Here is a 56,839-nt window from a genome sequence, read left to right on the forward strand (position 1 = left end):
GGAACCTATTCCCGCCCCAGAGCCAACCAATGATCGTCCTGGAGACTGCATGTCTGGGCAGCCAGCAACTGTTACACAGACACCCTAATTAGGTAATCTCAAGCAGCATTCAAAGACATGTGAAAACAGTTCAAGTAAAAAGGCCCAATACATTACACTGTGCATATAATTTTGTATGGAAGCGTTCAGAGAAAATAGAGATAACCAGTAATCCCCTAGATTTTTAAAAAAAGAAAATCAGGTTCCAAATTAATATTAAAGTCAGCTGGGTCAGTTACTCTTTCTCAGCTCAAACTACCTCAGAGGGTTCTTGTTATGGGGAAAATAGAGAAAGGAATATTATGTATGTTTTCTGCCTTGAGTTACTTAAAAATTATAGAGGTAGGATAAAAATCTAATAAAAAAAACAAAAACAAATTGGCATTACGGCGTGATCTAAAAACTTATCTATTCGAACAAGCCGGCCTGGCCTGATGGATTTGGGTTTTAAAATTATTTAACTAATGTATTCTTATTTTATTGCCCTGTACACCGCCCTGAGTCCTTCAGGAGAAGGGCGGTATATAAATCAAATAAATAAATAAATAAATAAATAAATAAATAAATAAATAAATAAATAAATAAAATATTTGACTCTGGATGAGGTGGTGTTGCCCCAGAAAGATCCAGACCACAACTTTGCACAACTTTGTATTGTGTGCCAGTTGCAGTCTTTCCTGGATCAAGATTCCCTGTGCTCAGTCATTCAGTCCCTGGTCATCTCACAAGTGGACTATTGTAATGTGCTCTACGCGGGGCTACCCTTGAAGAGCATTTGGAAGCTACCGCTAGTGCAGAACGTGGCGGCGTCAGCAGTTTTGGGGTTCCCAAGAATGGCCCTTGTAATACCATTGCTTCATGAGCTGTACTGGTTGTTGGTCTGCTTCTGGATGAAATTCAAAGTATGGGTGATCATCTTTAAAGCCCTTCATGGTCCAGATTGAGTCTATCTCACCCTACTGGGATTGGCCCGTCCTATTGTGCTGGCAGATCCCGTCAGCCTAATTATTCTGGTTGGAGAGGAGTCCAGAGGGAGAGCCTGCCCTACTCTTGCTCCTGCCCCCTGGAATATCTTGCCTCCCAAGGTGAGGCTGGCCCTAACCCTCCTATTCTAGGGCCTAAAGACATGTCTCTGCCAGTTGGCTTCCGGCCCCAATGGGGGAATAGAAGATTGTTGATTGAGTAACAACAGATCTCACCTCCCCCAACTCTGTCCCTGCCTTTGCCAATGTGTCCTTAGATTTTAATATTTTATTTCAATTTATCTATGTTTTAATGTAAATGTATATACATATTTTAATGACGTACGTTGCCCAGAGTTATCCTATAGTAAGACAGACAACCAATACATTTTATAAATAAAAATAAAATAAATAAATGAATTTCTCTACATAGTAGTCCAGTTTATGTCTTTTAATTAAATCCTCTGAAGATATGCATTGTTGCTGAATCTTAAAAACAAACTGGTATTAAGTGTGTATGTGGATTAATTTTTGAAATAATGCCTTATCCCCAAATAAGGAATAATTGTGTCTGTCCAAAACACTGAACTATAAGCCAAGGGGAATAATTAGCAGTCTGTAACATTTATATTTCTATGATTTGTTAAAACAAAATAAATTATATCTTCTTGTGATGGTCTCGCTCACATAATGTGCTAAAATACATGAGCCAGCTGTCTTAGAACTGAGTGTATTGTGCAAAATTAGGATCATTGGGTAAATCATAATAGAATAGCTAGGTAGGCCATGCTTAACTCACACAGCTATGATTTAATTTTGCCTTAGTTTTTAAACCACTATTTATGATGCAATACAAAGACAGTATAAAGATAAAAACTTTTAAAATGCATGGCTAAATATGGGTTACTTGCCCCATATTAGTATAAAAGGGAAGATTTTATGTGAGTGAGGGCAAACATTTTATTTTTATTTATATCCCACATTTATTTTCACAAATAACTCAAGACAGAGAACATATCCTGAGTCCTTCGGGAAAGGGCGGTATATAAATGTAATAAAATAAATAAATAAATAAATAAATAAATAAATAAATAAATAAATAAATAAATAAATAAATAAATAAATATCCAATAGATCTTCTCTTCCTATTTTCTCCACAACAAAAACACTATGCGATAAGTTGGGCTGAAAGAGAGTGGTCCAAAGTCACCTAATTGACTTTCATACCTAAGGCAGAACTAGAATTCAACATCTTCAGCTTTCCAGTCTGATACCTTAACCACTAAACTAAACTGGTATACAAATAACCCGACTTACAACCACAACTGAGCCAAAATTTCAGTTGCTAAGCAAGACAGTTGTTAAGTGAGTTTTGCCCCATTTTCCTACCTTTCTTGTTATAGTTGTTAACTGAATCACTGCAGTTATTAAGTTAGTAATATTTAAGTGAATTTCGCTTTTCCATTGAGTTTGCATGTTACGTTGCAAAAGATGATCACATGACCTTGGGACATTGCAAATATCATAAATATGAGTCAGTTGCCAAGTGTCCAAATTTTGATCACGTGAGTATGGGAATACTGCAACCGTCATATGTGTAAAAAATGCTCATAAATTACTTTTTCAATGCCATTGTAACTTTGAATAGTCACTAAATGAAAGGTTGTAAGTCAAAGACTACTTGTATTTATTGGAGCTGACTTTGACCTTACAAATCTGGTTGTTGTTGACTTGAAAGGGAGATGGGGGTATCAATCTGCACCTTTCAAAGATCATTTCTCAATTCTTATATTTGAATATTCAAATTATTGAAATGGAATGATAGAAAGTCAGCCACTGAAGTTTGTAATTTTACCTACTTCTACAGAATTCCTTTCTGTCAGGGCTATTATTGATACCTAAAAATAGGAGTTGTGATACGTTGGGTGAACCCCGATACCGTTTCTGCCATTTTTGACAACTGGCAGGGGAAACGATAAGAAGCGCTGTTCAGGAGAGAGCGAAATATGCATTTGCATCATTTGCGTATGCATGTGAATGTCTACATATGACCCCTTCTCACCCCGCACATGGCGGATTCTATCAATTGGCACAGGCAATTAGATCGCCTGAAAAGCGAACTATTTAAGACCGTAGCCCCTTAGTTTCGCATGGCATTCCGGGATCGGTCGTTCTCATACGGGCCCATCCGTGGCATATCCGGTACTACATCTCCCATCATACCGTGTGCTCTACTTCCTGGTCGATACGAGGATCTCTGGTAGTAATAGTACTCTTCCTCCACCTTCGCTAAAGAGCCATGCCAATCGCAACTACACATCCCAGAATGCTCATCAGCATCTCTTGTCCCACCCTTCTCAGTCACCCTCCCTGCCGAAAGGCCGAAAGGAGTAAAATGGCTGCCACAGAGGCCGGGCCCGAACATTTTCGATGGCGATCGCCGCGCCTCCTGGTTTTGTACTGAGGTGGGCGGGCGGAAGGGCCTAGTTTCCCGGTGGAGCCGGGTAATTACGGAAAAGGTTTGGGAGGCATTTTGGGAGAAAAACAGATATTATGATCGGAGTTGGGGGTGTAGAAAGCGCCATTGTAAGAAAAGGAGATATTAGGTGTACGCAATGCAGGAGCGAGCACTAAAAAGATGGGTATGGGTCATTTTGGGCTGACGCAAGAGAAGGTTGTGGGGCGAACCCGTTAGTTAAGATGGGGGAGGGGAAGAAAAGATTGGGGGAAAGTCAAGACCGATCAGAGATTTCACCTCGAAATGGAGGTAGGGCACATAGTAAGAGGGAGGGAAAGCACTTGGTGAGCTCCCTGACCCATAGGGTATCTCATTTGGCAGTGTGAAGAGGAAGCAGATAGTAAATTGAGTACGAGGTTGGTGTTGATGGTTTTGGGGACTTGCATATTTCTGGGACAGGTCCCATTGATCAGATCACCGTTTGCCTGGGAAGAAGACATGGAAAGGAAGCATACCCTTACTTTTGTGGTATGTGATTGGTATGGAGGACAAGCTGAATTTGGGGTCTACTAGTCTGAAGGAGGTGGGTGGATGTCTTAATGTCTCTTGAGGACCCAGAATGAGGTTTGATTGGGAGCAAGAATTGGTAACCCAGTAATCTCCATATTTATAAAAATTGTAATTTAAAAAATCTAGAGGAAACTAATTTGTGGTTGAATAACTTTTGACAGAATTCTTAGTATGGCATTTTGTCAGGGCAGTGATTGTGGTGAGAAGGGGATTAGGACACAATATGGCCACAGAAGAAGCAAATACTGAGCACAGAAAGCTGCCTTGCATAAATCATATTGTTCAGTTTGTATGATTTATTTTTAGCTGAGGTTTTCAGGTCCCCACAGCCTATGTATCGTTATTTTTCCTAGATAAGCATGAGATCTTTTGTATGAAAAATGTTATTATAGTTAAGATGTGTAATAATAACAAATTATATAACAGGTTGACATGAGATGCAGCTTTGGTCAAAGATACTTCTGATATCTCAGTGTTGCATTAGCACAGCATATTTAATAATGAAGTATCAAATTATTGATAACTAAAAACTTGAAATGTTGAAACTGATTGGAAAGCCTAAAATGCTGATTAATATATAGTACTGTTAATAGGTGAAGGAGAGTCTTAGTAAATGGTTGGAATATCATGTCTTGAACAAGGTGAGAATGTTGGAATTCCAAATAAGCACTGAGTACAATGGGCAGATTTCTGTGTGGTCTTAACTTGAAATGCAGAAAGTGCAAAGTGGAGGGGCAAAATGTGGAAAGAGTAAAAGACAACTGGTCCACACAAACAAGCAAAGCCCCATCTGCGGGATGCAGTCAGCACACAAAACCATGCACCCCCTGGTCCACGGAAAAACCTCTCTCCACGGAACCAGTCCCTGGTGCCCAAAAGGTTGGGGACCTCTGCCTTGGAGGATCTTAAAGAAATACTACAGAGTAGTGCTGGAATGAATTTTTAGCAATGAAGTAACTGTTAATTAAGGAGTTGGATAATTGACTTGTTAGGTATATAAAATAAACATGGTTTGAAGCTTCTTACCTAGCTCTGTCATAGGATGAAAGGCTGGCAAATATCTACACATCTGCCAGATAATGGTTCGTTAAGCATAAAGAATTGAGAAATAAATCTGTTTGTAGCTAACATTTTTCCTCATTAAAGGTGAGAAAGTCAGGTGTTGAATATTTTCATAATTCAGGATTCAAGAAGAACCTTTTGCTCTCTTAGCTTTCAATGTTGAAGCTGTCCTCTCTCTACCAGTGATATCACAACTTCTTAGGCTTCATTCTCTTGACTTTCACAGGACTTTCAGGATATGCTGCTGTTTCTTGATGTTCATTTTTCTATAGGTATCTTTTTAAAAGAGAAATAGACCAAGCCTTGAGAAAACAATTGGGGAGAGGGATAAGCACATATTGGGAAGTTATGGGGAATTGCAAGATTTATAAAAATAGAGAAAATGCCTTTCATAAAAAAGTGGTATGGTAGAGGAAAATTTGATGGATGGATAGTTACAATAAGAAAGGATTAGTTGCTTCAGATACAGATATAGGAATGTGATAAATTAATCACTTAAGGGACCACGAGCACTGAAATTTATCTTCACTGTACATAAAAACTAATGCTTTTTCCCTTAATATATTTTATTTGATAATGGTCTGTTTAATCAATTGTGTTCTAGCAGCTTATCATGACATTATCATATTTAAGACAGTTGCTGTACATTGTACCAAGAATCTCCACTGAGATCCTATGTCAGTAGACTTATATATAAGACAATGAGTACTTTCGTTACTCATTGTGGCAAGGGGACACAACTTATGTTATCTTAAGGCCACCAAAATTTTGCATGGAATAGTGAGGGCCATACTTCAAAAGTGGGTATTTGTTTTGGGATGGCAGTTCAGGAGTTTCTGTGGGTGAAATGGCCTTAAACGGGTACAATTTTTTAAGTTATTCAGTCTAAAAAAGGGCAAGGTTTTTTTGCCCCAGTCACTCTGGGGAATTGTGGGGCCACCAGCTGAATAATTGAAGGGCATCGTTTTTTTCATACGTAACTGCTTTACAAAGCTAGAGCTTGTACATAAACAAGCAGGTAGTTTTTCTGCTTTGACTAAGTCTGTCTGGTTTAAAGTTGCCAACCTATGGATGTGTTTGATACTCTTTCCTAGTGATTTTCATCCACTTTGTTTGGCAAAAAATTGGCTCAGTGGGTTAGGACACTGAGCTTGTCGATCAGATGGTCGGCAGTTTGGCGGGTCAAATCCCGAGTGCCGCGTAACACAGTGAGCGCCTGTTACTCGTCCCAGCTTCTGCCAACCTAGCAGTTCGAAAGCACGTAAAAATGCAAGTAGAAAAATAGGGACCACTACGGTGGGAAGGTAACAGCGTTCCGTGCCAGCCACATGACCACGGAGACGTCCTTGGACAAGCGCTGGCTCTTCGGCTTTGAAACGGAGATGAGCACCGGCCCCTAGAGTCGGAAACGACTAGCACGCATGTGCGGGGGAACCTTTACCTTTACCTTAATTAAGAATATACTTTTTTAAAGGGAGGCAATAACTATAATTTCGTTCGCCTTATTGCTTTCATATTTATGAACAATCCAGATTCTGTTTTGAATGATGGATTTCAGGCAAGCTTTTGGGAAACTTCTGGCTTGAAGTTCAAATATCTGGTTTGAAGATCAAACATCTAGGAGTAACTTGGGCAAAACTGGGTAGTGGCATTCCCTCAGTTCTATAAAAATAGAAGAGCTTATAATACCAGTACTTAAATCTGGAATCTCATTAATCTCTTGTTCCTCTCAGCTTCTAGGATTTGTACCGCTGCAGACATGGAAGAGGAGAATCAGCGCTCGCCAGTCAGGGAGGGTTCTGCACATAGTGGTGAGAAGCCAGCCAGTGAACCTTCCCTCGATTCAGATTGGGACCAATCAGGCACCCTCTGTATTGGCCACGTTATCATTTTGGTAATAGCTGCTCTATTTATCAAGAGATTGTGGGATGGGGTGATGGATGGGGTGTTTCTTACTGGTGCAGCACAAAAACACACACACAGGGAAAGGGAACAAAAGAAACGGATTCATATAAGGGTAGTGCACAGAAAGTGATTTTGTTCAAAATTAATTTGCACTGCTACTGGTACAGACAATGTGGTGTTCTTTATGTAGTCACAGGTCTTTCTTTTAAATTTTGCAATAAACATAACTATTCCTTGTACTCTTGATCTTAGTGTTATCTGGGTGTCTATAAACAACATTTATAAAATATTTCTTTGTAACATGCCAGTAAGGTATTCTAGCACAGCAAAAATAAGCAGTAAACTAGAAAATGCCATGGCAATTGGAAGCCATCATGTCTCCTTATGATCTTAGAAAATCTAGGCATCGTCTTTCATTTTTTTCCACAAAATACTGTTCTGCATTTAAGAACTACTGAAAATTGAACTTGATAAGATGCTTTAGAAGCAGCTGGAGTTTTGTACCAGGAGCCTTATTTTGTTCTTTTTAGCATTGCTATTGCAGCATTAGGAATACCCCAATAGTAATTTTTAAGCCTCCTAAAAATTAAAAGGCAAACTTCAAGTTGCACAAAATAGGGGGTTGAGAACCTTATATTTCTTGAGTAAGATGACACTTCATTGCTGAATTGTATTGCAACAAAAGCAATAGTTAATATTAAATAGTTTTGTCACATGCAGCATCTAACATATTGCTCAGATTATCAAAGATGGAACAAATCTAGAGTTACTCATTTAAAATCCATTGAAACAAATGGAATTTTCAATAAAAAATAAACTTGTTTGAAAAAAAGGAAATGCAGTTTTGTTAGTCATGCTAACTGAACATTCATAGATTTCAGTTGGCTTGCTTTCTAAATTTGATTCAGTCTTGATCCAGGCAAACAGGTACGATATTTTCCTTTTTCTATTTTGTTACATTAAATAAAGGTGGGAAATAAATAGCTAGAATTATACAAATCTGAAAGCTAAAGCATAGGTGTATGTATAGATAGATAAGGTGGTTGCTCTATGATTTTCTTTTCCTAAAAACAGCAGTTCAAAGTATTTAAAGCAAGAACAGAGCAGCAGGAGCTATCAAGGAGGCTTTCAGTTCTCAAAGTAATGTTATTTTTGACCATTTATTTTACTAAATGTGAGTGATACTGAACCTACTCAGTGTGATGGCTGCTTTTGTCCATGGTAAATTAAATAGTAATAAATAGGTCCTAAAATTTTAACAATTCTAAGTTTAATTTACAAGATGGCACGACCATTGAAGGGCATGCTGATAACTCAGATTTAAAATTTTTAAAAAGCTAATTTTCAAAAAAGAAATAATTAATGTGGCAGCCACTTTAATTCCAAAAGGAAACTATTCCATAGTGTTGCTGCCGTATCTGAGAAACATTATTGCTTAGTTTCACCTCACCATCAGTTAGATTTTCATTAGGTAATTTTAAATTGAATGCGTGATTACATCTGTAGAATACAAAATATTTTAATAAACAGTCTTCTAAGAATACAAACAATAGCTTAATAACAGTGTCATTTCCATTGCATCTTGTATCGCAGCGCTCATTCTTTCTCTAAGGTAGGTTAACTGGGAAGGATACCAATCATAATCATCCAGTGACTTGATGGTAATTCAAATTTCCCTTGCTTTATTTTCAGTGTTTGAATCAGCATGCATGCAGCAGAGTCTTGTGGAATGTTTTGTAATAATTAGATTCGTAGATTCTTAAATTTTTAAGTGATTTCATCACTGTATATATCCTATTGAAATACAGGTGAATAATTAAATGTACACTTCCCCAACGTAATTTTAAAACGCATAAATTTTGTGCTGTTTTCTTCACATTGAGTTTCAACTCCCAGCAACCCTTTGCCTGAATAGCTATCATTTAAAAAAAAAGGACATATAGAGGGCAACATGCTGCCCATCTGTGCTTTGGAAGGTGCCTACTCCTGAGGATTATCATTTGAGTTTCTTTAATATAGTAGAAAGAGCTTTGTAGGCCCACTGGGGTCTATACTGAGTATACTGATAAATGTTTTGTCTTTAGTAATATATCTGCATTGTACCTAAAACATTCTGAATTTGGACTAAGTTACAAAGAATTTGTGAAGCCCATATGGCTCTTCTGTCACCTTTGTAGTTATTTGTGTTCTGTAAACAGCTACTCTATTACTGATGGGACTTCCAAAGCAGCACAGAATGGGCCTTTCTTGATGCAGTGATAAATAACTATTTACCTTTTTATACCAATTTTTATTAACGTTTACAGATACAAAGATGAAAAAACTAATGTAAACAAAAAATGGAGAGAAAAAATTAGTAAAAAAGAAAAATATATAAGAAATGACTTTCCCCCTTGGTCGTGACTAGTACAAACAATCTCAGTAATTTATCACCTCTAATTCTACTACAAAAGTTTAACCTTGATCATTAAACCAACTTAATATTCCTTTCTTTGTTTTTAACAATCTTGATTTTTAATTGCTCTAAACAGCATCCGAGAACTTTTATTTCCTTTCATTTTTTCTTTGTCTTTTCTCAGAAACGCCTTCAAAAGTGTAACATGTCTTTTTTGTAAAATCAAAATAAGAAAGTTATCCAAATCATTCTTCTGGTTTGCTCTTTATACATCCCTTTTAATTACTAAGATAGCTTGCTTCATTTGCAAATCCAGTGTAACATCTTTATGTCATATATTTGCTTTGAAACCATGCATTTTTCCCTTTTTTTTCTTTATCCCAGCTCAAGTGTGTATTTTTGTAATTTTTTAAAAAAATATAGCAACTGCCTTTTATGCAGGAAAAGAAATTTTGGAACAAAATCTCACTATACACTGTGTTACCTGGTTATATATCTGTGCCGTGCTGTCACTTTCCCCATTTAAAGACTTCTATCAAATGATTAGTTTTCAGTGTTAGTTTAATTTTTTTATGATCAAAAATTATTAGAACTAGAAATGGGCACCTGATTTTAACTCCATTTTAAAATGGAGCTTGTTTCCAGGTAACACATATATCTCTTTAGAAACAAGTCTTCCAGAGATGCATTCTCTCCAGATGTGGAGAGAATGCATCTCTGAAAGACTTGTTTCTAAAGAGATATATGTGTTACCTGGAAACAAGCTCCATTTTAAAAATGATCTTCTAACTAAACTTTTTAGAAACCTGTAATGAATGAAATGTGTCCATGTCGCAAGGTTTTTTAAGTACACCCAATGGGCTCAAAATACAAAAGAGCCAGTGAACACAGGCCCTAGTCAACACACACACACACAGCATTCACAAGCTATTACTCTGCACCATTATTCCATTCTTCCCTACTGCTTTTACTACTCCAACTAGTATTCCTTGTAATACAGGTAGTGCTTGACTTACAACTATTCATTTAGTGACCATTTTAAATTACAGGGGCACTTATGACTGTTGCAACATCCCCATGGTCATGTGTTCAAAATTTGGAAGATTGGCAACTGGCTCACATATATGATGGCTGCAGTGTCCTGGAATCATGTGGCCTGACAAGCAAAGTCAATGAGGAAGCCATTTAACAACCATGTTACTAATTTAACACTGCAGTGATTCATTTAAGAACTGACAAGAAAAGTTTTTAAATGGGGCAAAACTCATTTAACAACTGTCTCACCTAGCAATGGAAATTTGGGGCTCATTTGTGGTTGAAGTCAAGGATTACTTGTACTGCTAGAGAAAATTCTTTCTACCTACTTTATTCATAAACAAACCTATCTCCCACATACCACCACACCGGCTTGTCCTTAGCACAATTTTTATAGCCAATTGTCCTGCTGGCTGGGGAGATGTCTTAAAGAGACAGGGTGAAAGCAACACAGGTGCCAGCTATTTTCTGGACAGCCTGCCGGCTCACGGTCCTCAAAGCAGCTTTCAGACTGTCTTGGCATATGAAGACTCATGCTAAAAGGAATACCAAAAGGAACAGCTCTGCAGTCTTGAAGGAGTAGAGTAGATCAAATGGACTCAGACAATTTTGTGTCTAGATTAGGGATAAAGTTCAGTTCAAAGTTAATAGTATTAAGGCAGATTTTTTTGCTGCAAGCGTCTTGGCTATTAGAATTCATTTTTTTGCTGAATGGAACATATGGACTAGATTAGAACATAGAACATAAACCATAGAATAACAGTTGGAAGGAACCCAGCAGGAGACCCTATACCATTTCAGACAAATACTGGCCTGGTGCCTCTTCTTAAAAGTCTTCAGTGATGGGATACCTACAATTTCTGAAGGCAAGATATTTCATTGGTTGATTGTTCTCACCATTAGGAAATTTCTCCTTACTTCTAGATTGTTTCTTGTCTTTGCCTTCTGGTGCTTTGGAAAATAGGTTGACCCCCTCATCTTTGTGGCAGTTCCTCAGATATTGGAACACTGCTATCGTGTCTTTCCTTATCCTTTTTTTCACTAGACTAGACATGCCAATTCCCGCAACCATTCTTCAGATGTTTTAACCTCCAGCCCCCTATCATTGTTTTTCTCTGCACTCTTTCTAGAGTCTTTTTATATTGTGATGACCAAAACTGAATGCATTATTCCAAGTGTGGTCATACTAAAGCTTTGTAAAGCAGTACTAATACTCATGTGATCTTGATTCTATGCTTCCAGTACTGCAGCCTAGGATTGCATTGGCTTTTTTGGCTGCTGCCGTATGCTGTTCACTCATTTTTAAGCGATTGCCAAAATCCTTTTACGGTTACTGGTATTGAGCCAATTTTTACCTAGTCTGTACCCAGACAATTGGTTTTTCTTGCCTAAGTGTAAAACTTTACTTTTCTCTACATTGAATTTCATTTAGTTAGATAGGGTCCAGCATTCAAGTCTGTCAAGATCTATCTGGATCTTGAGCCTATCTTTTGGGGTGTTGGCTATTCCTGCCAGCTTAATGTCGTCTGCAAATTTGATGAGTTACCCTTTTATTCCCTCATCTAGATTGTTTTTGAAGATATTGAAGAGTACTGGGCCTAAAATGGAACCTTGGGGTACCCCACTGCTTACTTCCCTCCATGAGGATGTAGTTCCGTTAAGGACTACACGTTGAATACGGTTTGTCAGCCAGTTACAAGTCCATCTGGTGGTGGTGCTGTCTATCCCACATTTTTCTAGCTTACCAAGAAGTAGGTTGTGGTCTACTTTGTCAAATGCCTTACTTGAAATCTAAGTATACTATGTCCACAGCATTTCACTGAACCACTAATTTAGTCACTTTGAAATAAGATTTGTTTGGCATGATCTGTTTTTGACAAACCCATGTTGGCTTCTGGTTATAACTTTGTTTGCTTCTAGGTGTTTGAAGATTTGTTGCTTGATTATCTTTTCTAAGATCTTCCCAGGTATTGATGTCAGGCTGATTGGTCTATAGTTTCCTGGATCTTTTTTTTTCTTTTCTTTTTTGAAGATGGGTATCACATCAGCTGTTTTCCATTTCTGTTCAGTTGTAAAAGATCCAAGACTGATTGAAGATAAACTAAAAAAGAAAATTTTGGATTAGCCTTAGTTGCCTGAGCAAAGTTCCTATCACCTGTAACCAGATGAATGTTAATTTACAAGTCTGACTTTAATACAGATAGTCCTTGACTTACAATATTTGTTTAGTGACTATTCAAAGTTACAACTGCACTAAAAAAAAGTGACCTAGGATTGGTTTTTACATGACCGTTGCAGCATCCCCATGTTCACACGATCAAAATTTGGACATTTGGCAACTGGCATGTATTTATGACAGTTGAACTATCCCAGAGTCATGGGATCACCATTTGTATCCTTTATGGCTTGCCCATGACAAGCAAAGTTAATTGGAAAAGCCAGACTCTCTTTTAACAATAGCATGATTCACTGAACAGCTGTAGCGATTCACTTAACAACCATGGCAAAATGATTGTAAAATGGGCCAAAACTCACTTAACAACTGTCTAGCTTAGCAAGGGAAATTTTGAGTTAAATTGTGGTTGTAAGTCAGGGACTTACCGTAGAAGAATTTAACCATTTGTTTTTTATAACTCATAGTAGATTGTGTTTTTATGATGTTCCATTTCTTACATATATGTAAATTGTTATGATGTTCCATTCCTTATAATATATATGTAAATTTCAGTTCTGGTAGTTTCTTACAATAGCTGATGTTTGTTTTATAATTGTGTAAAAAGAACCTTAGGAATGAAAATGAGATTACTTGCTTATACCTTTTATTTATTTTGTGTGGTGGTTGTATAAGGTGCGTGCCCCTTTCAGCACTTGGCTCTCACACAATTCTTCCTTGTAGTGGTGTTCAGTAATCACTATAACAATATGTTGGTTATATTTAATTGAACGTTTGGCAATTGCCACATTTGATGTTTCACAGTAGCTGATAACTGTCTGTGTCTCCTGTCTTCACAGAAAGCTTTGCAGCAGGCTGTGGGCAGTGGCTTAGCAGGGGAACTGAAAGATCCGGCTAGTGAGAAAGGTACTAGAAGCCAGGATTGCAGGGTAGTATCGGCATCCGAGTTGTCTACCTACATCATTAGACTATCAGTAGAAGGCCATAGCGTTAGAGCTGTATCTGACATAAATTGTCAGCCCCTAGAAGGAAGTGCTTGTTGTATGCAGCCCACAGTCACTTATTTGTGAGATGAGCAATTATATAAATCAGTTTAATAATTCAATCTTTAAAATTAGATTTTTCCCCCCTCAATTACCACATTATCCTAGATCAGGGCTTTTCAATCTTGTTCACCCATTGTATCACTTTTAGGATATGGCAACATCCGAGTACCACCAGTCGCCTAGCAAGGTGTCAAAAACTTGATGACCACAAAAAAGGAAAAAAGTGATGGAAGTACAGGTAGTCCTCAACTTACAACAGTTCGCTTAGTGACGGTTCGAAGTTACAGTGGCACTGAAAAAAGTGCCCCCCAAGCCACAGCCAAGCAAGACACCTGCCTGCCCGCCTGGTGGCGCTCTTCCTCCTGTCTGAGGTTTTCATTGTTGTGAGCATTTCTGTTGAGGATTGGCAGCGGGGGTGGGGTGGGGGTGTTTGGTTTTTATCCCCCCCCCTTCTGCTGGGTGGTTGCAGCAGGTTTTGGTCACTTCACATGACCGTGGGACACTGTGGCCATCATAAATACGAATCAGTTGCCAAGCATCTGAATGTAAATTACAAGACCCTGGAGATGCTGCAACATTCCAGCTGATCGGCGCTTCTTCTGGGCTCAGCAGAAGTACCAGGATCAGCGCCGAGCTCCAGCTGGAGCCTGGTGCTGATCCTGGTGCTTCCACTGAGCCCTGACAGCCCTGCAGCTCCAGACATCTCTCGCTCAGGCTTGTGTGGTGCTGCCACCGGTTCAGCTCATTCCCCTCCCCTGCTACCACTTTTCTAGGATGGCCGCATACCACCTGCAAGGTGCCAACGTACCACAGGTGCTACCCGTACAACTGGTTGAAAAGCCCTGTCCTAGATATTCAAAAATTTAAAAAATTGTTTGATTTGTATCTGCATTTCTCAGTTTTTTCAGAATGCTTTCATCATGCCTCCCAAATCCAAAACAATCAAAATAGCAAATGTAGAATGCAGAACTGTGGTCCTCCAAATTTGCTAGATTTCAGTTCTTAGCATTTTTATCAAGCATGGCCATTGATGAAGAATGTGGATACAGATGCGTCTCTGGTGTAAAGGTGGATAATTTCTTTGAATGAAAGCCAATATATGAAGGCTTCGAGAAAAAACATGCCTGGCGGAGAGAGATGGGCTACCATCAGCAACTCTGTATAGGTAGTCCTTGACTTACAACCATTTGTTTAATGACCCTTTGAAGTTATAATGACACTAAAACCAGTGACTTATTGTTTTCACACTGTTGCAGCAGCTCCATGGTCACATGATAAAAATTTGGACACTTTCAACTGGCATGTATTTATGACTATTGCAGGGTCCCGGAGTCATGTGGTCACCTTTTGCAACTTTCTGACAAGTAAAACCAACGGGGAAGCCAGATTCACTTAAGAGCTCTACTTTGAAAGGTCATAAAGTGGGGCAAAACCCAACAACTCTCTTGCTCAGGAACAGAAATTTTGTGGTCATAAGTTGAGGACTACCTGCAATTGTTTTTATAACTTTCCCTACATGCTCAAAGCATTCCCATCTGCCACATTACCATTCTTACATAAAACAGACACTACTTTCTCTTTATAACAGATGACAAATAGAGATAATGTCTTATTTCAGGCCATTCAAGCAAATTTGTGACTGTCCATGGATTTGGGGGTCTCATACTTTTAATAGTAATTTAAAGGTCACTGAAAAATTAGGCATAACTAATTGCTGTTAAGCCATCTTGGTTCTTTTTTAAAAAATGCACAAAACCAAAAGGAAGATGCTTGTGTATATCTGAAACCCGCTGATTCATAGATTATGCAACACCAGCCTCCATTGATATTCTTAATATGCAGGCACCATTTATAATTATATATTATATGACAGTTGTATGATGACATACTGTAGTCCAGCAGTCCTCCACCTTTCCAGTTCTGCAGACTGGCAGCAGCGGTGGTGGCAAAAGGGGGGGGGGCAGGGGATGGTTTTGTGCACATGTATGCCACTTGCACAAATGGAGCTTCCCACACTTGCCTGCTGCTTGTGCCGCCTGGTTGCAAACAGGCTGCAGATCAGTAACTGTCTGCAGATCAAGGGTTGGGGACCTCTGCTCTAGTTGGTTATAAAATGTACACATTTTTTGTTTTCATTTTCAGATGCAGAATGTAAGTGCACAAGTCAAAATAAATGGTGTTGGAATTCTAGAACTGAAGGTTTTGGAGGAAACTGGCTGGGAGCTGGGGATTCCGCCTTGGCCTATGATAGAAATGGTCCAATGGGTGAGGTATGTTGCAATCTCATATGATTATTCATATTATAATGTAGAAAATATTGGTGAACCAAAAATATCTAATTGAAGAGCTTTACAAGTATCAGTCATTGCACAGAAATCCTTGATTTGAGTATAGGTATCCGTGACAAACAACCATTTGTTTAACAACCATTCAAAATTATGATGGTACTGAAATTATAAAACGTATAACTAATCTTCGAATCAACCCCGTGATTTTGTGATCAAAATTTGAACACTTGCCCACCAACATAAATTCATGATGGTTGCAGTGTCCTGGAATCACATGATCGCCATTTGTGACTTTCCCAGGAGGCTTCCAGCAAGCATATCATTCACTTAATGACCATGGTGATTTACTTAATGATTGCAATAAAAAGTTACAGTACCCATGCAACTTAATAAACTGTGTCATTTGGTGACAGATGCTCCAGTGCCAGTTGTGGTTGTAAGTCAAGGACTACCTGTATAGGCACTTCCATCCAAGTTTCATTTTCCAAATCACTGAATAGTGCACTTGTTATCTTTGGGCGGAAGGCTTCATTGTATAGCATATGGAGATGTTCTATGGTGAAATGATTTTTTTCATATTCACTTTTTTTCACCATAGAGGATATAGGGCAGGCATATCAAACTGCGGGTCTGCAGGCCGGATGCATCATGCCAGAACCGTGCCTACCCTATTGCCGGCAATGGGGGAAAAGTCACAATACATCTCGCGATGTCATGTGACATTGTGAGTTTGACATGCCTGATATAGGGGGTTCTGGTTTATTTTTGTTGCTGATGATGCCAATTTCCATTCTTTCAGGTTTTTCAGACTCCTTCCTCTGGTATAATGCCTGGCTTGGCTGGAATATTGAATTATCTAGACTGGCCATATCATATGCCCCAAGAAGTCGAGAGCTCCATAGATGCCCAGGCGGTTTAGTAAGTGAGAATCTTCTCAAGCTGCATTCTTGCAGGAAATGAAGTGCAGGATGCTACCGAAATTATCATATGAACTTCATTAACAGCTTGGAAATTAAACTGCTTTAAGAAACTCCAATAAACTGCCTGGAGGGCTGTGGTACCATTTAGAGGGCTATGGCTGATCATTAGTTTAAAATGTAATGAATTAAACATTGATATAATGGACCCATCTCCCCCCACCTCCCGACAAATGGACTGGAATTCCCATTATCTCAGCCTGCAGGTCCTATCTGTCTCATCTATCCATTATGGGAGTTACAGTCAGTAGAGTATCAGACTGGGGATAGGCTGTGATAGAATAACAATGCTTACCAAATAAATTCAGAAATGTGTGTTATATGAGTCAGGGCCATTTTAGAATTATTCTTGTATGGATAAAAGTAATATTGAAGAGGTGAAATGGCAACCCTGACAGCCTTCTAGAGACCCTTATAGATCTGGCTCATCTACATTCTGGACTGAAGTGCTTACAGCTTCTGCTGGGTGCATGATGTTTGTTTTATGCCATCTGTTAAGGGTTTATGTGGGTTGTAATTTTAAATAACTCCTTGTTTTGCAATATGCCTAGACTCAGCCTGGAGTCAGGTAGTGCCTAAATAAAACAAATAAATAATAAATAGATCTTGATACCAATACATGATTTTCTGCATTGGCAATTATAGTTTGAATGGAACACAGGACTGTACCTGGTATATTGTACAGGTAGTCCTCAAGATAGGACTGGTCACTTAATAGCAGTTCAAAGTTATGACAGACTTCCCAAAACCTACATATAATCTCCTTTTGAAGTTACAACTGCTGCAGTGCCCCCAGTCATTTGCCTTACGACTGATTGATTCCACCCACCTCTCTCCCCCCCCCCCATCCCGCCCTATTGAGACCTCACAGCGACTAGGCCTATTCCCCATGCCTCCTGGAAGCAGTTGACATTTTTAGAGTGCTGACAATTCCTAGCAGAAAGGGTGGCTGCTTTTAAAGCTTTTTGTCCTGATCAGCTGCTTGTTGGGAGGCTGCAAATCTCTTTTGAGTAGGCTTTGATGAACCAGCTGCCTGCAAAGGCAACAGTTTCAGGAGGAGCTTCCCAAAATCAGTCCCTCTCCTAGAAACCCACATTTCTTCAGTAAAGAAAACAGGAAAAAAAGCTGGGGGACAGCCTTGTTGATCTTTCTCCCCCCCCTCTCCCCCCAATCAGGTACTGAAATTAAACACTCTATTTCTACCCTCCAATCTCTGCCCTCCAATCTGTAAGTTAGTTAGCTTGATGAATAACACATGCAGCAAATGGCCAGCTGCTGCAGGAGGTGAGTCCTTGAAAAGCTGTCTCCTGCTTATCTGGCTACCTTTAGAAGGGAGCTAGAACTCCTCTAAAGCAGGAGGCAGGTGTTGTGCTCTAGCTGCTGAATTGAACACTGAAAGCAAAGTAAGTAACTTACAGATTTTGTTATCCTCTTTCCAGACATACAGTAAATTCAGCAAATTAGGTGGTTAAAAAGGGGTTGTGACTGATTGGGGAGAGACCCAGTTCACAAGTGTGGTTTCATTACCCAAATACAGAGCTTGTTTGAAAGCCTCTCTGGCTTTGGAACGTGATGTTGGGCTCTGATTTAGCTGGGCTCTTCCCCACTATTGGGCTGATTTTAACCTTGCAAAGTTTTTGCTGCTTGTCTGCCTCCTTTATGGACCCAGCTACCCCCCCAAAAATAAAAAAAATAAGGTACCCTCTACCCAGCTTAACAGTCTGCATGTTTGTTTAATGGGGGCATCAGGGAGAGCAGAGAACGGGGTTGTTAATCAAGACTCTCTCACTTAACAGCTACCCCCTATAATGGACAGACTTTATTTTAGTTGTAATTGAAGACTACCTGTACTATGATCTTAGGAATTTCAACCAAAGTTAAAAACTCATTGAAGCACTTCCTAGATATGCCCTGAGATGCCTAACCAATGTTATTCTTCAGGTGTACTATACTATTTAAAAGTCATTTATGAAAGTTGCTCAAAATTTAATGCCTTCCACATGGCAAATTTCAGAATTTCTGACTATTGGCTAGTCTGGCAATTGCTATGAGAATTACAGCTTGAAACATCTGGGTTGTTTCTCTTCCCTTCTAGGTGTTGATTCTGATTAGGTTAAGAACCTGGGTGTTAGGTTCTGATATGGAAGATTTAATATCTTTTTAAAATCTGGGTTTGCAGAGTGGGCATCCTAGTCACTGAAAGGGAAAAATACTTTAGACAACTGCTTTTGAAAAGAACACGGCTGGAGATGTTGATTTGCTGAATCGACTGCCATGTTATGATGGAAAGTAATTTAGGTTGCAATTGCTTGCTTGCAGTTGGTTTTATGACCACAGTCTTTATAAATCACTGTTAAATGATTTGTGTAGCTGATACAACACCAGTTAGAAGAAAAGCCAAGAGAAACTGGTTAGAAAATCTGTGATCAGGACCATCTTACAGATTTGTTTTTAATTTTTATCTGTTTGTATCATTCCTGAATTATTTTTACAAGTAGCTCAAGACAGTGAACATATCTAACACTTCTTCCTTCAGTTTTCCCTACAACAACAACCTTGTGAGGTGAGTTGGGCTGAGGGAGGCTGACTGGCCCAAGGTTACACAGATTGCTTTCATGGCTAAGGCAGGACTTGAATTCATGGTCTCCTCACTTTTAGCCTAGTGTCTTAACCAGTAGAGCAAACTGTCTCTCACTAGTTAGAGTGCACTGTTCTTTGTAATCTGTTCTTGTTTGGTAGTAGCAGCAACATGGTCTAAAACAGTGTTTTTAAAAGTTGGCATCTTTAAAATGTGTGGGTTTCCACTCCCATGTTTTCCAGGGAATTTTGGGAATGGGAAGTCCACACATCTTATTTTTGAAAAACACTGATTTAAAGGGAGAGTAATAATTACAAGTCCTGATATACAGATCTTGATTTCAATTTCACAAGATGCTCAGGGAAACACAAGGAAGCTGAAAGACTGACATAAATCTGCATTGCCTTATTACTTTGTTGGTGAAGTTCTGATTCTGCCATCTGTTAACTTCAGATGCTCATTGTTTCTTCACTCTAGCAGCTTCATTGCCTCTTGCTTTCTTGGATCTGAAGAAGCCACAGATCCCAGCTAGTTATTATATCCAACTATGTCTTACTTAGGAGAAATGTTCCAGGATGCTGTTGGCTGCAAATCCTAATCCTGAAGGCAGAAGTAATGGAGGAAGGAGATAGTTGTTAAGTACACAAAATCAAAATATCTGATTTGGCCTGTAGAGATCAATGATGATGTAGCTGTAAATTGATCCAGCTAATAAAATTTACAAAATGCTGCTCTTGGTAACTTTATGCAAAGTAATGCATAAGTTCCTATTTCAGACTTGGCATTACACTAAGGCTACTGTGTGTGCTAGGATTTTATGTTATAAAGGGTTTCTACCTTTTGAAATTTTTAAGGATTAAAGGCTAGAAAACAGTTCAAGTTCCACCCTTAGCCATGAAAATCAGCTGGGTGACTGGGCCAGTTACTCTCAGCCCACACCACACAACAGGGTTGTTGTGGAGAAAATAGGAAGAGAAAGGTATGTTACATATGTTATGGCCTTGAGTTGTTTGTAAAAATAATAAAGTGGGGTACAAATAAAATAAACATGGGCTCTCTGAAAGGACAAATAGATGGAATATCCTAATTTTCTTTATTTCTCAACAGCGGTGATGAAGATATAGAAGAAGTGGAGCTGGTGGCTGAAGTGCGACTAGAGGACATTGGTGCTCTGTCAGGCATCTCCAGAAGAAACCTGTCCTGGAGGAGGCAGAAGGCTGGTGTGTGGGTGTGCTTGTGTATGCATATGCAAATGAAGATAGAAATACAGATAGCTCTTGACTTACGCCTGGTTGCTTACTGACCATTCAAAGTTACAACAGACTTCTCAGGAGTACATATGATACCGTTCCAAAGTTCTCATAACCATTCTCATCCCCTGTCATGTGGCTGCATTTTGGGTGTATTTTTGGCCCGTATTTTTGGTCATTTGCAGTGTCCTGTTGTCACATTTCCTTATTTTACAACATTAACCTGATAATTCCAGTTTTGGGGTAAACTAGCCCATAGCAAACCATTGGCTCATTTTATGACCCTTTGCTTTACCACTATAGCAGTTGCTTAATGACTGCAAAAAAAAAAAGTAAAAGTGGATGTTGACCAGCTTTATGATTATTGTGATGAGTACGCTTTGTTTTGGTTAAAAGTCACAGACTACCTGTATGGGCAAAAAAGAAAGGGAGAAATCTTCAAGCCTTGTGTTCCCTTGTGTTCAACATATCTGGAGTCAACAATTTTATATTATGGTCAGGGAAACTGGGTTGGCAAGCCTAGCAGTGAGATACAAAATGTGTTACTTTTTCGGTCCCTTTCTCCAGTTCTGAATTGTGTATGTTTTCATATAAGAAGCTAAATTTTCAAATACAGGTAATCCTCAACTTATACCCACAATTGAGCCAAAATTTCCATTGCTAAGCAAGTCTACTGTTAAGTGAGTCCTGCCCCATTTTACAATCTTTATTATACAAGTTAAGTGAATCACTACAGTTGTTCGGTTGTTAAATGAATCTGGCTTCCGTATTAACTCTGCTTGTCAGAGGGTCGCAAAAGTGATCACATAATCCTGGGACACTGCAGCTGTCATAAATACATGGCAGATATCAAACATCTTAATTTTGATTATGTGAACACGGGGATGCTGCAATGGTAAAGGTGAAAAATGGTCATAAGTCACATATTTAGTTTTGTAAATTCAAATGGTTACTAAATGAATAAGTCAAGGACTAACTGTATATTTAGCCCAGATTTTTATTTTTTTACATGGGAAATCTTCCAAAAATACACAGATGTTCTGACCCTGGTCCCTCTACTTTCCCTGCCTGCCAGCCTAGAATCTGAAACATCTGGTGAGAGGCTCTGCAGTAACACTAAGTCCTATTGCTGCTTAATCCAAGAATTAGTTTGTCAGAAATTTAGATTTAGGCTGTCATGTTTAGGAGCAGCTTGTTTAATGGACTAATAGAACACAACAACCTTCACCAATGTGGTGCCTTTTAGTACTGTTAGACTTACTAATGTTTAAGAAACAAGTTATAAGAGTTTATTTCTCTTATAATGCAGATTTCTTTTTAAAATGAATTTGGTGTGTTTCTGATAACTTCATTTGCTTTTACAGCTTGCCTTGGATCATCTGCCCCCTGCTGGAGAGGAAGCAGAGCCTCCCAAATTGGTCACCCCTCTGTTTCAGAGCAACCCTATGTTCTAGACCCACATAGAATTCTCCCTGTGCATAGAACAGACAGGGCTACTTGGACTTCTGATTTAGAAAGAAGCGAGGTTTTGCAGTCCCCTAAAGCAGACAGGACTTCTTCACCCTGTTTGGCCATGACTTTGGGAATTGGCATGGGAGTTTCCACTGGGGGACAACAACGTCCACAAAGTGCTGCTGGTCGAGAGTCTGAATCTCAGCAACGGTCCCAGCCACCACCTGGTAGCTCCCTGGATAAGGCTGATTCCAGCACCTCTTCTTCATCCTCTTGCTCTTCATCCTCTTCTTCCATGTCCTGCCATCAAGGGCTGCCTGGTGAAGATGGTGGTTCCTCAAATCCGTGCCCCCCCATTCATTCCCCAGACTTAGATATTTATGATCCTTTCCACCCTACGGATGAAGATAATCTCAATGGTGATTTTGGCTTTGGGGATTCTCCCCATAAAGAAGCAGAGGGTGGGCGGCATGACCAGAAATACGATCCCTTTGATCCCACAGGCTCCAACCCCAGCTCCTCTATTAGTACCCCTTCACCGGAGGAGGAAGAGGAGGAGGAGGAGGAGGAGGATGTAGATGATGACCATGACCAGCAGCCCCCAGATATGTCACATAGCATCAGTCGCATTTCAGAAACATTGGCTGGAATCTATGATGAAAACAGCTTGAGCCAAGATTTCCCAAGCTCAGAGAAAGGGCAAGAAGATTCAGAACCAGAAACAGAACCTAGCAGAGGCTATGCGACTGAGGCAACATGCCCTACTGAGACTTCTGAGGGCAAAGGGCTTCCTGGTGCTGATTCCACCCTGCCTGAGGAGCTACCCTCAGATCAGGGAGACTCTAAAGCTCCAGAGCCATGTCGCCGGGTTTTTGTTGTTGACTTGGCTCCCAAAGGACGCCTGGATGCTGAAGCCAAGACCCCACTGGAAGGGAAGGTCTCCTTAGAGGTAGTGACCGTTGGAAATGCTAAGCTGAGAGGTGGAGAGAAAATGTCAAAAGCAGGTGGACATCCTCGGGCTGGGCGCAGATCGTCAGTGGAATGGGATGGAAGCGGTGGCGGTGAATCAGAAATTGAAGAAGGTGAGATTGTCCAGCCAGAGGATGAGCGGTATAGTCCCATTCGATTGTTTCGAAGTAGATGCCGGCCAGCTGAGCCACGAACTCTCCGGGTAGTGGAAGGAGATGATTTTCTATCATTGCATGCAGACTCTGATGAGGAAGGAGCTTTACAGATTGATTTTAATGAAAACCAGCCAGATCCTCGTTGGAAAGGTGTGGATTTGAGACGGAAAATCCTAACCCAGCGGCGAGAACGCTATCAAGCTCCATCACCTCTGCCTCCTCCACCACCTCCACCTGCCCCCAAACGCCCTGCCTCCAAAGCTCACTCTGGTTCTAGTTCTGGTTCATGTAAAAAATCAAAAAGAGAACGCAAAAGATCAAGAGAATGCAAGGCATCGAAAACCAAGGAGGCCTATGGCTCTTCCTGGAACCCAAAGAAGAAATCAAAATCACGCTCAAAATCCAAAGAGCGTCGACATTCACACCACAGGACCTCGAGGTCCCGCTCACACCACCGAACGTCTCGCTCCTGGTCCCCTTCAATTAGCACCAGCCTGTCTGCTGTTGGATCTTCACATACTTCAGCTGAGCGGCACAAAAGCCGGCGATCTAAGTCAAAGGAGAAACGCCGTGGCCATCGTTCTCGGTCACGTAGCAGCAGCCGTGCTCATCGCAGTAGGCACAAAGACAAGCATCGTGGGGAAGGTGGCAGAAAAAAGAAGAAGCGCTCTCAGTCTCGCTCACGTGAGAAGCATCTCTCCCATCGGTTATCTAAAGACAAAGAGCGAGAGGTCCACCTTTTGGAGGAACCCAAGCCTGAAAAGGCCTTGACAGAACGACGGAGAGATGCGAGAACTGTGGTGCCACCTTCAATCCAGGATCTCAATGACAATGATCTCTTCACTATCAAAAGGACCATTACTGTCAACCAGCAGGAGAAAATGGAGGCACTTTTGGAGACACCAGAGAGTGCTAAGAGAGAGGTGCTTTATGATTCTGAGGGCATGAGCTTTGATGCTTGCTTTTCCGATCGTGAGCCTGCTGAAGAATCCAAATCTAATGCAATGCGGCTAAATACTAAGGAGGATGCAGTTCCATCACGTAAAGATAAAAGGCCTGAGGAGGATACCAAACAAAAGATAAGCAAGGAAAAGGAACGCAAGAGACCCTATCTAGAGGACCGCCCAGCTGCCCGAGAGAAATACAAAAAAAAGCTGAAGGAGGGGCCTCCTAGTTCCGAGCAGCAAGAATTACCCAAGATAGAAAAAAAACCCAGAACTGACAGAGACAAAACAGGGAAAAAGATGAAAGCTGGAAGTCACAAAGAGAGTAGCAAGCTGGGATCAGGTCGGAAAGTGAAGCTCCAGTCCAAGGTAGCTGTATTAATCCGGGAAGGGGTGAGTAGCACAACATCAGTAAAAGAAATGGGTTCTATTGGTGTAAAGTTCAGCAGAGACAAGGAGAGCCGCTCACCATTCCTCAAATCAGAGGAGAAGGTGTTAATGGTTGGGGCACCAGCAGCAGGCCAAGGTGAAATGACTGATGTCAAAGAACAAGGCTTCAAGCCCAAAAAAGTCAAAGGGCTAAAAGCCAAAATGGGGGTGAAGAAACTGAAGGGCATCAAGCAAAAGGGTGCCTCAGAGCCCAAGAAAAAGAAGAAACTCAAAGTGAAGACTGGGCTGAAGAAATCCAAAGCTGATAGTTGCAGCCAGGGTGCAATCAGCCCTTTGAGGGTGAAGGAGGAGCCTTCATGGTCTGGTTCAGAAAAATCAGGGGGCACAGCCAAGCCACCAAGTCCTCAACCGTTGGCCCCAGGCCAGGAACTCACACCTGATTCCCAGACAGTGGACAGCAGCTGTAAGACACCTGATGTCTCCTTCCTTCCTGAGGATCCCCCTGTTGAGCAGCCCAGGGTGCCAGCTGATGAACCAGAAGCAGACAGCTTGTCTGAACCCAAAGAGGAACAGCCACTGCAGCAGCCACCCCATCCTCCCCGTAGTTTGCCCCAACCCCCTGCTCCTATGTCATGGAATCTGCAGGGGGGGGTGGACTGCACTAGTGGTGTATTGGCATGTAGGTATCATCGTGGTGGTGTGTATGTTGTGTATGTGTTGGGGGAGATTCTGTTATGTGGGGGTTTGGGTGGAGGGGGATCCCAGTTTATTGCAGGTAAGGTTATAGTGTGATTCTACAAATCTCAGACCAAGTAAAGTGTTCCAAAAATAACATTCCTTTTTTTTAAAAGGGGAGTTTTATATTGTGGGTTTATTTGGATTTCAGCTGATTGATAAAATTCAGTCCAGGCTTGGGTATTGGTTGCTGTTGATTCTGACCAAGTGTTTTTTGCTATCTGGAAAATCCCTGAAATATAAGCTTAGGAATCTGCACTGGGAATCCAGTTGTCAAGATGAATTACAAGTTAAGGAGAAAGTTACTAAGTACTTCTTTCTTCTTACCATCTTTATAACACTTCAGTATTGAGTGCCTTTTTCGGAATGTAGTTTTGACAATGGTGGGTGCAGAGCTCCCTGTGATGGAAACTGAACTAAGAAATAGTTGGTTTTTGTTTGCAGAATAGCGTGATCATTATTAAGGTATAAATCTTTGTGAAGTATGATATTCAGAGGATCTCCCAGTATCCTTAATGATATTCTTGAAACCTACTGGATGAGATTGACAGGCTGCCATGCTGGGAACAGGGTGGCTAATAGGGATATACAGCACTTTGAATGCAAACATGCTTCACAGAGGATGTGAACATTGACAGCTCAGTTGTGGGCACCTTTTCCTGGGCTTGCATGTTGTTTGCGTAATTCCTCCTCTTCCCCCAAACATATGAGAATTAAGGAAGCCCACCCATGCCTGTTCCAAAGCAACTTTCTTGCCTGTTGTTGATATCTCTTTAATTCAGGCGAGTATTCTCTTAGGATCATGCTGCTAACATGATTTTATGAAAAGATACATATTTTTTAAAGGAAAAAAAATCATATGCTGATAAATGTGGTTACAATCTTACCCAATGACAAGTCTTGCAATCTTGCTTTCCAAGCTGAGGATAGGGCAAATTAAAGCATACAGTCTGAGATGTGGTATTTGTGGCAATGGGCTATAAACAAATATAAATAAAATAATAAATGTCCTGCCATGGCTGTAATTTGTATTTCAAAATGTAGTCTGAGATGGGGCATAGGCACTTAATTATCTGCTTTCCACTTCCATGCTTGGGAACCTTTGTCTAAGACTCTTGTGTTTTACTTAGTGACTGCCCTGCTCTTCAAGATGGAAGAGGCCAATCTTGCAAGCCGGGCAAAAGCCCAGGAACTCATTCAAGCAACTAATCAGGTAATCACAAATTCTGAGGTTTGCATTATTGACTATGAATGGCCTGGTTGCAAAGTGTGTTCACAGCAACTAGCAGGGTTGGTTTGTTTTGGGGGTTTTTTTGGTTCTCTACTCTCAAATTCCTGAAAGATCAGGTTCCGGTGGTGGTTTCCCTTCAAATTTTGATAAGGTTTCTAGAACATATGTACCATTTTGTAATAATATGGTGCTAATTGTTGGAGGTTTCATCAGAAATTGCTGTGCTAGAAACCTTTACAAAAAACTGATGTGAGATTCTCAAGGATGTGTGAATTCATCTTGACACAGACAAGGCTGGCACAATGGGGGGCGTGGAGGGAGGAGGGAGAGGGGAGGCAGCTTCAAAGCCCAGCATGCTGTGTATTGCATTTCCCTGTACAAGCAAACCTGCTGTCTGACACCAAGGTTGGCACCCTGAGAACAGAGAACATCTGGTTACCTTATCTTATGTTTAATGCTTTTTTTTTTCTGGTTCTCATGGCTGCAGGGACAAGTTTAGAAACCTGTGGGTGTATCTTTCCCTTAAAGCTTACACGAAATAGGCCTTGGCATTGATCCACTGCTGAGGGATCAGCTTTTATCTAGAATAACAATTTCCCCACACTTCCTAATTGGCCACATAATGATCTCTATGGCTTCACGTGTTTTCTGAAACTTAAAGAGAAAAACATTTATGTAATTTGAAAAAATCCTTCTTTTGAAACCAATATACATGCAAAAGTTGGATTAATAAATTATTTTAAAATATAATAAATACACTATTATTATTAGTCTTGCAAACCAGTCTTTTTGCAGGATACTGACTGGACAAGGTTGTTGTCAGATACTTTTTTACTTTGAACTACAAGAATACCCTTCTTTTCCAGATAAAAACATGAAGCACTATGGTAAATGTAAATTGCAGAAATTCTCCTTGTAATTATATGGCATTCTGGAACTGTTTCAGAATTAAACTCTCCTTAATAGTTCTCAACAGAAGTTATAAAATATACATTTCTTTTCCCTTTCCTTTGAAATCAGAATTGTGGTCAGAATTTGATATTAACAAATACACATACATGGAAAGAAGGAAAGGACTCCTTTCGAATTTTATTCTGCTAGTCGTCAAACGCTCATCTCCGTTTTGAGGCCTTTGAGCCAAGGTTGTCCAAAAACGTTTCTGTGGCCATGTGGCCAGCATGACATCACAGAATGCTGTTAACCTTGCCCACCCGTGTGAAAACTCTCTACTTGCATTTACATGCTTTTGAACTTCTAGATGGGCAGGAGCATAAGTACATGGATGTTGGAGGAATTTTCAACATGAAGGATTCCATGTTAAGAGTTAGATTTATTAAACAACCTGAAAGCATATTATCAGGATGAGGATAGAGCATCTAGAATCCTTCACCATTGACCATATTAGCAGCTGCTAGGATTTGCACCAGCAACATTTGGAAGATTGCTGGTTCTCCCTTCCTTTCCCCCAGCTATAACTTCAAAATAAATGTCAACTCGTTGTGCCCAATGGGATCTTGCACACCCAGAGAAGGGAGCTCACAGGTTATGGTGACTTTCCTGTATATAGGCAAGTAGAGCCATTTACCTGCTAGTTTCAATGAGATTATATTATGAGATTATAATATTCTGCTCTACATTATGAAAAATTGAAAATACGGAATACGTTACAGTAATTGTGTAGCACGCCAAGAATTTTATTTGTCTCAATACCAAGCCAAGCCATTTTAACCATGTTTTGTTTACTCTCTTATTCCAGATCTTGACCCACACCAAGCCCTCAGCTTCCTTAGCTCCTCCTCAGCCACCGGCACCACCCACTCATCCGCCTGCGTCACACCTAGCTGTCCCACCCATTTCCTACCACTTGCAAGGATCAATGCCTCTAGGAGGTTGTGGTTCAACTCCTAGCACTCCTACAGGGGTATTGCCAGGAACTTTGAGCCAGGCTTCAGCAGGTCCTCCTTCTGCTGGCATTTTTGCTTCTTCCTCTGGCACCGATTTGGGCAGCACCAGTTCTGAAGGACGCGGAGACAGCGATAAGGTAAAAGTCTTTGGAGTGAGACACCGATCTTTTCACACTTACTATGCAGATCAGTTAAGAACTCTCATCTCTCTCCATGTCTAGACTGGGGGAAAATGGACAGCAGAGCAGTGACTGCTCTGTTGCTAGAATCTGCTGTAGCAGAGGTGCACAATGCGAGCCTTCAGGGCAACATGTCTCTCCACCTTCCCTCATAGGCTTGCTTGCAACTTCCAGAATCCTGAAAAGGATTTTCAGGTGATTAAAGGGAAAAAGTATTAAATGCATGGACATTAATTACGAATGCTTTAGTTTTCAATTAAATGTGAATTAAATTTAGTTTTTGTCCATGTTTCCTCCAAGCCTCATCCGTTTTTTTCTCTAGAACCTACTACACTTAGCCCGAGAAAAGTAATGCATCCCTGCACTTGATACAGGAACCACTGACTCTGCTGCAAGATCTCTCTTTGGGATCATAATCACATTGTAAAACTATATGTGAAAGAGGTCAGACGATTGCCAGACTTTGGGCTTGGAGCAAAGAAAGCCAGAGCTCTGTTTTCTAGCTGGTCAACTTTGGAATCTTGCTACTGGGGACTGACAAGCTTTCGTGCTTTGCTGTCACATTACCTTATTTCTCCTGTACTGACTTCCTTCAACTGCCTTGCCTGTGTTCCCTGCAGTACCTGAAAAAACTTCACACCCAAGAGCGAGCGGTGGAGGAAGTCAAGCTAGCCATCAAGCCCTATTACCAGAAAAAGGAGATCACCAAGGAAGAATACAAGGACATCCTGCGCAAAGCTGTCCACAAGGTAAAGCAGTTGGCATGATAGAGGAAGGAAACGAGCAAAAATGTGACAGCAGGGAGGACAGAGTATTATGGAAATCACTTTCTTTTCTTTCTCCTTCTCCCTCCGCTCCCTTTTAGATCTGCCACAGCAAGAGTGGTGAAATCAACCCTGTCAAGGTGAATAACTTAGTGAAGGCCTATGTCCAGAGGTACAAGTACTTTCGAAAACATGGACGGAAGATGGATGAAGAGCAGAGGCCTCCCAAGGAAATGGGGGGACCGGACAAATCTGGCTTGCCCATGCCCCCGCTCTGATCTCCTCTGAAGGAAAAAAATAATAATCACAGCAGCCCTTCTTTGTGCAAATTGGCTTGGCTGAGCTCCCCAGCCCTTTCCCTATCACTGTGTGGGGAAAGTGGAAAGGGAGTTGGAGCAATACCTTTTGTTTTGGAGGGGTGGCATTTGTAGAGTACAGTTCTTGTGCATCTGCTACCTGCCCTGGAAATCTTTCCCTTGCCTTTCCTTAATACTTTCACAGATTTGGCCACAAGACTGACTTGTGTTTTGCTCTGTAAATACCGATGGCAGAGAATGGGGCTAATTTTAATTTTCATCACTCTCAAGCACCCATGATACCTATGGGTGGATGTTATTCCTCTGACACGCCTAGTTTTTACTCATTTAGCATGTTTTTGATTTGATGGTGTTATCTTTGCCCTCTCTCGTCAATGGTCATGAAATGGCAGCACCATGGTTGACGTACAGATGGCAGTTTCCTGTCATCCTGGACAGGCAAACACCCCTTATTTTCTGCTTCCAATTGTAAGTTTGTCTGTCATACTCTTTCCCACCCTGTTTATCTTCATAAAACTGCATTTAGCCATCTAAACTGGGCATTGTCTCCGTGATCTTTTTGCAATGTGATTTATATCGCTTTCTTTCCCAGGCAAGTGGATTGCATTTGTAATTATCATTATGAGTGTTTTCTCTCTCTCCAAATTATGCCTGTTTGATGGCTACTGAGTAGACACTAACTTCTTTGCAGGGTGCAAAGAAGGACTTGGCATGCTTTTAAAGCTTTAAGTGCCACCATGCTATTTCATGTAAAATTTCAAACATCAATTTTTCTTAGGCTTAAAAGTGCCAAAAATCTCATGTAGTGTTACATGACAATAGAGTGGGTTTCTGAGGGATTTTAATTTAAACAATTTGGCACAGACATACAGTGAAACCTCAACATAGATCTCTATTTTACCAGTTATAGAGACAGATTAGATTTCTGTTGAGACGTCAACCCAAAACAACAGATTAAGTCCAGGGCGCCCAAAATTGCCTGGATGACAGTAAGATTTACATTAATTTGATTATAATTTTATAATATCTGCAGCAGTTCATATTATTTGCACAATAATTATGCTATTTGTCTCAATCAGTTTGAGGTAAAATCACGCAAATAATTGTAATGATATACTCATTTAACAAAACATTGAGAATAACGCTCCTTTCCCAGTTGGTTCATTAAAATGATTTGTATGTATTTTAAGGGTAAGTAAATGCCATCTTGTGGGTGATACGGGTAAGGCATTAGTAATCCAGGTTTTTAGTTTTAAATAGTACTCAGATTTGCACTCTTAGTTGTTCATGGAAATATCCTGCTAGAGGCACTTAAGTTCTCCATAGCAAAATCCTGTGTACGCTTAGTGTAGTCCAAAGCCTATGCTTGTCTGAAAATAGAAGTAGTTCAGAAGAAAGAAACTCAAATTGTGAACAGAAAGAAAAACGAGACCAATAAAAGGGTGAAAGATAACTTCACAAATGAAAAGGGTAATGACTGCAGTGCACAACTAGATCTGTGATAGAGTAGGCAAACACTAGGACAAAATTCTCAAAGGTAAGGGCAGTCCAACCAGAATATTGGTGAGATTATCACAGTATCTGGGTCTGATTGTTGGAGATTATTGGACTCTGAATAATCATTTTGGATTTGCTTTATTTCTGAAGGTCCCATTTTGAATAGGATTCAACCTAATGGCCTATAAAGCCACTTTTATTTGTAGTATTATGTATTTACATACCAAAGAAATATATCTACAGGAATTAGGGTAAACAGTTATCTGATAAGGATGCCTGAGGACTTGTAAAAGTGGGTTAAGAATGTGGGGAAACATGCTGACAAATTGCAAGATTTAGTCCAAGTAGATAAGAACATACCGTAGTAAGGATAGTCAAGATCACAACAAATATTTTCTGAAAAGGAGAGTCAGATCTTGAGATGGAGAATTGGGTAATTTCTTGTATCCATCTTCAAGGAGGTTGCTGTGTGATAAGCTTATGCGTCTATATTCACAACTGGTGGGGGAAAAAGTTTCTGAATAATGAATGCTGCTCTTTCTCTGCTTAAAGAACATACATTCTTGCTTGGGTGTTTTTGTGTGTTAGGGCAGGCAGGGAGACTAACTGAAATGGCATAAGGCCTGACTTTCGGAAGAGGACTACTGGAAGAAATACCATGTGAAACTGCTGGGAAAAGAGAGAATTTGAAGAGCAATATGGATATTTGAACATAAACAATCATGTTGCTTTACCAATTTGGATCAGAGATTTGCAGCACTTGTAAGAAATGGCAAGAATGTTTAGGATTTTTTAGAACAGAAAAATAAAAGGTGGGAAGTGAACACAGAAGAAACATACACATTTGTGGTCCAGGTAAGTGTTTTCTACCCAGATTTATTATCATCCGGATTATTCTGCAGAATCCATCCTGGCAGAAGACTGGAATGGATGAAATAAAAGCTTTATCCCAGAGTGTATAATGTTTGGAATTTATGTCTGTAAAATAGATTATTTAAATCACCAGGGTTGAGGTATGTTTCAGTTATTGCTTTGTCTAATAGAACTGCCGTCCCCATATTTTCTTACTGTTTCTACTGCTTTAGCAACTCTTGCTTCTGTCTTTAAAATCATGATGAGTTAGAAGTTGAAGCTAGGTAGAGAATAGTCTTTCCCTCCAATCAATTTAATTTATCATTAAATATATTTATTGTGCAATAAATTTTAGAGTCAGACTGCTGTAGAGATTAGAGTCCTGGTCTAGAAACCAGGAGCCTGTGAGTTCTAATCCTTATTACACCCAATTGAGTGACCTTTGGGCCAGTCATTCTGAACTCTAAGGAGAAAATGGTAACTATTTCTGAAATCCTGCCAAGAAAACTGCAGAGACTTATCAGCAGTCAGTTTTTAACAACAATGCATATGTATAACCTACTGGTACATGCATCTATTCATTCTTCATTTCACATAGCTGGTAGATTGCTTTGTGTTATGTGAATCTCTGATCGTAGATATGCTAAGCTAAGCTAAACAAGCTCAGATGCTTTAAGATAATTTTATCCACTCCTGTGATTAACTTACAAATTCTGGCCTGTTAAGGTGCATTCAACCATATTTTTGATTTTGTGCAGAACATGTTTTCTTCCTTGCTTAGTAATGTGCCAAGTGGAGTGACTGTTCCTCAGTCACAGATTAAGCTAGGATTCTTGGCTTAGTTTCATGTGCAAATGCAGAATTAAGAGCCACCCAGAAAGGACTTTATTGCAGTTCTCAGCTTTATCAGCTTTACCATAATCTATAAATGCCATGGGTCCCTAGGCTAGGTATTCCGAGAGATGAAATTAAACACAATCAGAGAGTGCCATATCAAAATAAGCACTCCATTGGAAAAAAATAGAATAATTATACTTTGAAATAGCAATATTAACTTGGTTTGAATTGAGAAAGACAGTCGTCCTGTCTTTCAGTGAAAACCTGAAATATGGGAGTTCCACATTGCAGGTGGCTACTGGACTAACAGCTGACCCAATTTCCTCCCCCCTCCCACTGCATCCTGCTCCCTTCCTGCCCATCTGTTAACTCATATTGCTGCACTTCATTGTTTTACTATTGTTATATTAACATTTTTAAAAATAATTTATGATCGGTTGTAAGCCACCCAGAGCAGCCCCACAGTAACATGGGCGACAAATAAATTTAATCATAAATAAGTACATTTTAGAAAAAAGCAAAAAGAAAATTCCAAGCATAGGAATACACTGTACAGGAAACAGTTAATTAGAACAGGTGGGTAATAGTGTGCCAGACCCTCCAAATACATTGGACTATGACATCCAGCAATCATGGATTGTAATACACACTTTCCAATTGAGATGACGAAGTAATATCAAGTCGAGAAGCAAATTGCAAGAGTAGCAACAGGATTAAAGACTCACTTTTGGTAAGATTTGATAAGGAAGCAAATAATAGTGGAACTAAACCTGTATACCTGCAATACTAGTTTGACAAAATTCCAGCAAGTAAGCCACTAAGTCTTTGCCAAACTGCTGGCAATAAAAAAATTGTATAAAATAGACAAAACAGTAAAAAAGCTATTGAAGTTTCACAGGTCTAGATTATTTAAATCTGATGAAAAATGTGATTTGTGTAATATTAAACCTATTGTCTGTATCTCAGCAAGAAAAGGAGGAAATCAGCATATAAAGATAATATGAAGCAATGTTTAATTAGACTAAATACACAAAAAACAAACTTTTAAACATTTAGACAATATGTAGGCCCCAAAACAGAAGACTGGCAGGAGAAGGGAAACAATTTAACTCAAAAAGTCCAATAGAATTCCAGGCTACATTTCAGTTCTTGGTGTTCACCTTTTCACAGGAAAGACAAAATGTCATTCTGCTGTAGAATAGAAGAATGCAACATGCAGTACAGAACCGTGTAGCTATTTCTAAACTGTATCCATCTTTTCTTCCCACTTTCGCAGCTGCTCCAGAAGATGTTGTTGTTGTAGAGAATCTGAAATCCTTAAGTCTGGTTCATTATCTTTTAATGATGATGCCCCATAACTTTTGCCTAGTTCACAAAGAGTTTCTAAAACCTTGGGAACTACCTAGGTATGGAGGTGGGAGAAGGGAGGAGAAAGAGGAAGAGAGAAAGAGAGCAAAACTATTTACAATCCCATTAAGTAAATTTTGTTCATCTGTAGTAAATCATCTCTAATGTAGGTGGTCATTTCTGTAATCTACAATTGTAGAAACGTTCAGGGTGAAATATCATCTTGATGTGCACACACTGAACATGGCTTGTTGAATAAATCAAAAGGAGTCAGTGCCATACAATATTCTGTTTAGTAATACACCATATGTGGTCCTCCAACCTTTGGGTAAGCCCTTCAGAGATTCCCCAATGGCATTGTTTCAGAAACATTACATTGTTTTCTGTGAATGTAAAAAAATTGGATTCTAAATTTGAATGTGGCAGGGAAAAAATATTAAATATCAAACCCCTGGCATACTAACAAGGTATATATCCTATGGTAGCCAGTAAACTATAGGTTAGAATTGTTGGATTTGGATGGCAAATTAAGCCACAAATTAGAAATATATTCTACTTTAATATGTCTGAATCTAGCTACTCTAAAAGCAAGTCTAGCTTCTATAACTTTGGCTTGCTAGATTCTGTTTTTCAACTTGCTTCAATCCCAACCAACACAGCTAATGTTCAAGGATGTGAGATATTGTCAACATTCAGAAGGCCACTGGGTCACCATCCTTTTTACTTCCCACCTTAAATCACTGCACTGCAACAATTGTTTACTTTTGGATTTCCTTAGAAAGATGGAAAGGATTAACGAACAAGAAAAAAGCCCCAGTCAGAATGTAGGAATGAATAACATGAGAGGGAGGAGAGATTTAAAGAAAAGGCTTCTTTATTAGCAGAAGAACAGGTCTGTTTTCGAAACACTTGGAAAACAACAAGCTTTTCTGAGACTTGCTTTCATTTATCCCTACAAGGAGAATCCTTTCCCTTTCATAGTTTTGCTCAAAGCTGAGAAAAAGTTACACTTGCTTCTTTCTTCCAACCTAACAAATCTATTATGAATATTAAGGGCAGAATAAAAAAGGAATTTTGGGGCTTATATACACTACATACTAATGTTTACTGTGTTGTATAAATCAAGCCATTCTGTATTTCTTAGGTTATGGGTAAAAAAAATAAGTTTCTGAGACATGTGAAGAAAATCTGTGTGGCTGCTAAGAATCAACACTGATATATAATTACAATGTGTGAATCGGATTACTGAATCAATTGATAGCAAGCAGTAAATAGCCACATACAGAAAAGGTTTTTCCTTCCCACAGAGTAACTTGTAATTCTAAAGGGATAATCACGTGCCCTTTTGATCAAGTGCAATCCCAGTTCAAGGCTAAACTATGTATTGTGCACTTGGGAGAAAAAGGTCAACTTGTTTATGGTAAATACAGAAATAGTTAATACTTCCTCAATCTGTATCTAACCTGAGTCACATAGATAGAAAAGACAAACCTCATTTTCACTGTGGAGCTGATTTTGGCAAAAACAAACAAAACCCCACCAAAATACTGAAGTGGTACCTTTGCTTATTGAAAAGCATGCCTCCGAATAAATTTCAATTGCATGCATTTTATTTATTCAGTCTGTGTCCTTTCTATTTATCAAGTGCTCAAACCAGCAAACAACAATCACAATAATTAGAACCATCATAATTGAAGTCATTAATAGTTAAATTTCAAGGCTAAAAAGTGTATTAGTTGTTTTGCCAAGGTGGACATGCTAAATGCAATTCCCAGTGCAGAACATTTCATAGCTCTTAAAATTGAAGTCTTACTTTTTAATTAAATTGTAGAAAATGTGGTTTAGGCTACATCATTTTGGGTTTATGTGTCCAATTTATTTTATAGCTGTACATTAAAAAAATATTTCCTCGCAAGACGAGAATAAGAAAAGCATACTGGGGAAAAATGTACACATATATACATTTAACAAACTTTTGGATAAGAACTTACTTTTACCATGATCAGTTTTTTCTTCCAGACTCTATTGGAATCAGGCCACTCTTCCCCAAAACATAACCACCGAGTGTAATTAGGACAACCATTGCTTCCTTCAATGTACCCAATCAATTCTGAGGGAAGAAAGAGAAGAGAAGGTGGGATTTTTTCCCCTTGTATTTGGCTACTTCACCACAGAAAAATATAATATCCGCTCTCCAATTAGTGAGTGCACATGGTGAATGCACATGGTGAGGCATCCTACTACCAAGGATGCATCAAGTTTAACAAAAAGGGAGCAGTGAAATCCCCAAAATTTAGAATCAATACACAGGTACTCCTCAATTTACAACCATTCGTTTAGTGACCAATTGAAGTAACAGCTTATGGTGATTTTTGATACATAAGACCATTTTGATCACATGATCAATGTGGATGCCTAGCAACTGGGATGTATTTATGCATTGTCCTGGGATTGTGTGATTCCATTTGTAATCTTACCAGCCGGCGTTTAACATGCAAAGTCAATAGGGGAAGTCAGATTTGTTTAATGATTGCACGATTCACTTAACAATAGGTGATTCACCTAACAACTGGGGCAAAATAGATTGTAAAATGGAGCTAAACTGCCTTGCTTCACAACAGAAATTTTGGGCTCCGTTATAGTTGTAAGTACCACCAATAATATACCATAAGTATACCACTATAATGGCCATTTTGCAAGTTTTAACTTAATGAAAACCTATGGCTTCCCATAGATAGTCGAACTATCTATGGGCCATAGATTTAGAAAAAGCATGGCAAGAACAGGGACACATTGTAAGTCAGATGTAGATAGCCTGAGTATGTCCCCTAACCAATCATAAAAATCCATAGTGGCTCTCCATTATGTGAATCATAGTTGAAATGTTATGCACAAACGTAGCCGGTTGCATATCTTGTGTGCATAGAAAGAGGGAGAAAATGAGAAAGCCTATTCTCACATAACACATTAACTTCATTAAAATGTACAACATTTAGCTCCATCAAAAAAGAATTTCCAGATGTTTAAGCTGGTTTCAAAAAGAATTGTGGCACTTGTGACCATATTGCAAATCTACAGTGGATCATGGGAAAATCTTAAGCTATCAAAAGATCGTTTATTTGCTTTATTGACTGTAAGAAAGTCTTCAATTGTATTGATCACAGCAAGCTGTGGAGAGCCCTAAAAGACCTGCAAGTGACAACACATCTGGCCAAGTTGGTGCAGTCACTGTTCCCAATTCAGAAAGCCACTGTATGGAAATTCTGATTGTTTTTAAGGTAGAGAATGGAACGCAACAAGGTTGTATTCTTTTGGATTTCTTATTCAACCTGTATGCCAAAGTGATCATGAAGAAGCTGAAACTTGAAGAATCAAAAATTTGAGTAAAGATTGGAGGAACATCAATAATCTTCAATATGTTGATGGCACAACCCTCAGGAATCAAAGAAAGCCTGAAACATTTGATCAAAATGATTAAAGATAAAAGCAAGACTCTTCCTGAATATCAAAAAAACCCCAAACTTATGACCACTGTGAGGAATGGAAATTTCAAAATAACAATTGATGGTGAAGAGATTGAATATGTACAAGAATTCACTTTCCGAACGTTATATTATGGAGTGGAAAAAATGGATTGATTATATCCAGAACAAATATGGGACTAAAAAGTTTCATTTAGCATTTGAATAAGTCTTCCTTTCTTTTTTCTTTTCTTTTTCTTTTTATATGTAATATTAATATTGCTTGTAGTTATCTTATATGAGCTAGAGAGCGATAGATTTAATAGTTTATTGTTGTTAGCATATGGATGTTTATGATTGTTCTTTGTTTTTATACCTTGTACTTAGCTCTGGGAAGTCGGGGGGGGGGGGAGGGGGAAATGGGGGGGAGGGACAGGGAGGGTTAGGTAGGGGTGGGGGAGGGGGGATTGTTAAAGATAAAATGTACTGTAAAACTTTTCAATAAAAAAAAAAGAATTCACTTTCCATAGGGTTGCAGGTCTATCAAAGCAGGGAATGCAGCTCAGAAATAAAGCATCAAATCACACTGGGTCACACAACAATGGTGAGTGTGAGTCAAGTATGGAAAAGCAAGGACGTTAGCTTGATAACCGAATGCAGATTAGTCTACCTAAAAAATTGCACCATGAAAACAACTAGACAAAAGAGTTAGAAAAGGTTCCTGCACATTCTTTGGACAAGCAAAGGTGACAAACAAGAAAGTACTGGAATGTATAAAACCAGACATCTCACAGGAAAATCACAAAATTCCATATTTTGGCCATATCATGCAATCAAATTAACCGAAAAAAGGCTGTTATGCTTAGAGTTGTCAGTGGTAAAAGAAAACAAGGCCACCAAAACACTGGCCAAGACCCCATCAAAGCCAGCACCTGCCAGAGAATAAAATAACAGAGCTATACAAAACTGAAAAATGTGGAGAACGCTGATCTATAGAATCGCCAAGAATCACACAATTATTTTTATTTATTTATTTTATTATATTTATATACCGCCCTTTCCCGAAGGACTCAGGGCGGTTTACAGGGTGATTAAAACAAAAAATACAAAAGTTAAAAACAGTTAAAAAATTATATCCGTCCCTGAACAAATAAAACCCCAGTTAAAATTAAAATTAAAATTCTCAGCCTGGGCCAGAGAGCTCGAAGAGCCAGGTCTTCAGGTCCCGGCGGAATGAACGGAGTTCGGGGGCGGTCCTAAGCTCCACTGGCAGCTGGTTCCAAAGGGCAGGCGCACCCACTGAGAAGGCCCTATCCCTGGGTGTTGTCCGCCGGCAATCTCTTACCGGCGGTACCCTGAGAAGACCCTCCCTGTGGGAGCGCACTGGACGAAGGGAGCTTGTACAGATAGTATAATTACATTAAAAGAATGTTTACAGTTTGTAGAATGTAGATATGGGATGAATCAACATGAGGTTTTTATTTCTTAGAGCATTACAGTTTACACTGTGTTTTGTTAACCTGGGTTTAATGTTTTAAAAAGTTGTATGAACTCCGTCCTTGGGTTCTGCACCTGGCACATTTTTGCTAAAAGAATGGGATTCTTAGCTGCAAAAGACTTCTATTTATAGAAAATATTAATAACAAAAACAGTGGTTTCCAATCCAACATTCATAAAGTCTTCGTTGTTTTATTAGGACAGGGATGGGGAAGCTGTGAACCTTTCATTTCAACAATATCTCATAGCATACCTAATACTTAAAACAGATGGAAGCTGTTATCCCAACATCTGGATGGAATCTCAGCTACAAATGAAGTTAGGGACCTTCTGCTTTCAAAAGAAGCAGATAATGATAATCGGGGCCTGAAAGTTTAGAAAAAGATAAGGAAATATATGGCCAATAATTTCACATGCTTTTCTATCCTTACCTTTGCTTAAAAGGATCCAGTAAAGATAGTCTTCGACTTATGACCACAACAGAGAACAGAATTTCTGTTATTAAGTAAGACGGTTAATAAGTGAATTGCACCCAATTTTATGACCTCTTTTGCCATGGTTGTTAAGCAAATGACTGCAGTTCTTAAATGGCCATTAAGCTCCCCCCATTGACTTTGCTTGCTGGAAGCCAACTGCAACTGTTGTAAATTCATTCCAGTTGCCAAGCTCCTGGATTTTGATTACATGACTGTGGGGATAAGTTGTAACTGCAAAGACTGATAAGTCACTTTTTTCAGTGCCATTGTAACTTTGAATGGTCGCTAAATGAATGATTCTAAGGCAAGGATTGTCTGTCGTGATTTTAAATTCAGTTTTCTGAAAGTTTGGGATGGATCGCACTGGAAAACATATACTTTTCAAAAGAGGGAGGGAAACCTGAAGCAGATTTGGGGGCCTTCTAACAACTGTATACAGCTCAGTGGTGGCATCTGTATGAAATACTTGCAGAAGGCTGGCTGACTCAATTTCTGGCAACTCAAATTAAAAAAGATTTAAAAAACACCAAAAAGCAAGTGCTGCATGAATACTGGATGAAACTCATAGCTTGGCTCTATAAGCATCAACACTGAGTCTTCAAAGAGGATCCTAAGAGTCAAGAATCCTCCTTCATTCCCAAAACCAAGTTTTTTCATGATGCACTTTCCTCTTTTTTATTGGACAAGAATCAAAGTGACCAAATGTTCATTTGATCCATGGTTTTTTGAATAGAGAAGATGCTTCCTTGTATCCTATTATTTAGGCAGAATGTTTTTCTTCTAAGCTGATTTCCCTGTCTGGTAGCAGGAGGAGATCAGAAGTGACCTGTTCTAACCTGCCATACCACTGCAATCTCAATCTTGGATTGCTATCTGAGCAACATGGATTATATGCCATCAAGTTTGGATTTACTCTTAACAACCACACAAACCACCCGAGAACAAGCTGCGTATATTATATTACATATTATATATATTAATGGGTGCACAGCAGGCTCTCGTTTAGTAGCAAAAGCTCAATGAAGCCTTGTTTAGTGGTAATTTTAGCTTAAGTAGAATTAACATACATGTGAACAAGCATTCTTAGGAGTTGGGTTAAAAACCATCTTAGCATACCTGATATGAAAACCTGCATATTGAAGATGGGAACAAACTGTTCCTTCAGTAGATTTCCATGCAGTATCCCATCTCCCGGAATTTCAGATTGGCTCCACCAGACATGGCAAACACCTTTGCGCATGCCACACAGTTGGTTTCCCATGATACGGAGATGCACACCTGGAGCCACTCCTTTGAGAAGGCGAAGAGTGTATTTTGCTTGTAGTTTATCGCTCAAAGTGGTGGGGTCAGGCAATGACACATCTTCCAAATCAGGATAATTGCCAGAGACACCAGGAGGCACAAAGCATAGGCCTCGTGAATTCACTTTACTGATCAATTTATGTAAAACCTGACGACCCCGATAAAAAGTCTGAACCTCAAAATCTGTCTCTAAAAAGAAGGAAATCCAAATTCTCAGAGTAGAGACAGTACTTTTTAATTAGTTCACACACAAAAAAAACTTTTACTACTGTAAAAAGGTAAAGGTAAAGGTTCCCCCGCACATGCAGGCTAGTTGTTTCCAACTCTCCGTTTCAAACCCGAAGAGCCAGCGCTTGTCCGAGGACGTCTCCGTGGTCATGTGGCCGGCATGACTAGATGCCAAAGGCGCATGGAACGCTGTTACCTTCCCACCATAGTGGTCCCTATTTTTCTACTTGCATTTTTACGTGCTTTCGAGCTGCTAGGTTGGCAGAAGCTGGGACGAGTAACAGACGCTCACTCTGTTACACGGTACTCGGGATTTGATCCACCAGACTGCCGACCTTCTGATCAACAAGCTCAGCGTCCTGACCCACTGAGCCACCGCATCCCTTTTTACTACTGTAAACTACTACTAATACTGTACATTAGTGCCAAGGAATCTGTGACTCTGAATTACAACTTCCAGCACTCTTCAGTACTGGCTACGCTGATTAGTTAGTTCAGCTACATCTATAGGGCCATAGGTTTTCCAGTTTCTTAAGATGCCAAGATTCTCTTACCAGGTTTTTCACTACTATCCTGCAGGAGGACTTATTATTTCCTCTAGATTCAGAAACTTACCAAATGGATTTGTTATCAGTTGTTCCAATGGTGACATCATGGCAATGGGTGGATGCAGTTCTAAATTGGATGAAGGTGGGTTTTCATAGCAAAGTATATTTTCTGCCGCTATTCCTGAATATGGAACTTTACATATGGAACAAAAAATATATAGATTACAAAACTAAAACTGGTGGGTTTATAACTATATTCATTTAAGGAACTAAAATGTGGAGATATGGAAGTGGAAAAACAACTATTTCCACATCGTTATTTGGGCAGTTATCTCCCCCACTCCCCCATTATCTAAGGTCTTGTCTTAATATAAATTCTCTATCAGTTTCTCCACAATAGGCATTTCATGAAGTGAGCTGCAGTTTTTGACAGGTTACACTTTTTAATATAGTTTGGTCAGAAAAATGCTGCAAGGATCCTTCTGATTTAATGGGTCTAAGATTCAAATCTTGAGAGAACAAGCAGATTTTGATCTAGTGGAATTGAAGCTTGAACGTTTTTCTGCTCCATCATGGGCAGAATTTGGTATCTGGAATGGAACTTATTTAAAAAAGATTCTATTTCATTCCATTATAAAGGCTTAGATTTAAAAGAAAACCTTTTAAAAATATTCAATTAAAATAAAGCTGAAAACTCTTACTTCTTCTAATAGATCCATCTCATTCTTCTGAACATTTTTAGAAGGAAAAAAACCCCACTGTAATTTAGCCAAAAGGTAGAAAGCAAGTTGGACAATTGCTATTGTTTTTTCATAGAATTTCTCTGCACCATTGTACAGGTGGCCCTCGACTTGCAACCACAATTGAGCCCAAAATTTCTGTTGCTAAGTGAGACATTTGTTAATTGAATTTTGCCCCATTTATCAACCTTTCTTGCTATAGTTGTTAAGTGAACCACAGCACTTGTTAAATTAGTAACATAGTTATTAAGTGAATCTGGCTTCCCCATTGACTTTGCTTGTCAGAAGGTCACAAAAGTTGACCACATCACCCTGGGAAAATCATAAATATGAGTCAGTGGCTAAGCGTCCAAATTCTGATTGGTGACCATGGGTATTTTGCAACGGTCGTGTGAAAAATGATCATAAGTAACATATTTCAGTCACTAAATGAACTGTTGTAAGTCGAGGCCTATCTGTACTACAGTGTACTAGATCTTCATCTTCTAACAATGCTCTTTCACAACATTTCAATTCTTAAACCTATTCTTGTCCTTCTTCCAAATGTCATTCATGTTACTCAGTAATTTAGAAAACAAAAACTCTTTACATTATGTGAAAGTGAAGACTTATGCATCCAACCATTATTACTTTTTATTGTGTAGTGAGTTCAGAAGAGTAGGAATGATGCCAGGCAGAGGAGTACAGTCAAAACAGCTCTTTATTTAGTGACCATAACTGTACTGAGGGGTTAGGGGGAACTTTTAAAAAAGGAATTCTTTCTATTCTATATTATTATTTTCTTTCTACAATGTCTACCATAGATTGGCACATGATGTTTAGATGATAAAGTCTTGGTTCACATTAAAGCATAAATATAGTTTTCAAAGCTCAAGACTGAGTATATTGTCTATGAAACAGTATGGTTCATTTGGCTTTAGGTTGCTGCTCTGTGTGAATGGAAGTTCTTTGACCACAAGACAACCAAGAATTTTCCCTAGATTAAGAAAGCTTACCAAATTCATTGGTTCCGTCGGTTTGTTTCAATAGAGCCATTGGTGATATAGAACTAACTGGATCCAACTGGGACGGAGATAGAGTTTGATACCACATTAGACAGTCTTCTCCTAGGGCCAAAAGTGAAGTATTGTAGAAGACAAAGAGACATAACAAAAACTTAATACCGAAACAAGGAACAATTTGGACTTTTTCAAAATACAAAATAACCTCATCTCTTCCCTCCCCCACTTTTGACCATTTATTCCTCAAATAGCCACCAATGTTTTGATCTCTAACATTTTATTTTAAAGACATTTAAGAACAAGACTAAAAATGGAGAAAAACAAAAAATTGAGCTGTACAAATTTTAAATTAGATAAGAATTTACAACATGCTAAGGAAAAACAAAGATTTGTTATTCTACTAATATTTCATTGGTACAGTATATAAAGATGATTTTACATTACTTTAAAATTACAATTAAAATCATGTCAGAAATTAAGAAAAACAGCCAAGATAAGGATCACTAGTCAAAATAATGATTTCTAACTATAGAGGGTCCTCGACTTATGATCACAATTGAGTCCAAAATATCTGTTGCTAAGGGAGATGGTTGTTAAGTGAGTTTTGCCCCATTTTACAACCTGTCTCATCATAATTGTTAAGTTAATAGCAAGGTTGTCAATGGTTTCCCCATTGACTTGGCTGGTTAGGAGGTCACAAAAGGTGATCACATGATTCAGGGACACTGCGACCATCATAAATATGAGCCAGTTGCCAAACTCCCAAATTTTAATCAGGTGACCCTGGGGATGCTGCAACAGTCATAAGTGTGAAAAATGGTCATCAGTCATTTTTCTGAAACTTTGAATGGTTACTAAACAAATGATTGTAAGTCAAGGGCTAATCTGAAGCAGTCTGAAAATAATAATAATAATAATAATAATAATAATAATAATAATAATAATAATAATAAAAAATAATAATAATAAATAATAATAATAATAATAATAATAATAATAATAATAATAATAATAATAATAATAAGAAGAAGAAGAAGAAGAAGAAGAAGAAGAAGAAGAAGAAGAAGAAGAAGAAGAAGTTGGAAGGGACCTTGGAGGTCATCTAGTCCAACCGCCTGCTCAGGCAGGAAACCCTATACCATTTCGGAGCTTTTAGAGCTTTGAAATGTTATGTTAATAGAATCCCAAATGCTGAATACAATATAGCAGAAATCTATTTGCAAAATTATAATTCATGTCATGTTAATTTAATGACATGCATTAAATATGAAGTTATTTTGACATTAATGCATACACTTAAAAAACTTTGGATTGTCTGTCCATCGAAGAAGGAACTGTGACATTTCCACTATGTTCCAGTGAAAAATATAAAATTTACTAAGGTCAATCCAGTATTTTTTCTAGGAATGCAAAGCTTATATATACTGGTGAGAAATAAAAGTCAGTATTTAAAATTTGTTTCATTTTTGGTGAATAATCTGCCAAAATTGCTGAGCTTTATGACTACTTTCAAATATGGAAGAATTCTCCAACCTGGTTATTAAATTTTTAACTTTTTTTACCCTTAATATTATTTATTTTAGCTATCACCTTAGGAGTAAAATACCAAGAAAACATCTTGTACTAATTTTCTAAGTAAATTTGTCTTCCATTGATGTTCCCATTTTTGCCTTTTAATTTAGATTCTTCATGCTTTTAAACATAGAGGTACAACGTTTAACTTATTCTGTTTCTGAATTACATTTCAGTGACTATTTTATATATATGCCCCAACAGATGTTCTATATTTCTTTTACAAGCATTTCAAAATGTGGTCAGGTCTCTGTCTAAATGTTCCACTTGGCTTTTATATTTTTTTAAAAAAACCTGTATTCTTTTTAGATTGTATTGAAAACAATGAAGGAGAATCTCAGATTTCATTTTTGTTTTATTAAAGGTTGTATTCTGCAATCCTTACAAATGATATCTGCACTTATTTTGTTGACCATCATGAAAATAAATAATATCATCCTTTTGATTCTCATCACTCACCATTATTAGAATTGGAACAATCCAAAGAACTCAGCACATTCTCCTGTGTTTCATCCTGTAGAACAGGATGAAAGATCAGAAAAAGCATCTAGTCTTGGCATGTTCAACCTATTGGCTTACCTGAGCTACACTGAATGGAAAGGAATTGTCATGGGCTGTGTGTAAAATATATATAGTTAATACATATAAATGCACATAATGTGAAAAGTTTATAATCTTATGAGGCTGCATTACTGGCTCTCCAGGATCACATGCCACCCACCAGCCATGAATCAGAGACGCCTGATCTGGTCTCTTGCCCTCTCTTCTCCATTCAGAGGGATATCCAACTCCCAAGTTCTTTTTTTTCCATTTTCCTTTGACCATTCAAATGAAGGCATGTAAGCTATGTTGGGAACTTTTTTCCAGGAAAGAAATGTAGAATACATCAATAAGCACTGCCACCTAGTGTTAAGCACACAAAACACAGAGAAAGGCTTTTGAAAAGCTGCTGAAAACGAGAGAAACATCTTTAAAGATATAAGAGGATACTACAACTTCATTCTGCCAGGGGACAACATGCTATACTGAGTGTTTGGAAAACTCCAGCAAAGGAAGGGAATCTGACTATCGGGTGAGATAGAGAAGAACTGACCTGACTAAACGATGAACTCGCTCCCCGTGACCTTCTACTTTCAGCTGGAATCAACGGGGCATCACTGATCTTCTCTGTTGGATTATTTAAGTCTATATAAGAAAATAACAAACAAATATTCTTTCACTCTGATCCACAATTCTCCCTTCTTTAAATTATACTGTTTTCAGTAGCTGCCAAGCTTTCTGAAGTTAATTCCTTACTGGCAATATTAAGGCTGATTTTATAGACTTTGTGAGGATCTTCAGAGTCAGTACTATTATCCTCCACCATCTCAATACCATCTTTTCGGTTCAGAGCAGCGCGGAAGTTCCTCTTCCAATCTGAAGGGGTCCGAGGATCCGATTCTGGGTTGTAAAGGTGTCTAGCAATAGCCCAATCCTAGGCAGAAAGGTATTAGGTAGGTAAAACCACCACAGTATATTCTGCAATTGCCATGCCTGGCTTCTCCATGCTCCTCATCAAACTAGCATATGACTAAATTCATCCAATACACCAAAATCTGATTTGCTTCTGTCTTGACTTAATTCATTTTGTGAACCCAGCCACTACAGTTTATAAGGCATGGTTTATGGCTTAGCATGCTGGGCAAACCAAGTCATAGGATCTCGGAAAGTTTATGCAGCAGTGAGTTTCTTAATTTTTAACAGACCATAATAATCTTTGTAGTTTTTGATGAAAAAAACCACTATTTTCTATTTTAGCCATTTTCAGGGATTGTCCTCTGAAAGTGGCTAAAACATATGGCTCAGTATTCAAATGCCTAGACAGATATCTAGAGGTGTAGAGAACAAGGCAAAAGGCCTTCATGGAGATAAGATCAAGTTCACAAGAAGCAGATAATATTAGGAAGCAGCTCAGACAAACACCTCCCTAATTCACTGAACCATAAGTAGTAGAAGTACAACACAATCAGACTTGTAAGAGTCTGTTATAGCCAGTTTCAATAAAAGTAGTTTTAGCCTTCCTGTGAAATTGATTTCTTGTTCAGGTCTAAGTGGGGCTGACAAACGGACGCAGGTGACTAGTAGAAGCCACCATGGTATCAATGAGCCATGACACCAATGTGCAGAAAGTGCTGATTATATCATGGTGGCGCAGCGATTAGAATGCAGTATTACAGGCTGACTATGCCAAATCCCAGGAGTTCAAGTCTGACTGGCTCAAGGTTGACTCAGCCTTCCATCCTTCTGAGGTCAATAAAATGACGACCCAGATTGTTATATGCTGACTCTGTAAACCACGTAGATAGGGCTGTGAAGTACTGTGAAGTAGCATATAAGTCTAAGTGCTATTGCTATTACTACTCATGATGACACATATTGTCATTTATTTGCCCTTGGGGATCTCAAAATTTGCAAGATGACAAGCATAGCATAGTGATAGAATTTCTGCTCCTATTGTGCTTGCATTGCATGCCCATACAGATGTGTACTTTTAAACTCCCAGAATTCCTCAGCCAGCATATTCCTGTGACTGAGAAAAACTGCTCTAGCAAATGAACACTTACAGTTTCAAGAAAAAGTATGTGAACCCTTTGGGATTACGTGGAGTTTTGCATGAATTGGCCATAAAATGCGCTCTAAACGTCATGTAAGTCACAACAATAGAAAAACACAGTCTGCTTAAAATAATACTACACAAACATTAGCTGTTGTCATGTTTTAATTGAAGATAAGATGGAAAAATTCACAGTGCAGGGTGGAAAAAGTATGTGAACCTTTGGACTTAATAACTGGTTGACCCTCCTTTGGCAGCAATAACCTCAACCAAACATTTCCTGTAGCTGCAGATCAGACCTGCACAACGATCTGGAGTAATTTTGGACCACTCCTCTGCACAAAACTGTTTCAGTGTAGCAATATTTTTGGGATGTCTGGTGTGAATCGCTCTCTTAAGGTCATGCCACAGCATTTCAATCGGGTTGAGGTCAGGACTCTGACTGGGCCACTCCAGAAGGCGTATTCTGTTCTGTTGAAGCCATTGTTTTGTTGAATTACTTGTATGCTTTGGGTCATTGTCCTGTTGCATCACCCATCCTCTGCGGAGCTTCAGTTGGCAGACAGATGGTCGTACGTTTTCCTGCAAAATGTCCTGATAAACTCTGGAATTCATTTCCCCATCAATGACAACAATCCGTCCAGGCCCTGAGGCAGCAAAGCAGCCCCAAACCATGATGCTCCCTCCGCCATGTTTTACAGTGGGGATGAGGTTTTGATGTTGGTGTGCTGTGCCTTTTTTTCTCCACACATAGTGTTGTGTGTTTTTCCCAAACAACTCAATTTTGGTTTCATCTGTCCACAGTATATTTTGCCAGTATTTCCCCCTTCGGTAGGTTCTAAAACCCCTAGTTCCACGAGGCGTTCCAGTTCGTCCTCAATTTTCTTTTTGAGGGTGAATGGGACCCTCCTGGCCCTGATCCTGACTGGTTGTACAGTGGGGTTTAAGTTTAAGGAGACGGGTGGGCCTGTATATTTTCCCAGAGAGCCGTCGAAGACGTCTGCATATTGTTTGCAGACAGCTTCGAGGCTTGCGGCCTGTACAGCATTGACCCCCGTGATGGCAATGCCTAAGGGGCTAAACCAGTTAAGCCCGATTAGATTGGTGCGTTCCCCTTGTGTTACCAACACATCTAGGGGCCCTTGGAATTTTTTAAATTCTACCCACACTCTGGCTTTCCCCTTAAGCAGAATGGGGGATTTTTGATAATCTGCCAATTGTATCTGGGGGGGGGGCTCTAAGGGAATTTCCTTGTTGTTGCGTTGGCAAATTTTCTTGTAGGTTTTTAGGGAAATTAGAGACACTGCCGACCCGGAGTCGACCTCCATGTTGCAGGAGACCCCTTGGAGTTTAGCTTTAATTTTAACCTTGGGGCTTAGATGGTGGACCCCATGGGGCTCTCTTGTCCCTGTCTACCGCCTTCACTAAACTCCCCGGGGGTTTTTCCCTATAGGCTCGGTAAGGTCTCGTACCTGGGGGGGTGGCCTCCAATTCGTGCAGGTTGTTGCGGGGTCGGCTCCGGCAAACTATTTTGATGTGCCCGGTTTTCCCGCAGTTGTGGCACTTTGCGTTGCGGAAACGGCAGCTCGCTCGGGCATGGTTGCCCCCGCAGCTGGCACAGGTGACCCGTGGTTCCCTGGGGTAGCTTCGTGGGGGAATGTAGCTCCGTGCTTTTTGTTTGTCGCTGTGGTCGCTTCGGCGGGTTTGTAGCTTTTCCATCCGCCGTTGGATGGCATCTACATCGGTCAGGTCTATGGTTCCGTCGTCATCGCTGAGGGTTGTTTCGTCCTGATGTACGGTTCCGTGATGTTCGTTGGTTGGTCATGTGTGGTCTCCCCGATGGCTGTCTTCGTACACCAATACCTCCCGGGAGACCTCCGCTAGATTCATGTCGGGCTTGGCGATGATCTTCTTTTGAAGACGTTCGTCTCTCAGCCCTATGACAATTTGATCCCGAATCCGATCTTCTAAGTCTGGAAATTGGCAGCTTCGTGCGGCGTGCCGGACTCCTGCGATGAAGTCGTTCGCAGATTCATCCGGCCGCTGGCGTCGATGTGCGAATTGCACTTGCCAATACAGCTCTGAGCGGGCCGGCATAAAATGCTTGTTAAGTCTTTCGGTGAGCTCAGCGTAGGGCACCTCCGCGATCGGTATCGGGCTGAACAGCCCTACGGCGACGTCATAGACCGGCGGCCTGCTTATGTACAGGAGGGCTGCCGCTTTTGCCCGATCGTCAGTAATTTTACTGACCAAGAGGAACCCCTCGACCTGCCCCAGGTGCGACTCCCATCGCTCCGGGTGACGGGTGTCAAATTCTCTGACGCTGTCCCGGTCCGGTTATCCGCTCCGCCGTGGAAGTTATAACTTCCAAGTGACTCAGCCGTGACTCGCTCGGGGTGGCCGGGAACTCTCTTCCCTGGCAGTGACTTCAGCTCGGCGAAGCGAATCCCACCTTCGTTGCCAGTGAAGTGGCTGACAGACCACTCTGAGACAGCAGGCTTAACTCCAACAGGTTTATTCAGAATCGGACAAAAAGGTGTTAGGCTTTAACTCTTTTATAGCTGGCCGCCGGCCGGCTGGGCCAATCAGCGGCCGTTCTTCTCCCACCGGGATTCAGGAGCCAATCCGCTGTAGGCTGTGTTTGACAGCTCCTTCGTCCGCGTGGCTGGAGCGCATGCATGGTTCCGTGCTTGTGTTGACAGCGGAAAGCTGTCAACTGGCTGCGCCTGCACCTTCGCTGTGGTGGTTTTGACAGCTGTCAAAACTCCCGCGTGTTCGGCTGTCATGGTGTTTACCTCACGATAATACAACTGTTCTAACTTATTAAACGTTAACAACTCTTACATATATAATACAAGTAGTGCTGTGGAACATCCAGGTGCTCCTTTGCAAACTTCAAACGTGCTGCAATATTTTTTTTGGACAGCAATGGCTTCCTCCATGGTGTCCTCCCATGTACTCCATTCTTGTTTAATGTTTTCCTTATTGTAGATGTGTCAACAAAATGTTAGCATGTGCCAGAGATTTCTGTAGGTCTTTAGCTGACACTCTAGGATTCTTCCTTACCTCATTAAGCATTATGCGCTGTGCTCTTGCAGTCATTTTTACAGGACGACCACGCCTAGGGAGAGTAGCAACAGTGCTAAACTTTCTCCATTTGTAGACAGTCTGTCTTACCGTGGACACATGAACATCAAGGCTTTTGGAGATACTTTTGTAACCCTTTCCAGCTTCATGCAAGTCAACAATTCTTGATTGTAGGTCTTCTGAGAGCTCTTTTCTGCGAGGCATGGTTCACATCAGACAGTGCTTCTTGAGACCAGTAAACCCAAAACAGGTGTTTTTTTAAAGGGCAGGATGGCTGTCAGCAACACATCCAATATCATCACACTGGTTGGAGTCAAGATTGGCTCACTCCTGGCTCCAATTAGCTCTTGGAGAAGTCATTATAGGCTAGGGGTTCACATACTTTTTCCACCCTGCACTGTGAATGTTTCCATCTTATCTTCAATTAAAACATGACAACAGCTAATGTTTGTGTAGTATTATTTTAAGCAGACTGTGTTTTTCTATTGTTGCGACTTACATGATGTTTAGAGCGCATTTTATGGCCAATTCATGCAAAACTCCACGTAATCCCAAAGGGTTCACATACTTTTTCTTGCAACTGTAATCTTTTGGAAGTCAAGAGCATCTCTTGTAAACAAGACAAAAGCATAATGAAACTTAAATTTAATTGATTTTATTTCTCTCCAGTCATAGCTCAAATTATTTTTTCTTTCTATCACAATAAAAGGCATGGGTGGCTCAGATGTGCACCTCACAATGCAACATTTTCTCCTTTATATCCTCTAAGCATGGTATCATAGGTACTAAACTACTTCTCCTCTTGCCCATTTTGGCTAAGGAATTATGGGAGTCCAATGCATCTCAAGGGCCCGATATTGGAAAGAATACTTTAAGGACACAGCAACAACTACCAAGGGGCCCCAAAGACTTATCAATTTCATCTACTGGTTAAAGGGCTAAGACCAGGAAAACCTGAGTACTGCTCTGTCCTTAAGAATGGAACTAGCTGGGTGAGTCTGGGCCAGTCATTTTTTCTCAGACCTGGGACTCCTGATCTAGTCTACCTTATAGAACTGACATATCTGTCCATGTAACCAGTAGGAGTACAGACCGACTCAAAGCCCACCACCACCATGAGCTCATAATACAGAGGCTGAATAATTCAGAGACCCATCAGAAAAAATGGACTTGCCATCAACAATTGAAGAAAGACAGTTTGGTCTAGTGGTTAAGGAACCAGGCTAGAAAGCAGGAGACCATGAATTCAAATTTTGCCTTAGCCATGAGAGTCAGCTGGGTGACCTTGACTCACTTTCCTTGAGCCCAACTCACCTTATGAGGCAACAATTTGCTTACAGCTGCCAAAAAAGTCAAAGCAGTCCTAGGCTGCATCCATAAAGTAATAGCATCAAGATCAAGAGAAGTGACAGTACTGTTTTATCCAGCAATAGTGGGCCACATATGGAATACTGCATCTAGTTATGGTCACCAGGATACAAAAAACCTGTTGATACCCTAAGAAGTGTATAGAGAATAGCAACAAGGATGATAAAGACTTAGGAGAAATCAAATAATGAACAATTGAAAGAGTTAAGTAAGTCTAGCCTATGGAAGAAAAGGATTAGAAGGGATAATGATAACTATCTCCCAATACTTTGAAGAGATGTCACAGAGAAGAGGGGGTTGACTTATTCTCCAAAGCACCAAAATGAGGACAAGAAGTGGCAGGTGGGATTCTTGTTAAAGAGAGATCCAACTTTGATGTAGGGAATTTTTCTGACAAGAACAATCGTCTCTTTCACACAGAATGTGACACACATCCAACAGGGGAAGAAAACCCCAGTAGCTTACCTCAAAGATCTGAAAATCCTTTGGGTTACTGTTCTGCCGTGAGAGATGCTTCCATGGCACTCGGAAAAGTGTTTTTTCTGAGTTGAGCCAAGACACACCTGGATATCGCTGGCTATCCAACTGCTCTATCAGCCAGGGCACAATGAGAAGTTTCTGAGTTCCCATTGGAGATATACAGATATGGTGTCAGTTTAAATCTGTGGGGAAAGAACAGAACATTAACACAATGCACTGGGGAAATGTGAAAAAAATGCTTTTCACGCATGGACAGAACTTTTGCTTATCATAAGGTCCTTGGTGGTCTCTGAGGTTGGTGGTTTTCATACAGATATTTCATTACCAAGAGTAGCAATTGTGAGAGAGATCTTGGAGTCCTAGTGGACAATCACTTAAATATGAGCCAGCAGTGTGCTACAGCTGCTAAAAAAGCCAACACAATGCTAGGCTGCATTAACAGGGATAGAATCAAGATCACGTGAAGTATTAATACCACTTTACAATGCCTTGGTAAGGCCACACTTGGAATACTGCATCCAGTGTTGGTTACCATGATGAAAAAAAGTTGTTGAGACACCAGAAAGAGTACAGAGAAGAGCAACAAAGATGATTAGAGGTCTGGAGGCTAAAACATATAAGGAACAGTTGCTGGAATTGGGTATGTCTAGTTTAATGAGGAGAAGGATGAGGGGGGACATGATAGCAGTGTTCCAATATCTCAGGGACTGCCACAAAGAAGAGGGAGTCAAGCTATTCTCCAAAGCACCTTAAGGCAGGACAAGAAGCAACAGATGGAAACTAATCAAGAGAGAAGCAACCTAGAACTAAGGAGAAACTTCCTGACAGTTAGAACAATTAACCAGTGGAACAACCTGCCTCCAGAAGCGGTGAATGCTCCAACACTGGAAGTTTTCAAGAAGAGACTGGATAGCCATTTGTCTGAAATGGTATAGGGTTTCCTGCCTGAGCAGGGAGTTGGAGATGACCTCCAAGGTCCCTTCCAAGTACTACTACTACTACTAACTACTACTTCTTCTTCTTCCTCTTCCTCCTCCTCCTCCTCCTCCTCTTCTTCTTCTTCTTCTTCTTCTTCTTCTTCTTCTTCTTCTTCTTCTTCTTCTTCTTCTTCTTCTTCTTCTTCTTCTTCTTCTTCTTCTTCTTCTTCTTCTTCTTCTTCTTCTTCTTCTTCTTCTTCTTCTTATTATTATTATTATTATTATTATTATTATTATTATTATTATTATTATTATTATGTAACATTATCAGGGCTGTGTACAGATGTGCACTGATGTTACCTATTATGGTAATGAAATGGCTGCAAAAAAATCACCAAACTCAGACAGCATCAAGGACCCCACAGTTCAACCCTGATATACAATTCTCTTCTATTGTTTGCAGTCCCTTGCCATCCACGACTACTTCCCCAATCTGTAGCTGTGCAGATGACTGAACCTTCCAGAATTTCCTTGTCAGATGACTGAACCTTCCAGAATTTCCTTGTCAGCAGGGTCAAGGCCCTAACACATTGTTGCTTGATAAAAGCTCAAAACAGCAGCGAATTTAGGCTGCTCTCCTATTTCTAAACAAGACGCTGATCCTCCTGGAATAATCTTTTCTCATCCACAACATTTTTTGGAAATCTGAACAATCAACTGTCTCATCCGTACCTCCACTCTCTCTAAATAAAAGATGGGATAGCTGCACAAACCTTTTGGCAACCTTCCGCCGCTTCCCGTCTGGAAGTGGGCAGAGTAGGATTTACTTCGCAGTAAACGTCGGGTTTACTCTGGAAATTTTGGAAATACCACTAAGAGGAACTGTTATTTGGTGGGCCTCGCGTACGGTATTTTGATTTCAGATCTGGAAGGTGGAGCGTAGTTGCGGGAGACGTCGGCACGTTTATCATCGCTGTCAAGATAGCTTGAGCGTCTTCCCGAACTCCGAGCCCCCCTCCCCGATCAGTGTACCTACCTCTTTCTCTACCGCGGGATCTCTAGTTCAGTCGAGCGATTTAAAAAAAAAAACAGGTTACAAAGTCCCCGTCACACATTTAGTTTCGATTTCCTGATTCAGAAATCTTCAACTGGACACGCCTTCTTCTAGTTGAATCGGAGAGGATTTTTTCCCCTCTCTCAATACGTCTGAAGAAACCGCCCATCAGGGAGGCAGTTTTGATGTTCTTTTTCTTTTAGGAAAGCAATATTTCGGTAGCGAGAAGTCTGTGATGGTAAGAATCTAAGAAATCATGCCGATCGGAGTTGATGAGAACTGAATAAACGTCATTTCCTGGTGCCAATTTGGGGAAAGCTGTGAGAAATTGCTGAGGAATGGGTGTTGGGTTCACAGAATAACCCCCAGTTGTGAAAAAGGGTGCCTAACGCTTCCCAAACCTATCCCAACATCTTAGCTTCTACCGCTCATGGGTACGGATAACCCACAAATTACAACACTTCATTTAGTGACCATTCAAAGTTGATAACGGCACTGGAAAAAAGTGACTTATGGCCATTTTTCACACTTATGACCGTTGCAGCATCCCCATGGTCACGTGATTTACATTTGGATGCTTGACAACCGACTCACATTTATGACGGTAGCAGTGTAACCTTCTGGCCAGCAAAGTCAATGGGGAAACCAGATTGACTTAACAACCATGTTACTAATTTAAGAACCACAGTGAATCACTTAGCAAATGTGGCAAGGAAAGTCATAAAATGGGACAAAATTCACTTAACAACTATCTTGCTTAACAACAGAAAGTTTGGGCTCAATTGCAGTTGTAAGTTGAGGACTACCCTCTCAGTTAACAGAAGTCAACCATGACTGACATCCTTATTTATTACCTATGCAATCTTTTTCTTACAAATTCTGTCCGTTCCTCCCCCCCCCTGCCCGGTCAGGTCTTTATTAGTTTTGTCTCTTCAAAAAAATATCACCTTCTGTTTTGTTCCACTCCTGACCATTTGTCATTTATTCTGTTAGCAGAACTACTTCAAATACTGTAACACAGTCTCATGAAATTGCGTTGTGCCATTCATGGATTTTGCTTGATGTATTTCCATTCTTGCCATTACTGTTGGAACACTTCTTACTGAACTTTCTTTTATGGGAATTGACATCACAGAGGCTCCAGTGTGACGATTCCTGAGTTTTACACCCTATTTTTTAGGAAAATATGTCTTGGATAAGAAGAGAATATATAGTGTGACAGCTTCCAACACATGTAATTATATTGTCCTGTTCCTAGAATGCTATCCAAAATGGGGCAAATGTAAAATGGGCCAAAGCTCACTTAACAAATTTCTCTCTTAGCAACATAAATTTGGGGGTTGTAAGTTGAGGGCTACCTGTATTGTCCACTGTGAAGTAACCCTTTATTTTTTTCTGCCTCCCTTAAAGCATTTTAGATATTTTTAAACGCCGATGTTTTGAGATTACAGGCAAAGTTTTAATGGTTGCCCGCGTTCTTCTTTAAAAGAATTGTTTTCGCATGAACTAATTTGATGGCATTTTTCATTTTATGGGTATTTTTAGTCTTGCATGTCGTCATGGAAAAGCACATTAAAAATGGCTTAATAATAAATAAAGCAGTTTTGTTCTTAAATGGCTCCTTTGTTGGTGAACACAGGGAGAACCTTTCCTGCTGGGCCAGGGGTGGGCAACCTCGGCTCTTTTGTGGCTCGTGGACTTCGGCTCCCAGAATTCCTGAGCCAGCATGGCTGGCTCGGGAGTTCTGGGAGTTGAGGTCCATGAGTCATGGAGGAGCCGAGGTTGCCTACCCCTGTGCTAGGCAGTGAAGAAGCCAATAATGCTGAAGAGAATGACAAGAATATTGAATTATCACCTAAAGGAAGAAGAAGAGAGAGGGCAGTGCACAAATGGTGTGTTTTTGTTTTAATAAGAATTTAGCTAAACAGCAAAAGATAATCAAGCAGATAGGTAACTCTTGCAAGCAAAAATGACTCTCATTAGAGCATTAATAAACATGGCAAGCCCCAAAGATGCTTTTTTCAGGAGGCAACTGGACTTTCTTGTGTTTCTTTTGAGGGCATTTCGCTTCTTGTCTGGGAGGCTTCTTCGGCTCTGGCTGGATGGTGGGGAGCGGAGGGATTTATATTGCTTGCAGACAGATGTTCATTTGGATTCCTTTAGAGCAGGGGTGTCAAACTGCTGGCCATGGGCCAGATGAAAAA

General features: G+C 39.9%; 2 protein-coding genes across 9 annotated transcripts; one reads left to right on the forward strand and one right to left on the reverse strand.

Annotated features, from left to right (window-relative positions):
• Positions 1 to 3,302: 3,302 nt before the first annotated feature.
• Positions 3,303 to 30,313, forward strand: SCAF1 (SR-related CTD associated factor 1). Of its 4 annotated transcripts, none has more exons than XM_081344745.1 (12): positions 3,386 to 3,466; positions 3,919 to 3,987; positions 6,825 to 6,985; positions 13,439 to 13,505; positions 15,788 to 15,915; positions 16,733 to 16,851; positions 20,596 to 20,708; positions 22,103 to 25,327; positions 26,514 to 26,596; positions 28,371 to 28,655; positions 29,318 to 29,446; positions 29,563 to 30,313. In XM_081344745.1, exons 3-12 carry the CDS (start codon positions 6,851 to 6,853, stop codon positions 29,737 to 29,739), a joined length of 4,461 nt encoding a protein of 1,486 aa, XP_081200871.1. In that variant the 5' UTR covers positions 3,386 to 3,466; positions 3,919 to 3,987; positions 6,825 to 6,850; the 3' UTR covers positions 29,740 to 30,313. The 4 variants fall into 4 exon arrangements, with proteins under 4 accessions (XP_081200869.1, XP_081200868.1, XP_081200871.1 ...); XM_081344744.1 differs by having other exon boundaries at positions 3,425 to 3,505; XM_081344743.1 differs by lacking the exon at positions 3,919 to 3,987 and having other exon boundaries at positions 3,303 to 3,466.
• Positions 30,314 to 33,954: 3,641 nt separating this feature from the next.
• Positions 33,955 to 54,737, reverse strand: IRF3 (interferon regulatory factor 3). Of its 5 annotated transcripts, none has more exons than XM_081343126.1 (10): positions 54,618 to 54,737; positions 52,650 to 52,846; positions 46,433 to 46,610; positions 46,230 to 46,321; positions 45,596 to 45,650; positions 43,559 to 43,666; positions 41,891 to 42,016; positions 40,862 to 41,236; positions 36,303 to 36,421; positions 33,955 to 34,366 (listed from the first exon to the last, which is right to left on the reverse strand). In XM_081343126.1, the coding sequence occupies exons 2-10, from the start codon at positions 52,812 to 52,814 to the stop codon at positions 34,205 to 34,207; spliced, it is 1,380 nt and encodes a 459-aa protein (XP_081199252.1). In that variant the 5' UTR covers positions 52,815 to 52,846; positions 54,618 to 54,737; the 3' UTR covers positions 33,955 to 34,204. The 5 variants fall into 5 exon arrangements, with proteins under 5 accessions (XP_081199252.1, XP_081199250.1, XP_081199251.1 ...); XM_081343124.1 differs by having other exon boundaries at positions 43,559 to 43,669; XM_081343125.1 differs by lacking the exon at positions 54,618 to 54,737 and adding an exon at positions 54,355 to 54,524 and having other exon boundaries at positions 43,559 to 43,669.
• Between the last annotated feature and the right edge of the window lie 2,102 nt (positions 54,738 to 56,839).

This window comes from Vipera berus (assembly GCF_964194415.1).
Source record: "Vipera berus genome assembly, chromosome: Z".
Classification (NCBI taxonomy): domain Eukaryota; kingdom Metazoa; phylum Chordata; class Lepidosauria; order Squamata; family Viperidae; genus Vipera; species Vipera berus.

Bases quoted from the DNA above. Each gene is read 5' to 3' on its own strand.
- SCAF1 (XM_081344743.1), top strand. From the start codon at position 6,851: ATGGAAGAGGAGAATCAGCGCTCGCCAGTCAGGGAGGGTTCTGCACAT. The intron at 13,506-15,787 runs GTACTAGAAGCC...TTTCATTTTCAG, and splicing joins AGATCCGGCTAGTGAGAAAG to ATGCAGAATGTAAGTGCACA. The intron at 15,916-16,732 runs GTATGTTGCAAT...CCATTCTTTCAG, and splicing joins GAAATGGTCCAATGGGTGAG to GTTTTTCAGACTCCTTCCTC.
- IRF3 (XM_081343124.1), bottom strand. From the start codon at position 52,814: ATGGGAACTCAGAAACTTCTCATTGTGCCCTGGCTGATAGAGCAGTTG. The intron at 46,322-46,432 runs GTAAGGAATTAA...TTTCTTATATAG, and splicing joins AATCAGCCTTAATATTGCCA to ACTTAAATAATCCAACAGAG. The intron at 43,670-45,595 runs GTGAGTGATGAG...TTTTGGCCCTAG, and splicing joins TTGTTCCAATTCTAATAATG to GAGAAGACTGTCTAATGTGG.